The sequence below is a fragment of the Acomys russatus genome, chromosome 14, assembly GCF_903995435.1.
Source record: "Acomys russatus chromosome 14, mAcoRus1.1, whole genome shotgun sequence".
NCBI lineage: Eukaryota > Metazoa > Chordata > Mammalia > Rodentia > Muridae > Acomys > Acomys russatus.
The window spans coordinates 36,926,414-36,997,529 of NC_067150.1; the positions used below are offsets into that span (position 1 = coordinate 36,926,414).

The 71,116-nt window shown below is 49.1% G+C and overlaps 1 protein-coding gene and 1 pseudogene across 1 annotated transcript; one reads left to right on the forward strand and one right to left on the reverse strand.

Moving 5' to 3' along the window:
* Positions 1-13,034: 13,034 nt before the first annotated feature.
* LOC127198391 (40S ribosomal protein S11-like) lies at positions 13,035-13,498 on the reverse strand (annotated as a pseudogene).
* A 2,129-nt stretch (positions 13,499-15,627) lies between these two features.
* On the forward strand, positions 15,628-37,887 carry Tmprss13 (transmembrane serine protease 13). The gene is made up of 13 exons (XM_051155724.1): positions 15,628-15,633; positions 19,507-19,786; positions 20,818-20,922; positions 23,468-23,590; positions 24,672-24,801; positions 27,141-27,233; positions 28,102-28,145; positions 29,281-29,443; positions 30,246-30,418; positions 34,339-34,437; positions 36,740-36,882; positions 37,040-37,192; positions 37,794-37,887. Exons 1-13 carry the CDS (start codon positions 15,628-15,630, stop codon positions 37,818-37,820), a joined length of 1,539 nt encoding a protein of 512 aa, XP_051011681.1. The 3' UTR covers positions 37,821-37,887.
* Positions 37,888-71,116: the final 33,229 nt, after the last annotated feature.

Genomic DNA, 71,116 nt, shown 5'->3' on the forward strand with positions numbered 1-71,116 from the left:
TTTGTGATCCTAAAGAACCAAGCTCTGGCTGGTTTAGGGAATGTTCAAGTGATGCATGAGCCATCTGAGGAAGGTAGAACCATGACTCATCCACGAATGCTATTTTGTGGGAGGACCCAGCAATTTTTCTTTGTGATGGGAGCCTGCTGGGAGCAATTTAGATATGAAGCAACTTCTGTTTGGTGCATAGTGGAGATTCAATAAAGACTTGTTGATTGACTAACTGGTTGCTTAGATTTTTGCTAGACGTTGTAATGGGAAGCAAAAAAAAAAAAAAAAAAAAAAAAAAAAAAAAAACTGCTATCAGTTAATCATCGGATATTGATTAAGTGCACATTATGGTTGGTGGAAAGCCAGGCTCTCTTGGATTATTAATTGTATTTTAAATGTTAAACAGATTCATATAAACTAGTATACTCTGAATGAAATAAAATATATATTTATGAATCCAGCTTGATAGCAGTATGTGATATCTATATATATTTTCTCAATATGTCGAAAAGGGCTTACATCCAAAACTATTGAGAAAAATGTGAGTAAGAGGATCTATCTAAGGCCAAGCATGGTGATGTGCTGATTATCTCAGCAGAGGGGAAGCTGAGGCAGGAAGATCATGAGTTCAAGCCCTGCCTGGGCTACTTAGTGAGATCCTGTATGTTTCATATAACAAGATAGAAGGAAAAGAGGGAAGGGGGAGGAAGAAAGGGAGAGGGGGAGGGAAAGAGGGCAGGAAGGAAGGGGATGGGAGAAAGGAAGGAGAGGGAGGGGAAAAGGGAGGAAAAGAAAGAAGAAAGGAAAGAAAGAAGAGGGGGAAAGGGGAAGGAAGGAGGGGGGGAGGAAAGAAAGGAAGGGTAGAGCCTGAGATTTACACAGTCATTTTGTAAATAATGTAACTCGATTTCCAACATAGGGTATTCAGAGGGTTTTTTATTTGTTTTGATGGTTGTTTTTCCTTTAGTTTGTCTAGATAGGGCTATTCAAAACTTCCTGAACTCTGGAAAAAGAATGACCAGTAACTCCTCCATTTGCAGCTGATGTGTAGAGAGAGGAGCAAAGTAGCATTTATAGTTTCAGAAATCCAAGTAGCTGGCTAGAATGGTGCATGCCTGGGATTCTAAGACTAGCTTGGACTCAAGGCCAACCTGAGCTACTTTGCAGGAACCCAGCTCCAGAGGAGCAGCGGCAGTATTAGTCAAACAGATTTTATTCAAATCCATTTTCTAGTATCTACTCATCATACAATCTTGGGTGACTGACTACTTTACTCTTGGTGAACCTCAGTTGCATCTTCACCTGTAAAATGGGTACAAACATAGCATCTATCTGCAGTTATTGCCAGCACATGGGAGGCGGAGGTGGGAGGATCTCTGACTTTGAGGCTGGCTTGGTAGAGTGAGTTCCAGGACAGTCAGGGCTACCCAGAGAAATCCTGACTCAAAAAATAAAACAAAACAAAAAGAGCCCAATAGTTTCCACTATTGTTTTTGTTTTTTTTTTTTTTTTGTTTTGTTTTGTTTTTTGTTTTTTTGGTAGCAAAGTCCCAAGGTGATGAAGACAAGGTGAGGCTTCTCCCTCACAAGGAAGCCCTTGTTTCTAGAACTCTAGCTCCTCCTGGAAGAGGAAGACACACAGCTAATAGCTGAATCTAATACGTAAACACAAGGTGAGATTCGGGCATTGGGTAAGTTCTCTTTGGTTTGCAATGCCTTTCCCATTAGACACTTCCATGACTAGGGCACTCTATCAGAAGCTACTGTGAACAGCACAACCCCTTTTGGGTGGACCGAGGCTGAACGTACATACCCTCAAAGGCTGACCTGTGGTTGGATGTGCTGCAAGGTCTCCATTAGAACTCAAAAGCGCTGGGCGAAGACATTATAGGAAGAGCAGAGTTAGACGGTGACAGCATCCCACATCCTACATGTGCTTCCGAGTCCCCACAGGGTCAGTTCATGCCACCGTGTGACCTCTAAATAGAGCAGACTTACCTCTATAGGATCCCTGTGCAGAGAATTCAAGCTGGGTGATTGGCCCAGACTGCACTTCTAGGAAGTGGCCACCCCAGGGCTGAACCAAGGTCATGGTGTACTGTCCCTACAAAGTCCTGTTGTTTGGGAGCAGAGGCAGGTTCAAGGGAAACATCATAGTTATTAATGGGCTTCTGAGATCACTTGGAATGTCCCACTAGCGTGAAAAGCACCACTTGATAGACACATAGCCTCAGGCAAGCTCAGCCAAGCCAGTGGCTCTGGGGTTGGAACAACGTGTTGAGCTCCTCTGGTTAAGAGAGAGATTGTCCCCTGTTCTGCCCACATGGGGGTTATCTGAAGGGTCAGATGAGGTTAGGAAGGTGAAAGCACTTTGTGAACATGATATTCAGAATCTTAGCATCAAGCTGGAGATCCATGTCCCTTGTTAAAGACAGCATAGAATCCTCCCTGTGCCTGCCTGTGGGCCTGGTTCAGCATATAGCACCAGTTTCTCCTCCCAGCTGCATTAAGTCAAGTCAAAAGAGGCTGCTTTTACAGACTCCTCCAGAACAACAAGGTACAAATGTAAACTCTGGTTAACAATCAGCCTCTGGCTTCATTAACTGTGTCCTTTGGGAGTGAAAAATCAGAAAGGCTTAGGTGGTCTTTCTAAACTCTGAACAGCCTATGAGGGGAATGGAATAACATGGGTGCATGCTCAGACATTTGCAAGTGTCTTGTGTTAACTGGGTTGAAGGTCTGGTTAATTTTATATCCTATTTTTTAAATAATTTATACTGAGAAAGCAAAATAAATAACATTTAAAATGCATAACATTTTCCCTTTACTGAGCCAACAAGGAAAATGTCTGTTTTGGGTAACAGTAGACAAGACACAGTATGGCCAATCTTGGGACCTGCCAGCCGTCACCTTCAATGGCCTTCACATCTGCCACCTGCTCTGAGAAGAACACATCTGGAGCAGCTGAGAAACAAATGCGGGAAGAGAATGTCATCAACATAAAGCATTTCTCTCAAGCACGCTAAGCTGTGAGGAGTGAGGATAAAGCTTTGAATGAGGATGTGCAGATTTAACATGGAAAATTTTACTGTCCAAACAGTGGACATTAAGGGAAACCCTGTAAACACAATGGCCCATTGTACCACTCTGTCTTGGTGAGAGCACAGGTGAAGAGGCGCAGACACGGGCTGGAGATTCAGCCCAGGCTTTTACAAGCTGTTGACACTGGAAACTATTTCTTAGAATCCTCACTTCCTTGTTGGGTAATAGTACCCACGTGCAATGATGCACAATCACTGATACAGCTCGATTTGCCCTCAGAGAGGCTCCATTTCCTCTTCCCCAGTGGTAGGTGCATGCCACTTTTCCCAGCTTTTCACATGGGTGCTGGGGCTCTGAACGCAAGTCCTCAAGCTGTGTGGCAAGCACTTTACCCCCTGAGCCTCTCCCTAGCTACTCATCTGATTGCATTTTTAATTTTCTCTTATAATCTCTCTGATTAGAGACATCTGTTCTCTCTGGGGGTGGAGTGGGTGAAAGCTGATGTCCAGGTGCCACCAGGGACTAGATTGCATTGCTTTGAGGTAACCAGAGGCACAGCAGGAGCCCATTTGCAAAGCCTAGCCCAAGGCTTTCTCTACCGTATCTTCAACAAAGATTGGTGTTTGGGCTTGGGATTCAAAGACCAGCTTGTGCTCAGCATGCTTTTAAGTGTGTGTGTGTGTGTGTGTGTGTGTGTGTGTGTACATATGTATTATAATGGCTACTGTTTATTGTTGAACTCTGTCTACTAGGCTCTATGCCAAATTGTGTATTGCAAATGATTTCGTTGACTGAACAAGCATTCCCTCTTTGTGAGGAGTTGCTATCCTCATGTTATACATGGGGAAGCTGAGGTTCTGAAATGCTAAGTAGTACCTTGTTCAAGGACACAGAGGTACCGTGGAGCATCCCTAATCCCAAATGCTTTAAAATCTGAAATGTTCTGAGTGCAGACACACCGCGTCACCTGGAATTCTGCACCTGACCTTACCTGATGGGTCACAGTCAAAACACAGGCACACCGAAAGCCTTGTATAAACTCTCCTTGGGCTGCGTGGACAAAGTGTGTATGTTTGTTCCCAGTAGCTCTCTAGACACATGCAAACCTTCCAAAATACAGAACGCAAAATCCAAAACACTGCCAATCTCACATGCTAAGTGAGGGACGCTCAACAGCAGTGTGTGGCACAGCTGTGGCTCTGTGGGTCAGTACCATCTGGCCTCATCCACCTGTCCGAAATGTTTCTCCCAGGATTATCACGTTCCCTCTGGCAGCTGGAAGGTTTCAGCCCGTCTTGCTGTCTCTCACAGCTTCTGGACTTTTCCTTCCTCCTCCAGAAAGCTCTCTGATGGACCAACTGGAAGGTTAAAGATGCTCTCATCTGAATGTGGGGTTCTGGCAGTCACAGCACAGACTACACATCTCTCTTCTTTACTGGTCCTGTTGTACCCACTGTAAGTAGTTGATCACAGCTGGCCAAAGCCCCACGTGGCTGTTGGCCCTTCTGGTCTGGCCATGGCTGCTTTGTTTCTGTGGGGGAAATGAGTAGCAGCCCTTTGCGGAATCCTGAGGGATTTGGTGAGTTTTATCTACAGTCAGGGGATCCTGTGTAAGTTTGGCACTGGGATTTCACTTCAGAAGACCGCGACAGTGGAGAAACCCACAGAGCTGAAGGCCCTTGACACCGGCACTTTTTGGGGGCAGATGAAGGAACTGAATGTGTTCATATGGGAAAGGTGACCCACTCAAGCCTGAGAAGGGCTGCTACGGGGAAGTGGGATTTGGCTTCTGCCGCGTGGCCCTGTAGAGGTGACTAGGATCCAGGAACACTCCAGTGAATCATGTGGGCAGCGGCGGCAAGCTTTTCTTTGGAAAGAGGAGGCACCTACATGGCCAGGCCTCTGCCTAGATGTGATCATGGTATTTTCCATTCCCTGGAGCCATCTGGACTCAGTTCATGAGGCCTCTGTGCTGGAGTGTCACTGAGGCACCAGAGCGGGCTCAGCTGTTCTGGCCTAGATGTCCTGAAGTGGGTGTGTGCGGGTCTTTCTTTCCATGGGGACCCATGTGTGCTCTGTGATAGGGTCCTGAAAGGCATTCTCCACAGTCCATGCCTTCTAATTGGGGAGATCTGATAGTCCCTTGGGAACAGGGTCAGCCCCAGGAGAGGAGAGGTCTTGTTTTGACCCATGTCATCCTGGCAAAGATCTGGAAGGTCAAGAGAAGCACTTGGCCCCTGGAATGAGGGCTCCAGGCTCTCTGAGCCACCGATGTGCTGGGAAAGGGGGTCACTTGGTAGTCCTTGGGTCACATTTATTTTCTGGTCTCTTCTTGTGGGTGTGTCTTTTCTTCCTCCCTCCTCAGTCCTGTTCTCCAGCTAGAGGTCCAGCTTCTATTGAAAATGGAAACTACAAAGGTGGTCCACTGTACAGCCCCTGTGAGCCTTTCTTTGAAAAGCTGAGGGAGTGGCTAGGGGCTGGACTGTGCTAATGCTTTGGGCTGTTACTTCCGGGCTTGAGGAGTGCCTCCACCACCTGACCATCTTGTACAAAAAAAGCCTCAGCTTGAGCGCCCTCTGAGGGCCAGACTGTGTCCTGCCTACCAATAATCTTAGGGCAGATCTCCATGAGATTCTAAGAAAGGGAAGTTAACCCAAAGACAGGACATAGGCTAGTGTTTGTCTGAAACTGTGGGGAGGAAAATTTTGAAGTGATGGGAATAGTCTAGATCTTGACTGTCATAGTGGTCACATGGGTGACTACATTTTCTTTTTTGTCAGAAGTCAGCCACATACTTCTTCTGGATTTCTTGTCTGCTGTTTTACTTTTGAGACAGAGTCTTTCTTAGTCAATATCTCCTGCTAGTGAGGGACACACTATGTTCTCACTACATTGATTTGGCTGTTCTCCAACTGGAAACATTCCTGCCTCTAGTTCCTTCATCCTGATATTATGGGCACATGTGCCACTGCACCTGGCTTATGCTTCTTCTTGATGCACTGTTAATTAGAAGACAAACCTCAGCACTGGGGCTATGGCTTGGTTGATGGGGTGGCTGCCTACCATGCATGCAGCCCTGGGTTCAATCCCTACTGCCACATAAGACTGGCAGTGTGACTCTAGCACCTAGGAGGTGGAGGCAAGAGAATTGGAAGTACAAGGTCATTCTTGGCTACATATCTAGTTCAAAGCCCAGCCTGGGCTACATGAGACCTTGTATTGGAAAAAAAAAAAAAAAGGAAAAGAAAGCCTTAGAATATATGTATAGCAGGCTCATGGAGGCTTAAAGTGAAACAATAACTTCCAGGAAGATTCAGTGGGCAATCACCGTAAAGCTGACAGCCGGTGGTGTCTGCTATGTACCTAGGATGCAAGTCCCTGTGTTTTTTATTGCTTTAGATGCTTCCCTTTTGTTGAAAACCTATAGGCCGGCAGCTTGCAAAGACAGAAGGATCAACTACCAAGGAAACTGAGGCCCTGATAACCTCTAAGGAAGAAAAATAGGAGGTAAAATCTAGACGGAAATCTGATCCCGTTTCTACCTAAAGTTTTGATATTCTGTTCAGACTTCTTGCGATAATATTGGTGGATTTTAAACACCACATGAAAATATTATAGGTCTTGGTTATTGGGAAACTATTCATACTGGACAGCCTAGGCGACTGCCTCCTTTGCTCGTGCTCTTCCAACTCCTAGGGCAAAGCAGGAGGAAAGAGCTAGTCTTCAGTGTCTTAACTCAGGCAACAGCTGTATCAGCATGCTGCAGGCCTGGGGCTGGGGAGAAAGGGCTGGCATCATAATTGCCAGGATAAGTGGAGTTGAGACATCTGCCCCCTACCGGGGCAGGGAGGGAGGTGTTCTGGGGATCAGGGGTAACTCCCAGTGCCCCCATAAGGGTGGGCTTAGCGTCTCCTCTCTGTTCTGCCTGGCCTCAAGCCTGGAAGGAGGCCCATAGTGTTGAGTGATGGAGAACAAAAGTGGAATGCAAAAAGGAGAGGGTCCTCAGGGGTCCCAAGGAAGGAACTGGGGAGGAGATTCTATAGTGAGGCTCCCCCAAAGAAGAGCTTTACCCAAAATGGAACCGAGAAAGTGACGAGGTTAAGAACAGAGTGGCAGAGTGCTGTGCCCCAGGCTGCAGCATTGGATGGACCCTTGAAGCTAGCTGGAGGAAGGGTCCAAGTCTTGTCGACACAAGCCAAAGCTTTCCTCTTTACATGCCTTGGCATGCCATGAGCCCCAATGCAACACTATGTTCTCCCCTGCGGTGACCTGCTGCTCCCATACCTGTCCCACCCCAACTCCAGGAGCCTGAGGATCAGCGTTCTGTACTTATGGGGATGCTGATGGGCCACATAGCCTGGTTAGCAAGGACTCTGGGACAGGAAGTCAAGGAAAAGCTGACACTGCTTCAGTGGTGACTGTTCTTAGGTGCTATGTGTCACCACCGATTTCCAGATGGCACACCCGTAGAGTTCCAAATCGCCTTTTGTCTTCAGTTGTTCCCTCTGACTTGCCCAGAACCACCTGTCAAAACTCTTTCTAGAGGGTTGGGGTACCTGGATTGAAAGAGGCAACTGACCTTCTTAGAGGACTGATGGAGACCTGCATGCCTGGTCTCTGGGTGAAAGGATCATGAATAGCCTCCTCCACTGAAGGAGGAGGATCCAGGACACAATGCCAGCCAGTGGCCAGATCTGGATGACCAGAGTTGGACAGTACAAGGGAGTGTACCAGCGAAGTAATGCATCCAAGTCTGAGGCTCCTAGACTCTCTGCCTGGGTCTTCCAGGAGTTTTCCCATGAGCCTCTGTGTCTTAGATTTCCCTGAAAACCCTAAGCCGGAGCAGTTTCTTTATCCATTCTTGTAAAACGAGGGCAAGTGTCAGCCTCTGACTTCTCCCTAGCGGCCATCCCTGACCCTAATTGTCAGGGCGTCCTCAGCCTCCCTCACCCGTGCCTGCATTGCTTTCCTCTGACTTCCACTGCCTGGTGCCAGAATTTCTCGGCTGGTTTTCTGAATTTGGTCCCCAGGCAGTGCTGGCACCACAGCTTCAGGAGTCCAGGCTTGTTGGGCTCCTAGGACTGCATGTAAATCAAGAAGTCATAAAAGAGCAAAAATAAAAGCAAAGAGAGTTTTACTTGAGTGCAGAATCATTGCATGGGGGAACACAGGTCTAGACCAGAAATCCACGGTGCTCAGCATAGTTCCAGCATCCCTTGGGCTTTCTCAGGAAAGGAGTGTTCCTAGGGGAGATGAACAGGACTGAGGCAGAGGATAGAAACTGGAACAGATTAAATTGGTCACAATTTTTTAAAAAAATTATTACTCGAGAGGGACAAGTTGAGGCAAACTGGTCCATCAGGCATTTCTCAGCCCTTGCCAAGAATTGTTAGATTTTGGAAATCAGTTCTTTCTATCAGATTCAGTGCCTGCTCTAATGTCTCTCAAACATCCCCAAGGCATAGGAAAGGATTTTGGCTTGGCTTTGACCATTCTGGAGCCTCGCTGATTTTCACACTGTTGTTGGAGCAGAGCCAGGCATGTCACAGGCACTGTGTAATGAACGATGGGCATATGAGGCTTGTCACGGCTGCCACTGTCTCGCTGCTGCTGCTGTTTGCTACCTATGAATTCTGCCAATTGCCTAGGCTTTCTGACTCCCAACCTTATCATCTGTGAAATGATATGGAAGGAACGCTCAGAGCATCCTCAAGCCTTCTAGATACTCAGAATCTAGAACATTCTTCCCAAGTTCACCTAAAGCCTCTTCTTCCACAATTCCTAGCACAGCTGCTGCAGGTTTAGGGCAGGTGTCTCTTCTTTCATTTCATTTTCCTGTGCCAATTAGGATGGAGCACAGGGTAGGAGATCATGAGTCAGCCTAATATGCCCTGGACCGGTTTCCATTCAAATGCTTACATGTTTTATAGTAATTGGTTTTGATATAATTCATAATATTTTATTGCTGTCAATGGAGGTAATTCATTACGTGCATAATTCAAAACCATCTGAATTCATTCTTTTTTTTTTTTTTTTTTTTTTTGTGTTTTCATAAAAATAAACAGAATTTAGAAACAAAAACGTCCACCTCATGTGCCCAGATTTGGGCTTTGGACATAGGGGGCACTTGGAAATGAACATAATGCGGGGACAGAGCCATTCCTGGAGGGTTCAGATGCTCATGGTCCCTAAGTCTGTCTGGAACCCTCTGGGAGGGGAGGTAAAGAGGACCCCACACAGAGAGGCTCCACATAAGCTCCCGTGGTGGCAGTTTCAAGAGCCCAGGTATTAGCTGAGTAACTGGGATGGCCTGGCATGGGGCTGAAGGACAGGTCTGGCAAGTTCTAGGTTGTTTATAGCTGAGTTACCTCACATCCGAGCAACTTCCCCGCCCCATCTGTGGGGGCCGGCCCTCAGCCCTCAGCCTCTTTTTCCCCACATGTTGGGGGACCCAGGAGGCAACATGGATCTTACCCTTGGTATCAGCTAAGCCTGGAAGACACATCCTCTTACACCATGGACAGAGGCAGCCACCCGGTGAGTGTGCCAACACCTCCCAGGCTCTCCCAAGCCGAGGAGCAAGGACAGGCTGGAGACAGGCTGGGCGCTGCCAAGGCCTGCCCTGGGTTTAGGGGAAATACAATGCCTCGGCTAGCTGGAAGCTGCCTGAGATCCAGAAATCTCAGCCTTCTTTCATCTTAGTCCCTAGAAGGAGATCTTAGGAGGAGAAACCAATAAAGTATGAGGTCTCGCTACTAGGCACCCCTGGGCTGTGTGGCTGAGGCCTGGACAGGGCTGTGGCATCTCTGCTGCTATGTGGTTGGCTTTGGTGCTTGAGGATCTTATTTAATCTAAATTACTTTTTGCTGGCTTGAGAACCAAGAGTATTTGAGTTCATCTTCAGGGAATACTTCCTAAGTAGACTTCTAAACCTTCCCAGTAAGACGTGATTTTTCTTTATTAGGTCATTTACTAGAGACTTAATGTACACAGGAAGTGCTTTTATAAGTGTCCTCTGCTACATCTCAGGCTTCTTTCTTCTGCTGCTTTTAGGGGTGCTAGAGAGCAATGGGACTGTCCTGTATAAAGAAGGACCATGCACGCACACACACCAGGTACCCACAAAGCTTTGTTCAGTGTGCTTTTTTTTTTCCTTAACTTCTCCTTAGGTCCCATTTCCCCCTTATTTCTACATTGGGGGGGGGGTTATTCTATTGTTACTGTGGAATCTGAAGTTCTAGAAAGTCTAACAAGCCCCAGGCTTGAAGAAACTCAACCCATCCCATGTTCTCTGCTCCTGCTAGCTTGTGGTCCATGCTGAACCGGGGTATGGTCCTGCTGAGGGCCCTGTCATCTCTCCCACTATTCCAGACTCCTCTTGGCTCTTCTCCCCTTGCCCTCTCCTCTGCTCCTTTTGGCTCACGTCTTCATGGTCAGAGGAAAGGGGTTACATGGGCAGGAATGGTATTTTGTAGAAAGCATGGGGCACCACAGTCACAGCCATGGTGGTCTTCCTTGGGAATGCGCTAGTCCCCCAGATCCAAAGAAGGCAATTGAGCTATCTAAATGGTGGTGGCTTCATGTTGGGGAGCGGTGGTGACTTCATGTTGGGAGTGGGCAGAGAGCTTGCCCCTTCCCTGGAATGAAGTTACAGAGGTGACATCCATTTGGGGAATTTATCCACCCCCCCCCTCCAGAGTTAGGCTCCAGTGTGGAAGGTGGCTGGAGGGACATGCCATGGCCAAATGGATGAGTTAAGTGTCAGAGGTCTGGTAGGTCCTGTGAGCACTGTGGAGGGTCTAAGCATCTCTTGGAATGAGAGAACTGAGCCATGCCATTATTCAAGGGTCTTAAAGGTGCTTCTTATTCCAGGTGAATCCCTAGACAGTAAGTCAGGGCAGAGCAAGGAGCTTATAGCTGTCCCCTAATCTTGTCCACAGTAGATTCCTTTTCTTTTTTCTTCTTCATTTTTGGTTTTTTAAAGAGAGGGTTTATCTACATAGCCCAGACTGTCCTGGAATTTGTTTTGTAGACTAGGCTGGCCTCAAACTCAAAATTATTTCCTGCTTCTGCCTCCCAAGTGCTGGGACTAAAGGCATTTGCCATTACTGCTTGACCACCTGGCTCAGATTTCTTAAGATTAAACAAGAGTGGGCAGTCACTTTAGCTTCCTGTCCCTTGGTGTCTCCATCTGTAAAATGGAGCACCTGTCCCAAGGCATTTACCACTACCACCTGGCCACCTGGCTCAGATTTCTTAAGATTAAATAAGAGTGGGATGGAGAGATCAGGTGTGATGGTATACAAAATTCTAACACTACGAAGGCAGAAACAGGTGGATCTTTGTGATTTTGGAGCCAGCCTGGTCTACATAGGCAGTTCCAGGACAGTCATGACTATATAGTGAGACCCTGTCTCAAAAAAAAAAAAAAAAAAAAAAAGACAAGACAAGACACTAGAGGTTAATTAAATGTTGAGCTTCCCCCGTGAGGGCTCAATGGCAGAGAGATGCTTTGTTCTTCCCACAAATAGAGGAAGTGGTGTGGGTTGGAGCTGTTGGCACTCTCGCAGGACATGCTGGACCTTCAGAAGGCTCTTAAAAAGGAGTGGAGAAGGCACCCTGCTTTTTTGTATTCAAAAGGAAAATAGAGCTGGCTGAGGTGGGTAGCACCTTCCTGCTACCCAAGCTGTACTGGAGGTGGAGGCAGGAGGATGGAGAGTTAGTCCCAGGCCAGCCTGGACTAGATAGCAAAACCACGATTGGAAAAGAACCCAAGGAAGAGCAACTTGGTATGGTAGGCAGAAGTGACAGGACTCAGTCACTTTAGCTTCCTGTCTCTTGGTGTCTTCATCTGTAAAATGGAATACCTGTCTCAAGGAGTCTCAACGTCTTCTGTGTGTTAAAGCTCCTTTACAGTGTCATCTGATATACCATAGATTGCAGGTTCGGTCCAGTCTTGACGTGTGGCTTTCTTGTCACCTTCTCTATATTGAGTCCAGTGCTGGCTCCTCTGAACTGGGACAGACTGTTCTCCTCTCCCCACCTCAGTCTCCCCACCTGCCAGAGAAGAGGGTTGGACAAATGGCCCCCGAGATCCCTTTCTGTTTCCCTGGCAGTCGCGGGAATGATGCAAATTGGATCATAACTGTGTCCCACTGGGTGTAGGTGCTGTTCTTGCCAAATGTGAAGACCTTGTGCTTCTGCCAAGTGAGCCACACTTTTCAGTGCTTGGGGAGCTGTAGTGCCTTCTAAGAGGACTGAGGTCAGCCCATTGATCTAGCAACAGTCCTTTGGAGAACAGTCTTATGCTGCGAGCTCCTGCATGCAGCTAGCTGTATGTGAGGACATGTGAGGCACAGCGTGAGCCAACATGCATACCCTCCCCAGGAGGCTTCTCAGGTTCCCAAGATTGCAGACCAGTACACCCAAGACCCCTTGTCATCCCACAGCCCCAAACTGGAGGCACCTCCAACAGCTTGCCTTTGTCCTGTAGGGCCACACCCCTCACCTGGAACATCTGTTTCATGCTGTCACTGGCACTGATCAGCATGCACCTGGCACACCCCACCGAGCCTCATTCTGTCTTGTCCCCTGTGACTTAGTGTGAATACGTGGGAGTGCATGTCGGGCTCCGTGCTGGGTGGGAAGGCTGGCTGATGTAACAATGGCCACTTAGCTTAAGTGTTTTGTTTTGGCAACACAGCTTCCTCCTGGGCCAGCAATAATGCGGGTGGACTGTACACTGGCAGCTGGACAGGTGGGAAAACACCACAGAGGCCTTGGAGGCCCTAGGTAGGTGAAGGCTTCTCCACAGGGGACAGCCCAAAGCACCCACTAGGTCCTAGTGCTATACTGTCACTGTGCCTGCATCTGTAGACAGGACAGGCTTAGCAAGGAAACAGTCAGGAAATACCCTGATGCACTCAGTGTTTAGTTTTTGTTCTTTTTTTTTCTAAGTTGGAAAATAGCTTTATTTGTTCTGAGGAGCAGGCCAGAGTCCCCTTAGAACTTCTGAAACTGCTTCCTGGTACCAGCAGCCTTGGTGACCTTGAGCACATTGAATCAAACAGTCTTGCATAGGGGCCTGCACTCTCCCAAGGTGACGATGTCGCTGATCTGTACATCCCTGAAACAGAGGACAGGTGCACAAGCATGTTCTTGTGGTGCTTCTCAAAGCAATTGTAGTCCCAGCCGATGACAACAGTTCTCTGCGTCTTCATCGTAGTCACGACACCAGATGGGATCCGACCTTGGATGGAGACGTTACCAGTGAAGGGGCATTTCTTGTCTGTGTAGGTGCCTTTGATGGCCTCCATGGGCATCTTGAAGCCTAGACAGATGGTTTTTTTTTTTTTGTAGTACCGAGGGAGTTTTTCCTTGCCAGTTTCTCCCAGCAAAACATGCTTCTTGTTTTGAAAGACTGTAGGTTGCTTTTGGTAAGCATACTCCATCTGAATGTCCGCCATCTTCCTGGCAGCCTGAGAAAAAGAGAGCTAGGCCAGCTTCCGGGCTTCCTTATTCACTATGCGAGGTCTGGAGTGGAAGTCTAGTTTTCATTTTTAATCTTAATGTAATGTATGAGTGTTGTGGGCTCTCTCTCTCTCTCTCTCTCTCTCTCTCTCTCTCTCTCTCTCTGTGTGTGTGTGTGTGTGTGTGTACAGTGCTTATGTGGGAGTGAGAGAACAACCTTGAGTGTTGCCCCTTGCTTGACCCGGTCTCATTTCTGCCGTTGCACACATACTTCAGGCTAACTGGCCTACGTCCTTCCGGGCATTCTCCTGCCTCTGCCTCCCACCTCATCATAGGAGCACTGGGGTTACAGATGTGTACCACCATGTTTGGCTTAACATGGATTCTTGGGATTTGAACTCAGATCTTCATGCCTTCATGGCAATACTTTTGTCCCATGAACCATCTCCTCGGGCCCACACGCCGTATTCTCTAAAGTCGTTGGTGAATGAGTGAATGAATGAATGAATGAATGAGCCATCAAGGAAACCGTGAGGTGTGATCTAGTGGGTCCTCCTGCTTTCTTTCATGCATCAAGGCATCCTAAGCTAAAGAAATTGGGATGCTCACCCAAGGCAGTCATTTTCAAGTCCTTGAAGCAGCTGCTTCTTTTATTCCAATGAAATTTCGGAGCAAGGCTGTTGCATGAGAACATGGGAATCTCTGTCTGAGGTGAGTGAGAAAAGGGCTCAAGCCTCACCATAAAGGCCTGTGGCTGGGCCCCATGGTATCTCCCTGAGAACTTATAACTTATGGGGACCCCTGGAAATCAGTTGTCAATCCCTTCATAGGCATGAAGGAGCTGAGAGCATGGCGGGGACACAACTGTCCCCTAACCCACACACCTAGCTAGGAACAGAAGCTTCTGTGCTTCACACAGGGCCTGCCGAGCAGGCTGGTGGGGGTTCCTGACTTCTGTGTATGTGTCCCGGGGAAGGCCAGCCATGTGTTTGGGGAGGAGGCAATGGAGAACAGTCTGCATTTTGAAGGACCTTGTGTCTATGGAGTTCCCTAAAGGGAGAGAGTAGGGGAGGCCCATGTCCTAAGGGGGCACAGTGAAGCCTGGCTTTGTCTCAGGCCAGTCTGGTCCTCACGGGGGTGGGGTCAGAGCTCCCTCGTCACAGCCTCCCCTTGTCCCTCCTTCCTCTCCCCTGTCTTCCATAGACAAGAATTGTCAGGCCTTGACAAAGGGAGCTCCCAGGCAGGACAAGGTGAGGCATACTTATTCGTCCAGTACATGAAAGGCAGAGACAGGAGGATTGTGAGTTCCAGGCCAGGCGGGGCTATATAGCAAAATTCTCAAAAAAACACAGAGTGCTGGGCTCTGATCGTGGTCTAGCCCACACACCTCCTCCTTTGACAGTCCTTAGAACTCAGGGTTTCTAGGAAAGAGCGGTACTCCAGAGCCTAAATCTGGTCTTGCTCACTGCGGGGTGGTAGGAAGAAGGCTAGAGTGGGTATAGCATTAAGAAGCAGCATGAGAGTGGGACCGGATCTGTGGCTCTGCCACTGCCTCAAGCTGGCATCCTGGGTACATCCAGAGCCCCTCTGAACCTTGGCCAGCTCATCCTGAAAGAAAGCGTAGATCAGTGGGGACTTCAAGGTCCTTCCATCCCAGTGTATCCCCAGAGTGATGACTTGGGAGTGGCCTTGGGAGGGAGCTTCTACAGGCCTGTCTTAGATAATGGGCTGACACTGAAGTGGCCACTGGGCATTTTCTGGGCTCAGCATGTAAAGCTTGTGTAGGGCTATTTCTAGTGGTCTGCGTGGGGCAGGGAAGCCAAGGGCTCAGCCTGCAGTGGCAGTTAGCTAACTGGCTGACCCCACAGGACACCCAGGGGAGGTCAGGGGCTGTTAGATAACTCCCACCCAACACCAAGAGGAATCACAAACGTGTTCCGTTCAATTGCGGGTGCAGAATGCTTGCTTGGGAGCCGAAGGAGAGTGGGCACAGGACTAGAAATGGGGGCCTTGGGAGTCTTTATGTAGCCCCTCTTCTGCTATATAGGACTTTGAAAAAGGTGTGTGTGTGTGTGTGTGTGTGTGTGTGTGTTGCATGGATGCGCATGTGCAGCTATAGGAGGACATGGAGGTCAGAGCAACATGTCCACTGTCTTTCATTATTGCTGTCCTCCTTACTGCCTTAAGACAAGGTCTCTCCTTGAACCAGAAGCTCACTGATTCTGTTAGTCTGTGGCGGGGGAGCTCTAGAGATCAGAGTCTCAGTACCCCCAACACCAGGGGGACAGCCACACACAGCCATGTCCAGCTTTCTGCCCTCCTGTTCTCCCATGATGCACCAGAACCTCTAGAAAGTCCAACAAGCTGTGAACAATGCACCCAGAGCTTGTCAGGCACAAGTGGGAACATTGGCAGCTGCGACTCATTTGATGGTCAACTGTTACTCTAGGGACCACGGGGGTGGGGTCAGAAGGAATGAATGGTAGCAGCAGGAAATGGCTCAAGTTATGCAAGTGCTGACTCCGTCCCAGACAGCTGCCCGTGCGGCTGGAACAGCCTCTGGTCTGCAGGGGGCTGTGGGAAGGGCAGGGGCCTGAAAGGACTGGGTCACGGGTTCTTTTTTGCAGGGATTGTGTTCATTGACAAAAACGATGCTTGGGAGGCCTGAGTTTTTGGTCTCCTAGCTCTGCCTTAGTACCTAGGGACTTGGAGAAGTTTCCTCCCTTCCTGGAGCCCCATCTGTTGTCAGGGCGAGGTCATGTCTCTGTATGGGAGGATGACATCGCCGCAATTGCTTTCCAAGGATGGAGGGGGAGGAAATGAGTTGGTGCTGTTGTAGGTTAGACATCAGGAAGCCGTTCCAGCTGGGTGGAGTGGCAGGCTGTGAGACGCACGAAGAGCGAGGCTGTGGGCTCTGGTATTGTCATGGTGCTTCCGAATGTCCTATGAAGTCCGGGTCAAAGTTCAGAAGCTGCCCTCCTTGGGCCTCTGGCCTCCTCTTCCTTACTGACATCCTCCTGGGACTCACACACCTTCTCCAAGTGGCATTTCTCATTCCAATTTTGGGGTTCTAGGTCTCTCTTCTTGCACAGGTTTGCGGGGCCTACATTACCCAGCTTTCACCCCGGCTCACGTAATAGCGTGCTGACGCTGTCAAGGCTGATGCTGAATGCCCTCCAACTCAGGGTCACCTGCCAGTTTTCCAGGGTTACCTAGTCTGGCTTCTACTGACTTCCCACCTCGCTGGCCAACTTCTTCTCTGTTCTCACTCTCTTCCTCACCCAAACTTCACACTCTCGTCAGTTCTAATGCCCTGGACTTTGCCCGGACCACCTCAGCCTTCTCTCCACCAGCCCCACCTACTTCTGTCATTTCTTCTCTTTGGGATGAGGTGCGAGGATCACGGGATCACACCTGCAGATAGATCAGAACTTCCAGGTCATCTCTGGCTACACTAAGAGTTCAAGGCTAGCCTGAGCTACATGAGACCCTCTCTCAACAAGCAAGCAGACAGACAAACAAACAAAACCAAAGAGGGAGGCCAAGCATGACCATTCTTACCAGTTTTTTTTTTTTTTCACCAAGACCCTTGTGAGCACCAGACTGAATAGCATGTGTGAAACTGAAGATGGTGAGCCCTGGAGAGACGAGGGACACCCTGGGCTCATTTGTGACATCACTGGTCACAAACTGGTTTAGCTAGAACCCAAGCCCTCTTCCTTAATTGACCTGGAAATTTGAAAATTGATCATCTTTTGATTATTAATTTCTTAAATGTGTAATATGGTATACTCGTATGGAGGCCAGAAGACAACTTGCAGTATGTCAGTTAGCTCTACCGTGTGGGTTTCAGGAACTGAACTCTGGTTTTCAGGTGTGGCAGCAATCTCTATTACTCATTGATTTATACCTCATCAGCCCTCAGTTCCAATATCTGAGGAGTGGAGCTAACCATGACAACTAAAAAGAGCCAGTAGGAGATTGGCATGGGACCAAGTAAGGTGCCTCGTGGGCTATTATCTTCTTCAGAGCTTGACCCTCATGTACAGTCCAGGCTTGTTCACATAGATCTCTGATCGTAGACGGAGGAGATGAGATCAACCCTGTTCGTACATGTAAAACAAGCTCTGACGGGCTCTTGATGACCTGCCCAAGAAAACCCAGTAGGGGATGGGCACAGCCCTACTCAACCAGACCGATTTCAAGTCAGGCATTCTTAAAGAAACAAACAGACCCACTGCAGCAGCCGGCATCTCCACAGCCCTCACTGGGTACATGTGCTTTGCATGTCTCATCTATGACTACCACGACACCAAGCAGGGTGATTACCCATATCTTGCAGATAAGGAAGCTGGCGTGGAAAGGGGTGAAGTCACTTGCTCATGTCATGCAGCCCAATTCGGGCATAGTTGTAACCCTGACCAGCTGCAGTTCTGGGTCACAAGACTCCAACCGGGGAGTAGAGGGAGTCAGAGATGCAGGGTGGGGGACACTAACCATAATTTACAATAAAAAGTACCACAAGGTCAAGTTCCCACCAAGAAGCCCCTGGGCCTCGCCTCAGCCCCCCCAGTGGGGCTCTTGCCTTACAGGACCCCAGATCCCAGCTCTTTCGTCATGTTTCAAATGCACAGTGAGTGCCCTGTGCCTTTGTCCAGAAGACAGCACCAACAGTTTCTCCTTCTGCCTCAGGGTGGAATCCTGCCTACACGGTTTTGGTAATCCAGCTCTAAGAACATGAGCTTCTAGAAGTATTACCAGCTCTTGGGATGAGGTTAGAACCCCCACAAGGCTACAGACAGGAAGATTGGTTGTAGATTCTAAAGTGTATTTTATTGTATCAAATCATAGGAATTTCCCCAGTACTGGGGATGTTTGAAGCGAATTTACAAGGATGGACACCAGTAAGGGTTCTGTAATGCCAGGTCCCTGCCAGGAGCCAAGACTCAGGCCACCACTGCTGGAAGGGTCATGCCACTGAGGCCCTTCCCTCTAAATGAAGTACCATAATTTGTGTTTTCTTCCAACACTCTTTTCTCCCGTACCCCATGGCTGTTGAACCACGCTCTCTTGATCCTGAGTACGGAAAGACAGAGGCGAGGAAACCATTACTTAGGTGGCTCCTGTGTCCTGGGCCCTGGTGGAGACTTCCCTAATTAGAGCCAGACTATTTTATAAATCAACAAAAAGCTTAAGTGATTGGGTGCCTGGCTCCATTCCTCTTGCTGTGAGAGGACAGGCCCAGGGTTAAGGCTGAGGGCTGCCTGACTGTCATCAAGTGCAGTCTCAGGTGAGGGACTCCCTCAGGGGCAGAGTCATTGCCCAGCATGCCCAAAGCCAAGTTTGGGTAAGGGGTGTACTTCAATGATGGAGCATTTTCCTACCATACACAGTGCCTGGGGGTCAACTCTCAGCACCTCTAAAACCAAATGTCTTGTCTAGTTCTACCTTCCTTGTCCCCACGCCCCTCATAGGGGTCAGAGGTGAACCTGCTTGCTTTGGAAATCTGTTCTTCAGATGACACCCACAGGAGGGTGGCCTCAGTGTCAGAACATCTGGAACAGCAGAAGCAGCTGCCTGAATGTCCCCAAACGCATTCAGAGGCAGCCCTGTGCAGCCAGAGGGAATAAGGGTACCCATGTGTACCCGCCCCTTCCACTGATGGGCCCCAGCAGCTCCCTATGGGAGAATCTCTTGTCCCTGCCTTGAGCATGGTCAAAATCATCCTCAAATCCAACACACAGGCCCCAATAAAACAAAGATGTGGCCAAACCGACTGCCTCGGATTCCTGGAGGAGAGGACTTAAGAAGTGTATTCTCTGTGTCCCACTCATAAGAGACAGTGGTGCTGGTTGTGTCAGATGTTCTCAAGAGGAGAACTTTGAGCTGCACGGGCCTTCCTCTGTCCCCTGCCACTTGCCCCAGAGTATTCATCTACCACTCACCACAGCTGGGATAGGCTGGCTGGGAGCAGGCACAGGATTGCCCTTCATTCTATTTGCAGAACGCTTCTCCGGCAAGGACACCTCCTCCACAGGCTTCCCCAGCCCGGGCATCTCCAGCAAGGACACCTCCTCCACAGGCTTCCCCAGCCCGGGCATCCCCAGCTGGGGCATCTCCTTCCAGGTCATCGTCGGGCAGGTCATCATCTGCCAGGTCAGCCTCCACGACATCCTCCCCAACGAGAGTGTACCTTGTTAGAGCAACACCAGTGGGGGCTGTCCCCATCCGGGTACCTCCTGCCAGGTCAGCACCAGCCACCAGGGCCGCCAGGGAGAGCCCAGGTAAGGGGGTCATTCCAGGGAGGGCAGAGAACCAGGGCAGTGTCTTTGGGCAGAGGGAAGCTCTCACTGAGAACTCTGCTCCTCACGCCCCTGGGATAATGACATGGCGGACAGTCAGAGTGGAACACGGGGGAACTGGAGGGGTGAGGGTAGAAAGGGACCATGACGTCACAGTGAAAAACGTAGGCAAAAGGAGGAGGGAGGCATAGGCCAGGAGCAAGGAGGCAGTGTGCTCACTGCTGAGCTCCAGAGCTCTCCAGGCGGAATGTTGGGGCTGTCCTGCTCCGGGTAAAGCTCCAACTTCAAGAGCAAGGGCTCCTGGCTAGAGGAGGGCCTGTTTCCTTGGGCTGACCTGCGTTTCTGCTGGGTAGTGCACTGTAGTGATCAGCATGCCCGCTCATACATAGAGGAAGAAGAATGTCCACTCCAAGCTTCCAAACTTGTGGGGGCGGGGAGGGGATGAGGTCCAGCAGTTCATCTGCCATGAAGTCCAGGAGGCCAGTGGACCTCAAGGCTTGGCTCTGCCCCCTTGGGAAACTGTTTCCATTTACCCCCAGGCACCAGCCCATCCCAGTTGCCTCCCCCGCACCCCCATATAGTCAGGCCTGGTTGCTACTTGACTGTGAAGAAATACCCAAGGTTTGGGGACCATCCTAGCCTTTCCTTATCCAGGGTAGGAGAGGCACTTTGGTGACATGGATCTTAGAATGAGAAGTTGCATTTGAATCTCTGTCCTGCCAACCACTAGCTTAGTGACTTTGGCTAACTCCTTTCATTTCCACGAGCCTGTTTTCCAATCGACAGAATGTACCTAATAAGCTCAGGGGATGTTATGAGGATGAAGTGACAGACCGCATGCCTGGTGCCTGGCTTAGAGGAGGGTCCTGGAGGAGGGGCTTCATAAGAGGACTGTATGGGGGAGGGGCAAAGCTGTATCAGGATGCTCAGGAGCCAGTTTTGCTTCCTTCTTGGCCTTCCACCATGCCACACTCCTCCTCAGCAGCCTTCCTTCCCTACCACCCTGTTCTTAGGTCTCAGTTTGCCCAAGATCTCCTGGCAAGAGACCCAGAAACAGCTGCCACTCATCGGGTGTGTCATCCTTCTCATTAGCCTGGTGATCTCGCTCATCCTTCTCTGTGAGTTGAACAGAGGGGACAGGGTGGGTTTGGGTTGGTTCCATCGCAGAACGGAGTAGGGTCAGGCATGGAGTCATACCACAGGGATCTTGGATCCTGGGATATCAGGCTCCTTTGAGATAACTGGGGTAAGAGTGTGGGGTGTCGTGGGCTTCTGGGTTTGGGCCCATCAGTGCAGATGGATTCTGATGATACACTGGAACAATTACATTAACTAGACTGGGCTCCAGTTCAGTATCTTTGAATGGGATGCTGTTCATCCTTAACCATTCAATTCAGCACATATGTCACGACATCTTATTCCACTTTTCCCAGACCAGGAGGACTGTGTGAAAGCAGTGCACAGTTCTTGGCATAAAAATCTCACCCTAGAAACAAGCAGCTATCTATGAAAACCAACATTCCATAAAACAATGAACCCCCACACACACACCCCCACTCCACCCCCGTGCCGCTGAAGGTCGAAGGGCCATGTGTGCTGTCTGGATTCAGGCCCCTCATGTTGTCCTTTGGAAAAAAAAAAACCCAGGACATGTCCCAGGTGCTTTGATCAGAAATCCATCAGAAGCCAGGCCAGAGGGGAAGGTAGGAGGGAGCAAAGACGAACATGTATCATGTCGTTCTGTCCCAGGAAGGTCACTCACTCCCGAGAAAAGGGAGCTAGAAGTAAGTGATCTCAATGTGACTGTGAGGAATAAGTGGCAGAGGCACGGGTTAGGGTGCAGGCAATTGCAGATGAGATACATGAGACTAGCTACATATCTCCTAAACGTCAGGGGTGGGGGAGGGGGAGGGGCACAGGTGGCCAAGGCCTACATTGGGTAGAGGGAAGCAATCCATCTACCCAGAGGGAAGATGCACATTTGAGAGCCAGGGGCCCATCTGTTCAGCTACACGGAGCCAGAAAGCTTTGTGTTTAGGCTCGGAAGAGAGACTCTATAGAAGAGGCAGCATGAGATGACAAATGGAAGGACAGAAGGGCTCATGGGAACTTCTGGTGGCACGACTGTTAAAGGAAGAATCTGTGTGCCATCATATCACGACTACACTACCACTCACTCCGGCCCGGCTTCCTATCTCGGCTTCCCTTGAGCTGTATGACTTCAGGAAGTTAATTAACATTTTGAGCCTTGGTTTCCCAACCCAGATGATGTGATCATTATCACAACGCATGCGATGGCCTCCATGTTCCTCGGGCTGAGACCCGTCCATTCCTTCTCCCTTTGCCAGCAGAGTACTTGGCTTCTGAGAACAGAGGGAATGGCCCATGGAGGGAGCATGAGACACTCAAGGGCAGGCTCACCAAGTAGTCTCAAGGCTCTAACCTGGCTCTGTAGCATTTCCTGCAGCTCCTTCACGGAGGCCAGAGAGGTAGTAGGGTCTGTAGGCCAAGCCTGGCCTCCGGGTTCCACTCCATCCACAAACACTCCACAGTGCTCCTCTTGTTTGTAGCATTCCCAAGCATGGTGAGTGGGATGCTGAGGGCTCCCTAGAACTTCAAGCATCTACGGTGAGCAAAGAGGAAGGCAGGACACTGAGAGGAGAGCATGCAGCCCTGAGGGATTAGGAGGATAGATGTGTGTCTGGACTGAGAAGGGGCTGTCTCCACAGGTGGCCTTCCCTTGAGTGACAGAGACTGCTGGGAGCTGGGGAGATGGCAGAGGCTGGGAGGTTGGGTGAGGTGGTAAATGATAGGTCTGTGGGGGCTCCACAGGGAGCTGTCTCTGGGCACTAGAGTGACAGCTCAGGTTTGAAAAGAGACTGGTGTTGGAGGCAGAGGAAGACATGGAGCTGGTTCCCACAGAGGGTGCGAGAAGTTTCCTTGCACATTTGGAAATCAGCTACCTGGAGTTGCCTGCTGAGTGGGAAGACACTGAAAGGCATAAAGAGAAGCAGGGAAGGACCAAGTACACGGGGTCCATGTTTAAGGGTGATGGAGGAGGATGCAAGCCTAGGAACTGCCGAGGCTGGCATCGTGGTATCAATTGAGAAGACAGACCAGATGGCAGCATTCCTCTCCCCCCGTCCCGCGCCCCGTCTCTCTCTGTCTCTGTCTGTCTGTCTGTCTGTCTCCCTCTCTCTCTCTCTCTCTCTCTCTCTCTCTCTCTCTCTGTGTGTGTGTGTGTGTGTGTGTGTGTGTGTGTGTGTGTGTGTGTGTGTGTCACAGAGAAGAGGGGCTGCCAGGGGGGTTTTAAGAGGGAACTCTGGGATACAGGAGGAGATGTTTTCTACTAGGCCATCCAGCACATAGGGGTAAGGAAGCTTCCAAAGTAGGACCCATGTCCCTCTCTCATCATTTCTTTTGGTCTTTTTCCTTTCTCTCTGGGTAGCTAGCTGTTCAAGTGTGTCTGGGCTTCCCTGATTGCAGGAGCTTTCTAGAACATTCCTGAGCAGCCTTTCTTTCCATACAGATGGGGGACGGGAGCCCCAGAGTCCAAGAGGGATTGCAGGTCGGTGTCTGAGAATCCCCAGAGCCTTGGGCTGCTGAGAATCCTGTCTTCGAGTTGGCGGTAGCCAGCTGTGTGCTGTTTGTTTTGTTTTCCAGTCTACTTCTGGCGAGGCCACACAGGGATCAAGTACAAAGAGCCAATGGAAAGTTGCCCCAACCATGCAGTTCGCTGTGACGGAGTGGTGGACTGCAAGATGAAGAGTGATGAGCTGGGCTGTGGTAAGAAGGCTGGGCATGGGGAAGCACGTGCGTGTGTGCATGCCTGTGGGTGTGCATGTGTGTGTGTGCATACATGTGTGCATACACATGTGTGTGCACTTGTGTGTGTGTGCACACGAGTGTGCATGTATGCATGTGCATGTGTGTCCGAGTGCATGCATATGTGTGTGCACCTGTATGTGCATGCATGCTTGTGTGTGTCTGTATGTGAATGTGTGTAGGTGTGCATGTGTGTATGTGTGTGTGTGTGTGTGTGCGTGTGAGCATGAGAGCATGTGTTGCCTACATCTGTATGTATGCTCTGGCTACTACACACAATATTGTGGGATGTCATGGCTCAGGCAAAGGCAATGGGCAGAAAACCAGAAGATTTTGGTTTGAGTCACAACAGACAAGGATTTGAAACTTGATTTTGAGTGTCATGGATAAATGACCTGCTTTCTAGGGCTTTTGATTTATAATTTTTAAAGTGAATGGACTGGGCGAGATTGGTGGCATGTAAAAACCTGAAACTCAGTGAGACAGAGAGAAACAGAAAATCTGACTGAGGGTGCTCTGGAACCCCATTCCTTTTTGTCACGCCTCTGACTTGTGACCCTTGTGGTTTCTTAATGTCCTAGTTGAGCACAAAGACCTGCTGAGCTCTCGCCCTCTGTGGTTATGCTTGTACAGTTTTAATACCCTTGCTAAGGGGTGTGGCCACCTGTCCTTTCACCTTCCCATCTATTAATACATAGGCCCTTGACCACGACTGCACCTATCTACGGCCAAGCCCAACCCAAGAACACACACTCAGATCAGTGGTCCTATGCCCCTCACCATCTTCTCTGAGCATGTTACTGCCTCAGGATGAGATGCTTGTCCGTCTCCCAGAAATGGCCTCCTGAGTCTTGCTGGATGAACAGCTGCCCAGCCGCAGCCCCTTCGCTTCAGCTCTGTGCTTACTGAAGGCCTTGGCCGCCCAGCCATCACTTCTTGGGCAGCTTTCCCACGCCTCTCCCAGGAGCCTCTCACAATTTACGCCCCGAGCTTGAAGCTTCCTGGGCTCTGAGATCCTTCTCTGCCCTTTTCTGCTCTGCAGTCAGGTTCGACTGGGACAAGTCTCTGCTGAAGGTCTACTCGGGGTCGTCTGGTGAGTGGCTTCCTGTCTGCAGCAGCAGCTGGGACGCCACCGACTCCAAGAGGACCTGCCAGCAGCTGGGCTTTGAGAGGTGAGCATCAAATCAGTCCAGCATGGCTACACAGAGAGAATCTGTCTCAAAAATGTTAAAGGAAGAAGGAAGAAAGGAAGGAGTGAGGGAGGGAGGAAGGGAGGAAGGGAAGAGAGAAAAAAGAGAAGAAGGACTTTGCAGGACCTTTGCTGATCCTACCAACTCAGGACCCTCCCCCCTCACTGAGGCATTGAAAACGGGATCTGCTGGGTGGGTGTTGGGGGAACTGTATTTGTGAAAGCACCCTCATGGTCACCACCACCACTGAGTGGTTCTGGGATGGCTCTGTGAGAGGTGTGGGTATTTGGGCATATCTTCTGACACATGGGCACTAGGAGCTCAGAAGTGTCCATAGTTGTGACTTGGTTATGAAACTCACTGAATGAGAAATAAGTAGGACCAGTGTGATTCGGCCAAGTCCTACGATGCAACACATTAGCTATAGAAGCTTTACACCAAGAAGCCAGTATTGGTGAGTGAAGCAGGAAGTGACTGACCCTTCCTACTTGAAGGCGCATCCCGCCTGAAGCCCATATAGGCACCTCCGCTCACCATTTTGGTCTGAGTTGTGTGTGTGGCTTCACAGGGATGGGCATACATATGTGGAGGCCCGAGGGTCAACCTCAGGTGTTTCTCAGGAGTCAGCCACCTTGTTTGCTGAGAGAAGCTCTCTTATTTAGGCTGAAGCTTGTGAGGTAAGCTGGTATGGCTGCCACTGAGCGCCTGGGATCTGCCTGTCTCTACTTCCCAGTGCTGGGATTATGAGCTCCCTCCACGCCTGCCTTTCACATGAGCCCTCTTGCTTTTGCAGCAAGCACATTGGCAGCTGAGCTGGAGCCTCAGGCCTCTCTCTCTCAGTTCTGAAGCTGAGTGGCTTAGGGGTAGATGGATGAGTGTGAGGCTGTGGGTGACCCTTAGAAGAAACACCTAGAAAGACAGGGTTGGAGCTCGCACTCAGAGCTAGCTCTCTGCCACCACCTCAGCCCTTGGTGGGTAAAGGAGGGACCGACTGATCCATTCTGAAGACAAAGGGGTGTCTTTGTCTCTGAGCCACTGTGTCATCTCATGCAGGTCTGATACCCCTCAGCATTCTCTCTGAATGCCATTTATGCAAAGAGCATCCTCAGAGCTTCTAGGAGACCATGTGACACATAGGCACAAGAGAATAAGACAAGACCCTCTAGTGTGATGTGGGAAAGGCAGCTTATCCCAGCAATCCCACACCAAGGGTATGAGTGGGGTTCTGTTGGGGCAGGATGGAGAAGATTCCTAACTGTGCTTGCTTAGAGGAACTACGTATTCACAGGCCCAGTTCACAGGAGGATGTAGAATGTTCTAGAAATGTATATAAGTTCTGAGCAGAGAGTAGAACATTCTGGAATCACTGGGGTTCTTGTGAAAATGTCCCTCACAAACTGAATCTTTAGGATTAAGACTAAGAACTTTTTTTTTTTTTTTTTTAAGCAAATGCCCAAGGTGATTCAGAGGGGTGCTGCTTTAAGAGTCACCTTCAGATACACTGGGTCACTTCCCGGGGGGACCTTGAGCATGCAGGTTGATGCTCAGTAGGCTTAGGGCAGTGCTGATGCCACTGGACTGTGGGTCACAGTTTGGATAGTTAGGGTTTCTGTTGCTGTGATAAAACATTACGACCAAAGACAATTTGGGGAGCTCACACTCTATCATTGAAGAAAGTGGGGGCAGGAACCTGGAGGCAGGAGCCGAAGGCAGAGGCAATGAAGGAGACCTCATCATCCTACTTGCATATATACTCAGCTTGGTACCACCTGCCCAGGGTGGCACCACTTATAGTGGCCCAGGGTGGCACCACTTATAGTGGTCAATCATTAAGGAAGAAAATGGCCTACAGACTACTGACTTGCCTACAGGCCAATCCTATGGAGGCATTTTTCTTAGCTAAGAGTTCTTCTTCCCAGATGACCCTTGCTGGTGTCAAGTTGACATAAAAACCAGCTACTCCAGCTATAAAAGGCTAGATGGGTATTCTCAAAGTCAACAATGCCTCAGCCCTCCCTGGGTGCCTCCCAGAGCTGTTTCTCTAGGTCTGAGGCAGAGCCAAGAATATGCTTTTCTAAACAGAGACTGGTGACGTGGCCAGACCCACACCATCCTGGACAGCTGCTGGGTCAGTCGTAGGGCTGGTGGGTGCAGAACATGTGGTGGATCTGGGCTTTGAAAGCTATGCAGGAGTGGCCGCTGCACAGGCCGTTCAAGTAGGCCTCAGTCTGAAATGAAAGGCTGTGTGTGGCTCTAATGCCGCCACAGGACTTGGGTCCTGCTGCCTACCACGGTATTTATTCTTCCCTCCTTTTTTGCAGTGCTTACCGAACAACCGAGGTGGCCCACAGGGACATCACCAGCAGCTTCTTACTTTCTGAATACAACTCTACCATCCAGGAAAGCCTCTACAGGTGCAATGGAACACCCCGACTAACTGTGTGCAAACAGACAGGGACTGCTGGAGGGTGCTTAGAGTCGGGAATCCCTCTGTCATCCTGGGGCTCAGACTCCAAGGCTCCATTGCTAAGCCAGGAGCACTATGGACACCTTGGGCTTAAAAGCTCTTGTCTGAGATCTGGTGCAGAGATCACTCCAAGGTCAGAGGTTCCTGCCTCCTAATCTCTAAGGGTGACTAAAAAAAAACCTTAGGGATCCAGAGAACTAGGTGTTTGGATTAAAAGGCTCCACAAGGTGGAGTAGAAAGATGCAACCCTGGGGACAGGAGCAGGAGCAGGGGTCTGACAGGTACAAGCCGTGAGGGCCCAGGAGGTGCATCTGGGAAGCCTTGGCCCCTCCTGCCATCTTTGCCCTACAGTCCCTTTTTGTCCCAAGCTCCCTGCTGAGGAAGATGAAAGGCAGTCTTCCAGCCTAGCCTGGCTTACCTAATGTGAGGGGAAGAGAAGAAGCAAGCCTCCAGTTGAGACATGGTCCCTCGGTGCCTGCTTTGGGGGTAGGCCCTCTGCATGCTACGTTGAGAAGCATGGGGCTGTAGAGGAGGCTCGCTGCAATCCGCTTTAGTTGTAGAAGGAGGCTGGGGCCATGGAGGCTTCCTTGGGTTCAGATGCTGTGTGCGGCTCACCGTGGGAAAGCTTGGAGGGGAGGGGAATGGTGATGGAGCGTTTGCTCACATCCACCTTCCTGGAGAAAAGCTCTGCTAGGAGAGGGAAGGGTTGGCTCTCTGCTTCTGTTAGTGGGACAGGATCTGAGCAGGTACCAGTCAGGAAGAGGAGGCAGCTACTGACCATGCCCCCTTCTCACCTTTTGTGTCCCGTACTGCAGGTCGGAATGCCCTTCCCAGCGGTATGTCTCCCTCCAGTGTTCCCGTAAGCTGTTCTTCTTTTTGGAGCCATGGCCTATGGGGCTGGGATGAAGGGCTATCTAGGGCAAAGGGATGGAATCTTTCTAAGGAAGATGGTTGCTCCTGCGACCCAAGCCAGTGAGTCTGCTTCAGAACCAGAGATCCTGTAAGACGTTGGGGTAGAGTGGGTAACACTCCCCTTCTCTTCCTTCTGACCTTGGGGTCCTGCAACCTGTCGTTCCGAGGGAGTCATATGAGTCTCCAGGACTTTTGGTAGGGGCTGAGAACTGAGGGAGGCAAGCAGGTGGGGGCTAGCTGAGAGCTTTGTGTCAGCACTCACTTGAGTGCTTGTCCATGGAGGGTACCATACTTGTGTCTGTATAGACATGGCTGTATTTACTGACTTTGAAAGCCCCACAAGGCAATTGCCATTAGTCACTGTCCCTTGTAGAGAGCTGATATCTGACCTGGGCGTTGAGCCCTAAACCCTAGCTGGTAAAGCCAGGGTGCAGGCTGGCTCACTGCTATGGACGTAGTGTCCACTGCTCAGAGAGTGCTCTCTCTCTCTCTCTTTCTCTCTCTCTCTCTCTCTCTCTCTCTCTCTCTCTCTCTCTCTCTCTCTTTCTCTCTCTCCTCTGCAAGCAGAAAAGCCCCATGTCTGAACATATGAAGCCGGCTGCCCTCCTTGTCCTGGGCTTGACTCATTTCAGAGTTGCTCCCTGTGCAAACCCAGCTGTGCATCATAGGAAATATATTTCTCCTTCATTTTGAAATGAGAGATTGCCATACAAGTGCTCTTCAACTCGGGCTTGTGATAGCATTTGTTGCTTTTCTGAGCCCTTGATGACAGCCCAGACTCAGTGCCGAAGCACTGAGCATGAAGTAAGCATTTGCCAGATTAATGAAAGAAAGAGAGAGAAAAAGAAAGGGGACAAGGCAGAAGCCGCCTGGGCTCAGACTTCCTGGTAGGTAACATCAGAAGGTTAAGACCACCTAGTACTGCTTCTGCTTGGACAGGGGATAGATGTGCCACATTAGACTCTGTGGACAAAGGCTGACCTTCAGAATAGGCCTACTCATGCCTGCGTTGAGCTCAAGAAGAATGGGAGAGGCTCTAAAAGACGCATATGTCATGTTCTGTCCTCTCCATCTCCCCCCAGACTGTGGTCTGAGAGCAATGACTGGGCGGATCGTGGGAGGGGCTCTGACCTCAGAGACCAAGTGGCCCTGGCAAGTCAGCCTACACTTCGGCACCACCCACATCTGCGGGGGCACACTCATCGATGCCCAGTGGGTGCTCACCGCTGCCCACTGCTTCTTTGTGTAAGTGCCTGAGGGGCCCTTGGTTACATGCTGCTGGGGACCTGGAGCCACTGGGAAGGGCTTATAGACGCTTTAGTCTATGACTAAGCCTAGTTCCCCAGGGTCAGGCAACTCAGCTATTGCTCAAAAGATCAAGTGCAAATGAGGGTTTGGTTCTGAGTTTGGGCCAAGGATGAAAAAAACGAGGCCCCAAGAAAAAGTGGGGCAGGCTAGAAGAAAACCTCCAGATCATCTCCCTGAAGAGCAAACAGAGTGAAGCTCCGGCTCCTTACCATCTCCCGCAGCAACAGCAGAAGAGTCTGACAATCAGGGGTGCTGTATCAAGGCTTGAGGAACAGGGGTATCAGGGGGTGGTACAGTTGGCTTCTGAGAGTCCCTAGCAGCCTGTGGGGAGCTATAGCACAGACCTTGTGCACAATGGCTCCCTGATTAAAGAATCTTCGCTACCTTGTCCTGTCTAAATCTCCATGGCTGATGGCATCTGTTCCACTGCCTGGACTTCATCCTTAGTGTCAGGCAGATGAGGTAGTGAGGTGAATCCCCCACACAGGAATCGCATATTCCTTTGCCTTTTCCGGCTCTAAGATGCAGGACAGCCAGTTCAGAACAGTTATGAGGAGACTGTCAGATGGTTTAGGGCTTCATAAGGTCTCTATCTCATCATACCTCCAGAGGTCATTTTATCCATCCTCCTGTCTCCAGGCTGGTGCTCCTGCTTTGGCTTGCCGTGTGTAGCGGATTCGGCCAGTGAACTCTGCCAGGTATATAACTGGATAGCTTTCATATTCTGTGGCTCTTGTAGGACCCGGGAGAAGATGCTGGAGGGGTGGAAGGTGTATGCAGGCACCAGCGACTTGCACCATCTGCCTGAGGCTGCCTCTATCTCCCAGATCATCATCAATGGCAACTACACCGACGAGCAGGACGATTATGACGTTGCTCTCATGAGGCTCTCCAAGCCCTTGACCCTGTCAGGTGAGTGAACGTGCATCCCTGCTTCCCAGAACCCTTGACATGGCAGCCTCTGGTTACATAGCTCAGGGCTCCAGGGTGCCATTATAGCAGAAGCCAAAGAATTTTAGAGATCATTGCACGGCATACACTTGTTTTACAAGTAGGAAAACTGGGTGTCTGGAGGAGATGGCTCAGTGGGTAAAGTTCTGGCTATACAAGAATGAGGACTTGGGTTCAAATCCCCAGAACTCAAGTAAAAGCCTGGGCATGGCAGCATGTGCCTGCAATGTCAGCACTGGGCAGCAGAGACCAGGGCCCTGATGGGCAGCCAGACTTCTAGTTCAGTGAGATACCCTGTCTCAAAAACATAAGGCATGGAAGTGATTGAGGAAAGACATCTTGACATGAGTCTTTGACCTCTATACCCTTGCATGGGCGACAGCACCTACACATGTATACACATCTGTACATGAGCGCTCATGTGGGGGTACATATGTGCGCGCACACACACACACACACACACACACACACCACAAGGAAAGGAAGAAAGAAAGCAATAATTGGAGAAACATAGGCCCAAGATTTAGAAATATGTGCGCCCCAAATGACACATCCCACATAGCAGGCCAGCCACGGGTTAGAGCTTGTAAACCAGTCTTAATAAGTACAAATAGATTGGGTTGACTCACCGTTAGTGACTATGCACTTAACAGCTGCCAGACAGTGTGCATCCGTTACTTGTCTCATTGCTGAGACAGAACACCTAGTAAAAGCAGGGTAAGGTCACAAAGATTTATTTTGGTTCTTGGCTTGAAGGAATACAGACCTTCGTGATGGAGAAGCAAATGGCAGGTAATTTCATGGCAGCAGGGGTGTGTAGCTACTTTCTCATATCCAAGCGAGATCATGAAATGGAGATGGGCTATACACCTTTATGTCCGCCCTCTTAAACCTGCTTCCTCCAGTGAAGGCTACCTCCTAAAGGTTCCACAAGCTTCCAAAGCAGTGCCAGGAGGTTGGGACCAAGTGTTAGAATACACAGGCTTGTATGGGGGCATTTTACATGTAAGCCATGACACGCTGGGAGAGATCTGATATGTATGATTGGGTGCATTCTGCCCAGCCAGCCCAGCAGAGCAGAGCCTATGAGCTCCATTTAACATACAGGGAAGTAGAGTTTTAGAGAGCGAGATGCTGAGTGAGGCCGTGAGTGGCAGTGACTGGTTGCTGTGACTCCGAAGCGCGGTTCTTCCCTCGGCTCTGGGCTAGCTGGTGGTGCACATTACAGGGAAGAGCACAAGTTGAGCCCAGGTTTGTGCGGCTCACCGCTCCAACCTGGGAGCAAGGGACCAAATGAGGCTGCGTGACGGGAAGACCACAGAAGTTCTCAGATCACTGGGGACACTGAATGCCAAAGAAGGCTTCACTCACTCACTCACTCACTCACTCACTCACTCACTCACTCACTCACTCATGTGATTACGCCTTACTCTGTGTCTACTACACAGCCAATGACAAAACGGGAAGCTCACACCAAGATCACCAGGAAGGGCCTGCGATGTCCTGTCAGGGGAGCAGGAAGAGCTGAGGGGCAGTCAGATGTGGCAGGTTGGCGGGCAGTGCAGAGGATAACTATGGTGATGTCTAAAAGAACTGACGGGACTGCTCACTCTATCAGAGGACCCAAGTCCCTAGCACCCTTGTCCAGCAGCTCGCCTCCCTTCAACTCCAGCTCCAGAGGCCCTGACACCCCTTCTGGCTTCCATAGACACCTGCATTCTTGTGTACATAGTCACACAGACACACATATACATGTAATTAAAAATTAAAATCTTTAAAGGGAGTGGTAAAGGGAGGTTAAGATGGCTTAGAAGAGAGCCTGAAGAATAGGGCCAGGGTTGTCTACTATAAAAGTCTCACGGAGGCGAAGCATTCACTTCTCTGTTGGAGGACTAGGCTTCCCAGAATCCTTGGAGAGCTCTGATTGGTCCAAACATCCTGGAGCCTTGAGCCTGTCTGAGAATGGGTATTTCCTCATATGCTCATTATGAGTGCAGTGTCTGCTACCCATAGAGCAGCTGGCTCATGAGAGCAGGATGAGAAGGAAGAGCCTGGCTAGAGCTTTGATGTACAGATGTCTTTGAACTGGCTTCTCTGTTGCCATGCCCACCCAGGCTCAGCTATGGAGCCTAGAACTAAGCTGAGGGCTCAAGCAGCCTCTTTCCCCCACCCCAGCCCCACAACTCACACAAACAAACCATGAACTTGAGCAGCCTTCTCAACTTTGCACAACTCTAAAACCATTTGGCTGACACACCCGTGTTTTACCCAGTTCCTCTCCTGGTGTGTGTGTGTGTCCTGGGACATGATTCTTAAGTCTAAGAATCCCAGTTCCATTAATATAGCCCTAGGGTCAGAGCATATCCTCAGGGCAGGATTTTCTTGAAGCACGGTAGTTTCTATGAAAACTCAAAATTTAAACTCCTCTTCAGACTTCAGAAGTCTGCAGCTAGAGACACATACAACCATGTTACATGCTAAGACACATTTCAACAATGAGTATAAGGGAGAATGTATGGTTTGATTTTTTGTTAATAATCAATATTACCCTTTTCTTTACTTGTGTGCGTTTACTCACCAGCAGACAAAATGTGTAGATACCAACATTTATGCCCCAATTCATGAAAGAAGAATTCAACGTGTGTTCTGGTCTCATTTATGTTGCTATGATAAAGGACCCTGACTAAAAGCAATGTCGGGGTGGGGGTAAGGGTTTATTTGTCTTGTAGTTCCTGGTTATGGTCCACCCTCTCAGGAATCAAGGCAGGAACTCAAATAGCTAGTCATATCCCATCCACACTCAAGAGCAGGGAGAGAATAAATGCATCCTTGCTTGCTGCTTAGCACTTAACTAGTTTTCCTCCTCTTTTAAACAGTCCAGGGTCCAGTCTATGAAATGGTGCCAATCACAATGGGCCAGGTCTTCTGCCATCTATTAACGATCAAGATAACCACACCCTCCCTGCCCCCCCCCCCACAGATTTAACCACAGGCCAGCCTGATCCAGACACTTCCTCAGTTGAGATTCTCTTCCCAATGATGCTATGTGATAGCAAGTTGACATTTAAAACTAACAGCCACAACCTGAATTATTCCCTCTCTCCTCAATCTCCCCCTCCTCCATCCTCAAAAGTTCATCGATCCCTGAGTCTGGGTCAGGCCGAGAAATGAGTGCAGAATGCAGCAGTGACCATAACAAGTGACTGAGAATGCTGCAGTACCCTAGCAGCAAATATTTCCCCTCCTCTGGCTCAGATCTGGGTGGTCAGTATCATCTAAGGGGATCCCATGCCTAGGGTGCTTATGATGGGCTGTTCAATAACACTTGGTAGCTAGTGCCTGGCATGGGAGCTAGTCAGCAGGGCTTTGTGGTCTCAGTCTTCAGGGTGTGTGCTCCTCCTGCTTGGGGCATTTGCTTACCCCATGTCAGAGGAATGTTTATACAGAAAGCCCCAAGTGGTGGCCAGCCAACAGGTACCTCCTGGATCAGGTGGCATGCAATATGGCCCCAGAATCTGAAACTTATCTTTCATTGTCCACCCTTTGAGACCAAGGCCTGGAAGAGTATGAACCAAGAGAGATGCTCTCGACAGAGAGACTTTCCTCTACCCTGCGTCAGCTTGGCTCAAGCTGACTTCCAAAGTGGCACACAATAACAGGGAACCAGAATGGCCTTGTGGGTGCCGGCAGCACACAGATGGCAGCAAAGGTTCAAAGGAAATGGCTGACTTTCATACCCGCTCATTCCAAAGCCTCAGAGAATTCAGAGCCGCTGAGAAAGCAGGGATCAGACTCCTAGAATCCCGGTACTCTGCCCTATCCCACCCTCTACTCAAGACCCCACCTTGTTTCTTCTCTGACACTTAAATGTCTTGTTGCAGCTCACATTCACCCTGCCTGCCTCCCTATGCATGGTCAGACCTTCGGCCTCAATGAGACCTGCTGGATCACAGGCTTTGGCAAAACCAAGGAGACAGATGGTGAGAAACAGAGATGCAAGACTCTCTCTCCCTCCCTCCCTCCCTCTCTCCCTCCCTCCTTCCCTCCTTCTTCCCCTCTCTCCCCCAGGCTCCCCCCTCTCTCATGTGTGTGCGTGCGCGCGCGCGTGCATGCGTGCGTGCGTGCGTGTGTGTGTGTGTGTGTGTGTGTGTGTGTGTGCGTGTGCAGATGAAGCCTTTATCAGGTGAGAGTTTGGGTGTATAGACTCATAGTTAATATATGAACATGGACACCTGTAATTGTATCAGCACAGTCCATGTGGCAACACCTTCTAGACAAGGCTGCAAGGAAGCCCTTCTGCCAATTAGGTGGGTTTACTGTTCAGGATAGTGGAGGAAACACACATTTCATTAAGAGGCTACTAGAGAGGTGGGCGGTGGTGGCCCACGCCTTTAATCCCAGCACTAGAGAGGCAGAGGCAGGTGGATCTCTGAGTTCAAGTCCAGCCTGGTCTACAGAGTGAGTTCCAGGACAACCAGTAAAACTCTGTCTCAAACCCCCCTCCTCCTCCCCACATACACAAAAAGAGGTTATTAGAGGAATGGAGAGATGGCTCCGTTGGTTAAGAGCATTTATCTCTCTTCCAGAGCACCCAGACTTAGTTCTCAGCACCCACACAGTGGCTCACACCTGCCTGTAACCCCAGTTCCTGGGGATCCCAGGCCCTCTTCTGGCCTCCAAGGGTACCGGGTACATAGACAGAGACAAGAAGCTCATACACATAAAATGAAATAATTGAATATGTCTCAAAGAGGCTACTAGAATGGGCTTATTGTAGGCTGTGGGTAACTTGGGGACAGGTCAAGGATGTGGCACTTTTCTCTAGGTTGGACACTGTTGAGAAACAGTGACTGGAAAATGTAAAAATCTCATCTGGAAGGAAGGTGGAATCTAAGACTCTCATGGTGGAGGAGCAGTGGGCCCTGTGCTGACTGGCGAGTCTTGAACCCAGAGCCTCTTGTTCATGGTAAAGAGAAGTGCTGTACCACTGAGTGGCATTACCAGGCCTTTCTTTACATTTTATTTTGAGATAAGTTCTCAGTAGGTCACCCAGCCTAGGCAGCCTAGGCTTGCCTTGAACTGATGCTTCTGCCTTAGCCTCCAGGGCAGTTGAGATTACAAACCTGCACCTCTAGGCCTGGCTGGGACCTTGTTTTCACTTGTCCTAAGGCAAGATGATGAAGTAGTTTGACTTGGCCTCAGTCTGAGTGCCTTGTCAGGAGTCAGCTATAGATGACTATCTGTGTCCCTCTCCGGGACACTGTGGCCTGGCTAGCCTGGCCACATTCAGACCGACTCCAGCTGTTAGGACACTATTCCTTGGCTTCCTCTGGTGGAAAGCTGACTGGCCTGGATACAGCTTTCTCACCGTCCCCGTTTCGCTGATTAAGTACCAGAGGTGGGCTAATAATTCCTTCAGTCCTGTGTGTCCACACGTATAGACGAGAGATCAAGACATGCCCTAACATCTCTAGGGTTCTGAGAGCAAATGGCACATGAGATGGTGCTCTGACTGTAGATGGGCGTGAAAAGTCAATGAGTTAGTTACTCCGCTCATTGCTGCCACAAAATACCTCACAGAATGGCTTCCGGGTTTGCTGGCTCATGGTTCCAGGAGACAGACTCTCATGTCAGGGGTGTTGCAGCAGCATAAACTTAGGCAGCTCATCACACTGTGTCTTCAGTCAGGAAACAGAATGAGATAAGTATTGCTGCTCAGCTCCCTGCCCCCTTTAGTCAAGACAGGGTTTCTCTGTGTAGCCCTGGCTGTCCTGGAATTTGCTCTGTAGACCAGGCTGGCCTTGAACTCACAGAGATCCGCCTACCTCTGCCTCCTGAGTGCTGGGATTAAAGGCGTGTGGCCCTACTACCCTGCTCCCTCTCTTTTTTTATCCAGTCTAGGACCTAGCCCATGAAATGGTACTGCCCGTATTTAGGATGGGTCTTCCTGCCTCAGTTTACCTAGTCAAGAAAATCCCTCAGGGGCATTCCCTGAGGCTTCTTTCTGAGGCGATTCTAGGCCCTGCCATGTTGGCAATTCATATGAACCACCACAGGCAGGTTATCCATAGGCTTGTGAGTGTGCATGGGAGCAAGTCCCTGTTTTCTGGCAGGCGAAGGTGTGTGCCCCACCATGGAAGGATGGGCTTGGACACAGATGTAAATGCTCTCTACTCCTGAGAGGCTTAGGATCTGGGTCCTGAGGGTGCAGCTGACAGCTGTGAGGCTTTCCATAGTCTCATTGGCTTCCTATCTTCTGTCCCCATGTTCATCTCACTGAAGAGAAGACATCTCCCTTCCTCCGAGAGGTGCAGGTCAACCTCATCGACTTCAAGAAATGTAATGACTACTTGGTTTATGACAATTACCTTACCCCGAGGATGATGTGTGCTGGGGACCTTGGAGGAGGGAGAGACTCCTGCCAGGTGAGGTCCTTGTGGGTGGCGCTCAGGTCTCATGGCCCTGGAGATGGGAGGAGGCTGGGGTGCCAGGACTGACATGGGGACATGAGACCCACCCTTTTCCTGATTTGAATCTTCTTTTTAGCACCAGGCTGACTCACCCTCTGGCTCTTCCTTGCAGGGAGACAGTGGAGGACCTCTTGTCTGTGAGCAAAACAATCGCTGGTACCTGGCAGGTGTCACCAGCTGGGGCACAGGCTGTGGCCAGAAAAACAAGCCTGGTGTGTACACCAAAGTTACAGAAGTGCTTCCCTGGATTTATAGCAAGATGGAGGTGAGTGCTCAGTGCAGACATAGAGCCTGGCGGAGGGTGGAGGGTGTTCAGACAGGGGCCACTTGAGCCCTGTGTGTTTGTGGATGCCCAAGACGAGGTTAGATGTCAGGCATGAGACTAGCCCAAGATGTCAGTTTTCCTCCTTTTTCCCCTGGAACAGAGCCCGGAGGGTTGTAAATGGTTGAACCTAGGTGTAGTGTCAGCACCAATATTGTTCTCTCCCAGTGATAGTCAAAGGCATCCAAATTGGCCACTAGAGTGTGCTAGGAAGCTACCTTCCATGGCAAGAAGTTGACCATCAGAAAACATGGATCCACTCCCAGCTCTGTGGGATCTGCTCAGCCCAATCCTGCCTCCCTTGCCAGTCTCTTGTCTACAACTGTAAAGCTGGGTGCTATGACCAACCCTCCCATATTCTGTGGGCAAGGGAAGATTTGATGCAAAACTCAGGGGCAGACTGCGCCAGAACCCTGTGCCATGAGCCTCAGAGGGCATCCCCTCTCTCCCGGAGAATGTGCCAGGTGGCTTCAGCTGTCCTCTAGTCCTTGGGCTTCTGTGTCTCGTGCTCACTTTTACCCTGTTTTCCTGCTCTCTTCCTCAGAGTGAGGTACGCTTCCGAAAATCCTAACCATGCCTTCCTCATGTCGCTGACTGCTGTGAAAATCCTGGCCGAAGGGACTGGCCATTTGACAGCATCTGGGCCAGTGAGCACCAGGCACCTTTGTTTCTTCCACCTTGGCTGTCTGCCGCCTCTGTGAGAGTGCGTATGTGGGGTGTGTGTGTGTGTGTGTGTGTGTGTGTGTGTGTTGCTATTCTTCTAAGTTCTTCAGAAAACAGGAAGACTCGACTCTTCTCAGAACTCCAGGCTGGAAATCTGGAGTTAAGAGTTTGGGCACCAGGTGTGTTCCTAAGAGTCCATAAGTGAAGGTGGAGCCAAAAAAGAAAATTAAAAAATGAGCCCAGGAAGGGCCTGGAACATGACAGCAGCAGTTGTCACTCCTCTGACTCTGACTTGGAGGCCAACCTGGATTGGACAGACGCCCAGAAGCCAGTGACATCATTGCTGCGCTGGGATAGCAGCAAGTTTTGTCAGAGTCTGGCTTTTCAGTGCCCAGACCACAAGTCCTCGGTGGAAAGCCACTCCCACGATTGTTGAGAACGTCGGGCCTGCTATGGATTCCAGAGCTGAGCTCTACTGTGGCTGCCCATCTCTGGGTGGCAACTGTGACTCAGGCTTGCTGTACTTTTGGTCACAAGCTGTTGGGGTGGATTTTATTTTTGTATTTAAAATATAGAACTAAGTGTGACTTTAAGAAACCTCCAAAAATCCTAGGGACCTTTGGAGCTTTTACACGAATCACTTCATGAACTCCAGGGGACTCGTGGGAGTTGTGCCGCTGCAGCGTCCTGCGATATATCACTGGCTTCATGAAATTGGGTGAAATGCCTTAAGGAAATCCTCAGGATGGGCATCTCCAAGTCGGTATAGAGACCAGGGCCCTTTGCACCACTCAGGGAAGAAAAGCCTCATCTGGGCTGACAGATAAGTGCCACGCGTGCTGCTCTAGCCTCTGACTACGGTCGGAAGAACTGAAGATGTGTGTGCTGCCCTGGTTAGCCTCCCGGGACCCATGGGAGAATCTAGGTGTATAACATTATTTACACCCAAAGGCTGACTATGAGGTTTGTTTCTGCCTCCCTTATCTTTCAGCATGGAAGAAAAAAATAAGAACTGTCCTCAGAACCTCTAAACTGCCCTTAGGGGTGGGGCTAAGTTACCATGGTCCTGGTACTTCCCAGGCCTTTTTCTTTTGGTCAACTGTTCCTTTTCAGCCCCACTCTCCTCACCTTCCTTGGGTCTACCAGACCTCTTGTGATACTCAGTCTCCGAGGCAAATTCAAGGAGATCAGATCAGCTCAGGCAAGCTGGAGGAAGCTGGAGTGGTTGGGCAGCATCAGATAAGGCTGGAACCTTAGGGAATGTCTTCAAAGTTGGGAAAGGGGGCAGCATTCACATCTACAGAAGATTCCAGCCATGGGCTTCAATAATAAAAGTGTGTGACACAAAGAAGTCGGCTGTTTCTTTGATGATGTAGGTTAGAAAGTCAAGATGGCCTGTACTGTGCCCCAGTGCCGCAGCGTCTCAGACAGGTTTCTTGTTGAGTTTCCCATCGTTGGGTTCTGTTCACCCAATCACACACCTGTTCACTGATGATACCAGAGCTTAGTGATCTCAGGTACTCACGCCAAGAGCACAGAGCACCCTCTACCCTGTGTGATGGAAGTAACAACTAAGTGCACATACCGTGCTTGGAACGTGGTCATGGGAGCTGCCAGCCTCCTCTACAGAGGTCAGAGAAGGCTTGGCCAAGGAGATGAGGTTTGTTTTGAAGTGAGTTTTAAAGAGTAGGTGGACATTCCTAGAGTAGACGTGGCATGGGAAGGGCACTCCAGGGTTAGTCTTGTCCTCTTCCTCTGCCTTTTTTATTTCAGCAAGAAGGGCATTCATAAGCCCAGGCGATTACCCACTTCTTAACAAGAGGGCAGATCAGGTGACCTTTGGCCTCTTCCAAAAGAGCTACCTCTCCATGCTGGCCCCTAACCTTGTTGTTGTTGTATTGTTTTTCAAGACAGAGTTTCTCCATGTATTCCTAGTTGCCCTTGAACTAGCTCTGTTGACCAGGCTGGCCTTGAACTCACAGAGATGCACCTGTCTCTACCTCCCGAGTGTTGGGAATAAAGGCATGAGTCAGCCACCACCACCCGCCTGCTCCCTCATTTTTTAAGCATTTGCTACATTAACTTTGACAGTTATGACTCCACTAATGACTGTCCAGCACCACTACCACACATGTGCATGCCTGTGGCTACAGCCAGCATTTTTCCAGGCGTGCATGTGCCTGGCCTATGAGACATCTATTTTGTTTATATCTTTTTTATTTTCAAGACAGGGTTTCTCTGTGTAGCCTTGGCTGTTCTTTGTATATCTGGATGGCCTCAAATTCATAGAGATCCACCTGCCTCTGCCTCCCTGAGTGCTGGGATTACAGGAGTATGCCACCATGCCCAGCTCCTTTGTTTTCCCCCACCTCTCTCTCTCCCCCCAAATGAACTTTTATTTATTTACTTTTCATTAGTTTAAACATGGGAAGGGTACAACATCACACGCATTCTGTGTCCAATGCCCTCCGCGGGAATTTGGCATGAACCGTGCCACTGTTTCCATGGGCCCGAGTTACTTTTTCCCAGGTCATCTCTTGCCTAAGTAGAATTCAGTTTCATCCTGAGCATAAATACCTTCAGTTTTAAGAAGAGCTGGGTGCTCTTTTTGGTTCCAGACACCTCGCTTATAGGCAGCAAAAGTGGCCTTGCACCACAGCCTTCCAGACATATCTGTGTTTTAGAAGTCCTGTTCCCAGCAGGCCTCAAAAATCTGCCTCTGAAAGCTCAGAAGCAGAAACTTCGCTCCTCCTTTGTATCTCTTACTGACGCCCACGTGATCCTTCCGTCCTGCCTCTTTTCTTGCTTCATCTGCACAAGAAGGCCTAAGGGTGGTGCTGAGGGCTGTGGCTGATGCTGGATTGCTCAGCACAGTAACAGGACTCTAATAGTGCCTACAACTTCCACGGTTTAACTCAATCTGACTCTACTTACCGTCCATTAACAGTCTCTCGAGGGTGCTCCATCAGCTGGAGACTTTCTCCCACGTGGGCTTGCCAGGACCTGTGTCTTTCCATTGTGTGATTGACATGGTCATGCTGTCTGCTTTTGCCCAAAACCATGTAGAAGACACACCCATTTCTTAAATGCCTGGCTCTGAGGTGATATGTGTGAGCAAGTGTATCCCAGAATGTCACCAAGGGGCCGTGGGGCCAGGAGTTACAGCTTTCATCGGCTGCTGACCATACGACAGTAAGCATTCATTTTAGAGGACAGCCAGGCCCACCTGAAGAAGCTGATTGTTACTCTAGAAGCCAAACCTGGGTCAGAGTATCAGGACCTTGGCCACTTCCGCTCATCTATCTTCCTTCGCATAACTATTTCCAGGGTAGCTCTGACTTTTCAAATTATAAGCTGATTGGCAGATATGGAAAGGCGTGGAAATAGCATAGAAAAAAAAATCAGACTCTACAAAGGAAATGGAAATTAAGTTCTTTAACCCAGGACATCTATAGAGGTGGAAAATCTTACAGAAAGGGTGTGATGGAGCTTCCCAAACTAGTTCAGGATTCCCAGGAAGTTGCACAACAGTGGTGAGGGGCAAACACAGAAATACTGTCCCAGGTTCCCAGATCTCAAACATCTCCAGAAAACGATAAGACCCTTTGGGTTTGCCCTCTCCTGTTAGCTGTTGAGTTTCCGTGGAATTTCTCTGGGATGCATATGAGAGCCCCATGAGCTCTCAGGGCCAGGGCAGGTGATGGCTCTGTGGAGAGGAGCCACTTACAGCTTAGCTGGTGATCTGGTTGCCTCTGGGGTTTGATTAGATTCCCAGGGGCCATTGTTTCTCGTAATTGCTCTCTTTTTTTTTTTTTTTTTTTTCCTGATGCAATTGGGACAGCATAAGGAGATGCACATGGAGAGCTCCTGGCAATGGCAGTGAGGAGGGATAGGGAAAATAATTCAGCATCTGCCAATGTCAGATGCTGTGCAGAGCACCCGATGTCCATTATTCCTGTAAGCCTGTGATCCCACAAAGCACCCTACTTTATAAACCAGAGAACAAAGGCTTGGCCTCCCAAACTTCCCAGCTTTCAAAGGCCAGAGCTGGACTTTGAACCAGACTGTGGTTGTTGATGCTTTTCCCCTGCAGTCTGCACACTACCGAGTCCCAACTGCCCCCCCCCCCCATCTGTGACCTCAGTAGGGTCGGGCTCTCTGTTTCTTTCCAGGATGGGAGGGGGGCTGACACAACTCCCCAGGGACCACTGGGCACAACCCTTGGAGTGTCACATGACCAGAAGCTCAGCCTTGGCAATTTCCAGAACCTTGGAGAAGAGCATCAAGAGGCCCCGCCCTCACTCCCAAATAGATGGTTTCCAGGAAGCCCTCTCAAGCCAAAAGTTGTCCTACAATATACCTCCATGACTCCTTCATCTGGGTCACTGGCTCTAAAGGGCACATGCCATTCATTCTCTACCTCCTCTGCACTAGACCTCACTTCCTGTCATTTGGGAATGCTGTGGCTCAGCCCAGGAAGTAAACAACATCATGACCTTACAGCACATCTGCACAGAAAGCAGGGAGGACCACACAGTAGATGGTCAGCCCTGGACCACCCAGAAGGAAAGCTTTGTTAAAGCTGGCCTCCCGGAAAGGTGAAGGCCTGGCCTGATATTTGACCTCGACCGTCCGCAGTTCAGGTCCTTCCAACAGGATGTGAGATGTAGATATCACCTGATTCCTTCTCTACCCAAACTTGAGTCTCAGAGAAGGCGGCCCCACCTTTGCTTTCAGGAGCTCTTCCTATTACACTGTTGTAGTCGTGTAGGCTTGGACCCAGAGTACCAGAAGGTGCGGATTCCAGCTCTGCCGCTCACTTAACTCTGTGGTCCTGGGCAAGCCAACCCCTCTACTTTCTCATATGTAAAGTGTGAGCATCTCCCCTGTATGCTGTAGAGTTAAACAGGATGGTAGATAAAAGCAGTCGACACAAAGAGATTATCCAGTTCCTTTGTCACTGTGTCCCTTCACTGAACAAATAAGAGAGGACGTGTAAACAAATCTTCACGTATAAACTTTCTTCTAGCTTTTGAGCAGTGGACTGATCTCTCTGAAAAGGATATTCTCACCCAGGGCAGGTAGCTATCCAGCTAGCCATTTCTCTAAGTCACAGAGGCCCAAGCTGAGTTCCCCTGTTTCCGGTGTCACTGATGGGCAAGTTACCTGTCCACAGAACAACTCTCCTCCAGTGTCTTGTCCAGTGGCCTCTGATGACTGTTCAGCTAATGAAGCTGGCAAGTTTAGAGCTGTAAGGGTCACATGTCCTCAGCCCCCATTCTCTTCCCACAGTGGTCTGCCCACTGCCCCATGACACTAATGATGCCTGTTGTCACATCCAGTGGACACTTGTAAGTTCTTACCTCACTGAAATCTCCGTGGCTTTCAACTGTTGAGCAAACTCGCCAACTTTCTTATCACCAACTTTTCCCCTTCCTCCTCTGGTTGACTTTTCTCCATGCTTCATAAATTCTGTGATGGTACTGTTGTGGGGGTCTGCCTAAATCCAACATAACTCAAACATCAGGTCAATGCAGATGACAAAAATGTATTGTCCTCAAGCCGCTACTGATCAATCAAGGCCACAGAACGTTGTATAGCTTACTTAAAGGATAAAACCACAAAGTGAGGGGAGAGGGGTGGGCTGTAGCATTGTCCAATCATGTTTTGACTCAAGGCAAGGGAGTTTCCATCAATCAATATAGGAGTAGGTTCCTGGGCCTGAGAACACGAACTTAGTTGACCCTGCCAGCAAGATGGAGAAGTTGTCCTTAAAATGACTGGACTCAGACAATTGTCTCCTTACAATCTGTCCCTGAGACGTCTGCTCTCAGACAACTATTTCCTTACAACAGAAGCTGTTCAGCTATTGGGAAGTCCCCAGGTCTCCTAGGGCCTAAGACTTTGACTTAGTTTCCCCCTATGAGTAAATGGAGTCTGAAAATGAAATGGTAGTACTTAGAATAAGTATCTTTTGCTTGCTTCCCAACAGTGTTGCCAGGTTCTCTTCTCTCTGTGGTCCATGATTATGTTGGTTACTTCTCTTCTCATGGTGGCAAAAATAAATAAATAAAATTAAAAATACCCCCACAGAGGCAGTGTAAAGGAGAAAGAGTTTGTTTTGGCTCATGGTTGTAGTGAGTTTCAGGCCCTTCTGGTGGGGAAGGATTGCTGAGTTGCTTGTTACAGCTTGGCCGTAGACAGGAGGTAGGGGATGAAGAGACCTGATGCGCAGTCAGGCGCATGCTCCTCAGCTTGCCAGTGTCTGGCTTACCTGCTGACCAAGCAGGCACCGGACCCCTGGGAGCGCTCCAGGCCCAGCTGAGGTCACACTGGCACAACTGCATTTCCTGCAGCCTTTCTCCCAGGCCTCTCCACATGGGCATGGGACTCTTGAAGGGTGGCCCTGATGCAGCAGCTCAGGGCGGAGTGGCAGGAGCCAGGGACGAGGCTAGGGTCAACTACAGCAGCTCTGTGGTAGAAACCTGCCTTCCTGACCTGGCTGACTCTTACAAATGCCGTGGATGTCCATCTGCGCTTTCCCTGCAACGACTCCTGTTCCCTCCTCTCAGCTTCCCCTTGAAGGGTACACACCCCGGAGCGGCTCCATGGAGTGGGACATCTGCCAAGTCACTTTATTGCAGGCTACAGGGAGAGATAACCCTGTTGCTTCACCAAGTCCGTGTAAACATCCTGCTATCATCTCCCTGAACTTTACTCAGGAAGGGGTCTGTCACTTCAAAGAATAACTAAATGTTCACTTCAAAAATGATTGAATGATTACTTTATACTGGCCTGAACACCTGGTTATGGTTTTTCAGCCTTAAAGAAACTCTCTCCTTCCTCTCACCACTGCAGTCAGCTCCAGAGACTTGACTACAGTCCTAGCTGGCTAGAAGCTCATCCCGAGGTAAATAAAGTTGCTCTTTGGTATACTTAAACTGCAGCAATGGTGTTCCTCCCTCAGACCCAACAGGGGCACTCTGTCAGAAACCTGTCTTATCCACCCCTCCACCCATACCTCTGGCAACATTCACGCCAAAACAGATTCATTTCATCCAGCTAGACTCCACCTCTGTCTTAGTCACCGTCCTATTGCTGTGACCACAGTAACTCTGACAAAAGAAAGCATTTCATTGGGGCTGGCTCACAGTGTGTTTCAGATCACGGTGGAGGGCATGGCAGCAGGCAGACAGACAGGCAGCTGGAGAGGTAGCTGGGAATTCTAAATCTGGATCTGCAGGCAACAGGAAGAGGAAGCCACTGGGCCTGGCTTGGGTTTGTGAAACCTCAAAGCCCACCCACCTATAACACACTTCCTCCAACAAGACCACACCTTCTAATCCTTTCAAACAGTGGCATTCCTTAAGTGTTCAAATATATGAACTATGGGGATCACTCTTGTTCAGACCACCACAACTTCCTAAAGGTTCCAAAATCCCACCCTTACCCTCACCCTCTAAATAACATTGCTACCAGCCAGCAGCTTGGAACCAAATACTTCATTCAAACATAGGCACCTGTGAGGAATATCTCATAGGAAACCATAGCAGAGAGTTACATTAATGTTCAGTGCTCAACGGACCATTTAATTTTTTCCAAATAACATCTACAGGGCCAGCAGGAATTTGCTCCATATCACTAAGGTGCAAGAAATGTCACATATCTTCTTAAATTGGATTAGTCTGACAGAGCTGCTGTGGCGTGGCTAAGCAATATATGTCTTCGTGTTCTTCCCTCAGAGAGCACAGGGCAGACTGCTTTCCATGCCGGGTGTCTGCCTGGGTACCAGCAGGAAGAACGCACAGGTGGAGAAAGCCTCCAGACTCACCGTTGCCCTACAGTCTTAGAAACTCCACACTCCTGGTCAGCCTCAGGCTGTTCTCCTCTGTCAAATCCCCCAAAGCCATGTCCCCGGCAGATATAGCTGGCTTCTTTTAAGAGCTCTGCTTTATAAAGATGCATAGGCTAAAAGCCAAGATGAGCATAGATTTCAATAATTATGCACAGGTTTTTGTGCAGACATGAGTTTTCATTGCTCTGAAACAAATGACTATAGGCGGGATTCTTGAATCATCTTGGTTTTGTATGGGTTTGTGTGTGTGTGTGTGTGTGTGTGTGTGTGTGTGTGCGCGTGCGCGCATATGAGCATATGAGTGCGTGTGTCAGAAAATCCACTGGAGCTGGACTTCCAGAGGATTGTGAGCCAACCGACCTGGGTACTGCGAGCTAAATCTCAGTCCTCTGCAAGAACAGAATGTGTTCTCAATTGCTGAGCCATCTCTCCAGCCCTTCTTGGGTCATCTTGTAATTGTGTGTTTAACAGCAGCAGCAGCAAAAACAACAACAATAACAACGACAATGAATCTTCCTGTTTCCAGCGTGTCTGTACCATACTTTACAGGCTGTGCCAGTACTTTGTATAGTCAGTATATTTTAAAGGCATCTAATTTGATGTCTAACAGTGTCTATGGTGTTTTGGTTTGTGTTTTCCTGATACACAAAAAGATATCTTTGGTGAAGTACCATTTAAATACTCTTTACCGTGCCTTTGGTTGTTTCTTACTAAGTTTTGTGATGGTTAGTCTTCATTGTTTACTTAACCAGATTTAGAATCACCATGGCAACTCCTCAGGTGTATTTGTGAGGGTATTTCCAGAAAGGTCCAAGTGAGGATGGAAGATTTTTCCCACCTTGAATGTGGCTGGAGAAAGCAAGCTGTGTGTAAGCTCTCCTCTTTCTCAGCTTCCTGGCTGAAGACATGTGACCGGCTGCCTCACACTGCTGACACTGTGTCGTCCCATGAGGACAGACTGCATCTTCAAACCATGTATCCTCAGACTGTGAGCCAATGTAGATCTTCCTTTCCTTAAGTTGCTTTTGTCCAGTATTTTGTCACAGAGATTAGAAAAGTAGCTAATATAAAATTTCAGAGTTCTGTACCTATACAGGAGCTGGAGTCTTTGTTAGAATTGTGCTTTGCAAACGCTTTCTCTGTGTGACTTCCCTCGGTCTCTTAACTGTATCCTTAATCAGAACAAATTATTTTAATGTTGTAGCATCAGTTTATAAACTTTTTCTTTTCCAATTGTGTTACAGCCAAGACTCTTGCCAAATCCAAGCTCACAAGGATGTCATTTGATGCTTTTAAAATGTTAGTGTTTTATGTCTCATAATCAGGATAGTGAGCCACTTTGATACTGCTCAGATGTAGGTTACTGTTTGGTGTTGTTTGTTTACAAAAGGACATCCAAGGGTCCCAGCATCCTGTGCTGAAAAGTCTACACTTTGTCATCTAATTGTCTTTGTACTTCATCAAAAACCAACTGAATGTATTAGAATGCATATATATCTAACTCTGTGTTCTGTTCCATTGATCTATAAGCCTGGTTGTTGTTGTTATTACTAATTATTATTATTATTATTATTATTATTATTATTATTATTATTATTATTATTATTGGCTGAAGGGCTAAGGTACTGAGATGCCTCATTAGCATAGGGAGGCATTCCAGCAGTCCCAAGTGCTTGCTAAACAGATTCTATGGGGGTAAGGGAGTTGGACCTGTAACTTCCCTAAGGACAAGTGACATTCGGGCTCCCCAGATCAGGCAGAGATAAGGGAGCCCTACTGACAAATGGAGTCCTCTATTTTGCCGAGCTCAGGGCTTTCAGGTCATAAAAGACTGCCACCTTAGAAGTCAACCTGGATGAGGTAAATCCTCCATGTTCATATTACTATATAAAATTGTTTTGCTTATGTTTTTTATCTACATTTAAAATATAAATTTTAGAATCAATTTATTTGTATTTATGAAGATTCCTGCTGGAATCTTGGTTAGGATATCTTAAATCAATACATCACTTTGGAAAGAATGAATCTAACAGTTATATTGAATTTTTATAATCAATGAACATGGTATATTGCTATATTTAGATTTTTTTATTTCTTTAAAAATGATTACAGATTCTGTAGTTTTCAGTATACAGATCCTCCATCTAGTTAGTTAGAGTCACAGCTAAGTATTCATGTGTTTAAAATATTAGTAAAATATTTTTAAAAAGAGAATTATTGAACAGTTTTTCAAACTTCACTTACACATATGTACAAAAATTTAATTTTATTATTTTTGTTAATGTATGTCTATGTGAGTGCCATATATGCAGGTGACTGTAGAGGCCAGAAGAAGACATTGGATCTCCTGTCCCCTGAAGCTAGATTTACAGGTTATGAGCCACCCAGTATAGGTGCTGAGGTCCTTTGGAAGAATAGCAAATGCTCTTAACTGCGGAACCACCTTTCCAAACCCTTTACAGACCTTAATAAAAGGTAACTGGATTCTAATACTTGCTTCTGTATTCAACATGCTATGGTATATTATTTGGTTGAAATATATTAAGAAAATTCAACTTCATAAAGAATTGTAAAGTAGAAGGGCATTTGAAAGCCTTTTAGATAAATGTAGATTTTTTTATTTGCTATTTGTAGTGGTTTGAATGAAAATGGCCCCCATAGACTTATTGGGAAAAGAACTATTAGGAGGTATAACCTTGTTGAAGTAGGTGTGGCCTTGTTGACGTAGGTGTGGCCTTGTTGGAGGAAGTATGTCACTGAGGGGCTGGACTTTGAGGTTTCAAAAACTCAAGCCAGGCCCAGTGGCTCATTGTCTCTTCCTGCTGCCTGTGGATCTAAATGTAGAACTCTCAGCTACTCCTCCAGCACCATGTCTGCCTGTGTGCTGTCACGCTTCCTACCATGACAATAGTGAACTAAACCTCTGAAACTGTAAGCCAGCCTCGGTGAAATGTTTTCCTTTGTAAGAATAGTGCTGGTCATGGTGTCTCTGCACAGAAATAGAAACCCCAGCTAAGACACTACTGTGCTCAAACTTTGCCAGATAGCATCTTAAACCATACCATAGACTCTTTTCTAGTTATTTTGAATTGAAGTCTCTTGCTCTATCTATGCTGCGCTTGGACCGAGTTGCACCCATATCTAATTTTGTAGTTTAGCATCATTTGAATGGCCATTTGGAAAATATAAGTTATCTGAATTCTGACTGTCTCTTAGTGTTGATCCGTTTTATTATGCAATATCAAAATTACATGTATTAACATCTGAAAAGACTCTTTAGAGATTAGACAACTGTCAAGTTTATGGTGAAAGAGACATGCTTTCTTGAAAATTCTAATTTTCACCTGAAAAACTGTCTGTGATTAGCAGTAAATATTAGCAGCTTATTTCCTCACAATGACAAGCCTATTTTGTTCATTTCTGGGAAAATGACTCCCAACTATCAGGTCTACATAATCACAGTTTGTCTATCAATTTTCTTTCAAGGAAAAATACTGCTTCATGAGAAGAGTGGCTAGCTCAACATATGGATCAAAAGTGTGCTTTTCCTTAATATGCACATGATACCTGCGTGTTTCAGAAATGCTTTGTGCAGACCTCCCTTCCTGTCACAGCAAATATTAAAAAGCTTTTTTGCTCAGTGTTGAGACTTAATGATAGTAATAAGTTCATTGCTTCGCTGGGATGTCCTTCAATAGGCTGACAAGCACGTGAATGAGAAGGACGCAATAATTACAGGTCCAGTTTGATGCCCTGTCTTGATTCATGAGATGGAGCCAACGGTTTTATTTGTCATCGCTTTTGTGCCATTGGTGCAGTTGTTGACCCAATGAAGAGGTCAGATGACATCATGGTATGACTAGGAAAATAGTTTCGGTCCCTGAAAAAAAATGTCTCTGGCACTTAGCAGTGCTCAGGTTCTAGTTTGAGGACCGGACCCCTCCACTGGCCCTCACCACAGAGAGTGACACCCAGTGTGAATGATTTCAGATACTTCCTGGAAATTCCACTGGAACCATGTCTTCTTCTTTCTCTCACTTCCTGTTGTTGTAGGAAAAAGTGGATAATCTAAGAGGTCTAAGGCTTTGTGCCTATGAGCTGGGTCTTGCTGAAGAACAGGGGTGGATGCTGACGTAACTGTAGCTTCACAGGGAGCGCAATGGGTGGGAGAAGAAGAGTGACCAGGGATTTGAGTGTTCTAAACTGTGTGGTCCTGATGCCGCCCAGGTGAGTGTGTGAATACTAGTAAGAAACAGTTGAATCATTTCCCCCAGACTTGGAGAAAACAGGACTGATGTTCTCAAAACCAGTGGGTAATGTCTTAGTGGTTGGAACAAAAGATGAGAAAACACTGGTCTCTATAATGGTTAGTGTTAATTATCATCTGGACAGAATCTAAAATCACCTGAGAAATAGACTATAGGTCTGGGGGGCAGGGACCGCCTTGATTATGTTAATTGAGGTGACAAAACAAACAAACAATCAAAAAACCCTACCCATGGAGGGTGGCACATTCCCTTGGCTGGACAGCATGGATGGGAAAGGGGACCCAGACAGCAGCATCTTCCATTCATGCATCTCTAGTTCCTGCTTGTGGATGCAATGTGCCCAGTTGTGTCCTGACACTGACTTCTTTGCCATGATGGGCCGTGACTTGAACCACAGGCCAGAATAAAATTTTTGTACCTTTAAGTTGTTGTTTTTTTCCCCAAAGAAGTTTATCACAGCAACAAAAAACTAAGACAGTCCCTCACTGATAATCCTTCTGAATGGTTAATTTTGATATCAATATGTTGGAATTTAAAACCACCTAGGCTTGCCTCCTAAGAGCTGGAATTAAAGGTGTGCACTACCACGCCCAGCTCTTTCTTAATAATAGAGACTTAATGCCTTCTCCTGGAATTGGGTATTATCGTTGTTTCTACTTGTTTCGGACTATGCTGGCACAAGGCTGTATCAGTTTACTTAATGTATAACTGAGTGGGTGTGGTCATGCTGTTAGGATAATAGGTAGGATGGCTTACATGTGAGATGCTCCCCTTAGAAGTTCCCGAGTAGAGAGAGTCTTGGTCTCCGGTTAGAGTACCTAATCACAGACAAGTCCCTGAACCTCGAGGGCTGTGACACACCAGTGGACCAGTCCACTGAGGGACTCATAGTTGACAATGCTATTGAGAGGCCATGGTGTGAGTCAGAACACACCTTTCCTTCTTGAACCTTACATCTGACGCTGATGAGGACTGAGTAATGCTTCAGGAGAGCTCCTGGTTTTGAGCAATTTTTAACAAACTAGGTTTGTAACTGAGAAAACCCAGTGTGATCTCAGGTCTCACAGAGTCAAGCAAGCAGGCGTTTAGAAACACAACTAAACTTAGATTCTGCTATCAATACATGACGAAATAGGGAGGTGGAGAGGACCTGGGAGAAGTTGGGGAAAGGAAAAACACTCTTTCCCACATTCACTGGCACTCCACTTGTCTCCAGGCTGCCACCAACTGAGCATCTTGCCTGGGAACCCTGTCCACACAAAGGGGTTCCTACCCCTAGCCTGCTGCTACGTTTCCCCTCCAGAGGCAGTAGGCCACAGGCAGAAGAAGGTAGAAAATGCTGGAGAGGCTGGAGTTCCAAGGGTCCCAGGAAGCATGCGTGTAGAGGATATGGAAGAGGTTGGCAGAGAGCCTTTTTTTCTCATCCTGCACATCTGGATATACACACGTGTGAGTCTGTGTTGACTGTCTAAGTGCCCTTGGGAGATGTCTGAGTATACTGGCTCTCAGATTGAGCTCTCTTGGCCAAGCATCAGCCTTCTTTGGGGGTTGACCTAGCAATTCGTGTCTCATCAAGCCACTTCATGGTGGTGACACACACTCAAGTGTAAGGACCCTGGCTTGGAGGCTGTGTTTGTCTGCATGCACCTGTGTGGGCAAGGCTTGGGGCTAATTTGCCTTGCAGGTGGAGATTTGCATGTGTGCATCCTTGTGACAGGAAGCCCATGCCATCTCACTTGACCTTATGCTCTCCAGTGTTCTCCCAGGCTAGGGCAGCCATTCTGGGGCACTTTGCAAATATTTAATGGCGATCTAACAATTGAAGCCAGATGTGTCTCCAGTCAGCCCAGCCTATCTTCTGTGCCAGGCCCAAGGCAGAACAGCCACAGGGCTCCCTCCTTTCATCACAGACATAAATGTAATCTAACAGTGCAGAAAGCAGGGACAAGAAAAAAATGCCTTATTCAGAGAAAAACAAACAAACAAAATCCACTTGGCTTGTTCTATTGGTTTTTGCTGGGATGAAGTTAATAGTTTCTACCCATCTCTGGCAAATGGCTTGGTAAGGAGGTGGAGAGAGAGGGTGGGAGTGGGTGGCATACCTCAGTCCTGCAAAAGGCAGGGTTTGGAATGGCTGGTGGAAATGGAAATACGTATGGTGAGAGCTCCTTGTGGGCAGAAGGCTTCCCCAAAGAAAACTCCAAACAAGTATCTCTTTTTAACCAGTTTTCAATTCTAGCTCTAATATTTGCCAACTAACTGACCTTGGTCATGTTTGCTTTATCTCTTTCATGTCTCCTGTCTCTGGAGCAGAGATGGGATCCATCTAACAGGCCTGCTGTGCAGATTAAATAAGATGGGAAACAGGGCCAGCTGTTCGATGCCACTGTGCTGTTTCCTTGATGCCTCTCCTGCCCAGAGAACTACATCAGTTTTCTGAACCCACCACTTGAGCCCCAGTCAGAGGCTTACATGTGGTTTCCCGGGACTCCTCAGACACAGGGCTAAGACTAATGGCTGCTTTTTCCCTGCTTCCGTTTCCAAGCATCCTGTAACGGTCCAAAGAAGGACATGCATTGCTTTGACCATATAGACCCCGTCCTGAAACTTGCACCCACCATGACTTAATGTTTATGCAAATGCACCATAGACAGAGTCCCAGGAAAGAAACCTAGCTGGCAGGTTGCTGTGTGTGGCGAGGTGTGCTAGACCTACTTTGTACCTGGTACCTCATAGGTATGTATTACATGAAGTTCTTTCTTGCTTCTTGGTTTATAAATATATGAAAGCAAAGAACAATTATTGGGGCTGGTTAGATTGTTCGGTCAGGAAATTGTTTGCCTAGAAATCACCAGGTCATGAGTTCAATTCTCAGAACTCCCATACAAAAATCCAGGCACAGTGATATGTGCTTTGTAATCACAGTGCTGGAGAGGCAGAAACAGGCAGATCTCTGGATCTTTCTGCCAACCAGCCTACTTGATGACCTCCAGGCCAATGAGAGACTCTGTCTTTAAAAAAAAAATCACAGATGGTGCTGAAGGAATGACATGCAAGGTTGTCTTCTTCCCCTCACATGTGTGAGTGCATGCATGCGCGTGCCCCCCACACCTCTACATGCACGCCCATATACATGCACACCTACTCATTCATGTGTACATACACCCCACACACACCTAAATGCACATAAACATGCACACGCACATATGCAGTTCCAGTCCTACATATAATAAAAGAAACAAATATTTATTGTGCAATTACCATGGCCTGGCACTGCAGCAGCTGTGTTATTCATGCTAATCAATTTTCATAAGTCCATGGAATAAGTAATACATGTCATGAATATTATCATAACACGCAGGGGAGCTGAAGCTTACAGAAGCTGAGTCACTTAGTCAGGACCATCAGTAATTAATGAATTCCGAAGAATAGTTATGTGAGCTCGTCCTCCTCCCCTCAACAGCCTCTGGAAGCATCTTGTTCTGTGCCATGGAGTCTGTAGACAAGATTGTTGTCTCTCCACTGAGTAAGGAGGGCTGGGGACATGGCTTAATGGGTAAAGCGCTTGCTGCACACGCTTGAAGACCCGAGTTCAGATCCCCAGCACCCGCTGGACACAGGACACAGCATACCTCTGCAATCCCAATAGAGAAAGATGAATCCCTGAGAGCTAGCAGGTCAGCTTGGTGCAGTGGAGAACAAGCGAGGTGAAAGAAGACTGACAGCCAAGGCTGTCATATGACCTTGTCATGTGCCATGTCGCACAAGCACCTGCAGAAAGAGAGGAATGAGGTGAGGGGAGGGGGAGTAAGAGAAGAATTATTTGCTAAGGAAGTAAGTTTACCATCCTCGCTTATTCTGCCTATCCTGACCAAAGGGGGAGGTTTTTGTTGTTGTTGTTGTTGTTTTTCTTTTTTCTGCTGCCCAACCTGACGTTTCCTGCTTCAGGCAAAAAGTCCTTCTCTGTTATTCAGCCTTCAACGATGGCTTGCTCCACAACCTGCAGTTCTTAAGAGAGTGAGACACTGGAAACAAACCTGACTGGGCCATTGTCTGGAATCCTCCTCCAAAGGTAAAGGGAGGCTAGCCTTTGAAGGAGGAGAGAGGCAGGGAGAGACTTCTGGATGCCATGACCAGGGTGCTCCATTCCCAAGGACCATTGGCTATTCTCATCAGCACATTTGACCCTGAATGGGCTCAGGTTGCAGGACTCTCTTGACTGCTGCACAGCAACTAGCCTGTAGTCAGGAAGATGGCCACGATGGGTCCCACAGCAGAGTCCCACCCTTCTCTTACTTTGGATGCTATAGCTGGATATACCTTGGCTGGGACAGCGAAGACCAGCACCGTCCCATATATGACTCATTAACAAATATTTTTCAAGCGCTTAGGGAAGCATTGCATTTTCTCGATTTACAAAAATCCCAAGAAATGTGTGGGTCAGGAGACCTCACTCTAGTCTTAATGGCAGCCGCACACAAACTGTGTGTCTCTGGGCAAGTCACTTGCTGTCATAGTTACCTTTACTTGTCAACTTGACACTCCTGGGAAGAGAGAGTCTCCAGGGAGGACTTGCTGTCATTACATTGGCCTGTGGCCATTCTTTGTTGCTAGTTGGTGTAGGGAGGGCTCAGTGTACTATGAGCAGGTGCCATCCCTAAGCAGGTCGATCTGGGCTGTAAGAAAGCTCGCTGAGAAACCTGTGGAGATGGCACAGGAAACGGCTTCCTTCCGCAGCTTCTGCTTCAGGTTCCTGCCTCCAGGTTCCTGCTGGAGTTCCTGCCCTGACTTCCTGCAGTGATGCAGTGTCACCTCCCTAAGCTGTTTTGGCCATGGTGTTTATCACATCAATAGAGAAGCAAACTAGAACATGAATTCTCTCTGGGCCTTGGACTCCTAGTTTTCAAAATGTTCTCTAAGGTCAGATCCTGTTCCAGTATTTCTGCGTCTGCTTTGTTTCTCCTCACTCTGTCCCTTTCTGAGGCCCAGACATAGAAATCTCCTAAGCCGTGTTCTTTCTGAGGCTATATCTATAGCTATCCGATCGCACAGGTATCCCCAATGGGCTGCTGCAGGTCAGGTCACTGTATTCCAGACTCAGAGCCATCTGCCACAGCTGTGGTGGAAGTCACTGGAAGCTCAGCTCTCAGCCCCAGGGGATTTGTGAAGATGTAGATGGTCCGGTCGTATCCTTGACCCCAGGTCCTGTCCTGACTCACAGGCCTGAAACAGGGGACCTTGTCACCCCCTGTCAGTCATCCACTGTTGTGAAGCTAAGTGCCCCTGATGTTACATTTTAAACAATAGCTGCTTTATCTGCTCATGATGCATAGTGAAGGAACTTGGATAATGGTTGCCAGTCAAGGTCATTGACTCGACCTGGCTGGGAGCCTGGCTGGCTGGAGACATTCTACACGAATAATATCAGGCCTCTCCCCTGCAGGGAATCTGTGTCTGACGTCTTACAAGGCAGCTGGCTTCTGTGAGACAAGTCCACATTCCAAACATGGAAGGTAAAAGTCACACATTTGCCCAAAGCCCAGTCTAGAAAGTCAACAGGTCTGTCTCTTTTTATTGCTCAGATTGAGGTACAGGCTTGGGTGTGGTGGTGCATGTTGGTAATCTCAGTACCAGGGAGACAGGGGTTCCATCCCTAGGGCTTGCTGGCCAGTCAGGCTGGCCTAACCAGCAAGCTCCTAGCTAGTGACCTGAGACCAACCAGGACCAGCAGAGAAACTTTATGTCAAAGGGAGGAGGGGAGGGGAGGGAAAGGAGAGAGGAGAGGGGGAGGAGGAGGAGGAGGAGGTAAAAAGTGGTTAGTTTCTTTTTTTTTAATTTTTTTATTTTATTTAATTAATTTATTCAGATTACAACTAAATTGTTATCCCAAAAGTGATTAGTTTCTAAGGAACAGCGCCTAAGGCTGTCCTCTGGTCTCCACATGAACATATATACATACACGCTTTCACATTCCTGTGTGTCTCCCACCCCAATAATAATAAGTTATATAGCCTAGGCTGAGGGAGAGGCACACACCCATACACACACACACACAGAGAGAGAGAGAGAGAAAGAGAGAGAGAGAGAGAGAGAGAGAGAGAGAGAGAGAGAGAGAGAGAGAGGAAGGAGTAACAGTGAGTCATGACAGATAAGTGGAAAAGGCAAGAAGTGCTACTGAGGGCAGCTCTGGGCTTCTAGATTGTCATAATTGTAAAAACACTTTCCCAATGAGCCTGATGTATCCAGAGTCTGGCAGCCATGTCCCAAGGACCTGCCTATCATCTCCCCACTTCTCCTCCTGCCAATTAAGGCACAGCTTTAGACCGCATCACAGCACTGACGCTAATGGACCCATGACTGATGTGTCCTGTGCTCTCTGTGGATATGGGCCCTGTCTTTGCATTCAGAAAGCAGCCATTATACACCAGTGACTTTGATGAAGGGGGAGGGTAGGAAGGAGGCTAAACATGTGTGCGAGATGTCCTCCTGGCTTCCTGTCCTCACTTTGCTTCTCATCTGGGAGCAGCCAACTTTGTCAAGCACCTCCCGGGGCTGAACCATCGCAGCCCTCCTTGGCTCTGAGTTTGTTCTGAATTACACATAGGGAAGGAGTAACTGTGAGTCCTCCTTTTGACTGTGTACCCAGGAGACATGTTCCAGGGCCTATGTAAATGCTTGTGGGGAGAACGAGAGTGGGGGCCATTTTGTACCCATCACCTCTCACCTGCCACATCTAAGATCCTTAAAAAGCGCTGAATGTGAAAATTAATTATTGGAGGTGATACTTTAAATGGTGGTCATAAAAACCAGGCCCTGGTCTGAGAAGTGCTTACAGCATCATCAAACAGTTACTTATTACAGACAGCTGGGAGGGTGGGGCAAGGTCCCTATGGCCACAGTGTCTGCTGAGCCCTTCCCCTGCCTACCACCCATGTTCCTCTTGAATGTCCAGTGTCACTCAGAGATGTAGGCTTTGCCCTTATAGGTCCTGATATCACACTGGGGGGGGGGGGGGTGGTGCAGGGCGGGGAGTCACACGAGGGTTGGGGTGGGGGGTGGGGAGGCAACTCCCCTGCCCTGGTGGCAGTTTCCCCTGTAGACTCCCTATGACTTCAAATAGCTGTTTGTTTTCCTAAACTGCAGCTCAGGCTTTTGAGTGTGGGGTGGGGGTGGGGCAGGGTGGAATTGGGAGCAGCAGATGCCAGAGAGGACAGGTGGATTCCTTCATCCTTTCCTGCCCAGCAAACGCTGGGGCGTTACAGACTGAATGGAGCCTCCTGCTGGCTTGCTAGCTTTCCTCCTGGATGAGGACTCAGCTGAGGCTTTGCTTCTGAGCCCTCATCCTGTGGGCTTGGAGCAGGTAGGCATTGATAAACAGGTGCGTCTCCACATGAACGCTGGCTGCAGGCACTTTGGGTGAGGCGGGAGTTCAGGCGCCTGTGCGAGTTCACAGGCTGTTTCTCTGTGCATGGGAAAGCAGGAATATGAAGCTATTCTGGTTTTGACTAGAGGGCCATTATGTCTTGGATTTCCAACGTCATTATCTCCAAAGGGCAACACTGTTCCTTGTTGCTCGCATTTGCATGCACAAGAAGACAATCCGCTGCAGATTTGCAGAGCAGAAAGGCTTTGAAGGGAGTGGCCCTAGGTTCTCATTTGGATAACCAACCCTGCTTTCTGAAAGACCTGTGCTCCCTAATTAGAGATCTTAGCAAGCGGCACCTAGGAGTGATATTTCACACGTACAAGCAAGTTTAAGCTAATCAGGCAGCAATGGGCCCTCCAGACTGATGGGATGGGGGTGGTTTTTCCACTCAGGGATAAAAGAAAAAAAAAAATCATCCATGTTGCTTGCCTGGAGAAGTGCTGTTTTCTTGCCCATTTTAGCTCTCTTGAGCTAAGGGCAAGAGTTTATTAACAAAGCTAATAACTAGCATGGGTGTGGTCTAGGCTGAGGGGACTAGTACTCAGAGTACCAGCCCCAAAAACCATTGATGGCCTCTGGTAAGGACCTTTGGCTAAGCTTGGCAGTCATTAGCTGAAGAGACAGCAAGGAAGGTGTCTGGGGTGAAGATAAAAAGAACTTGTTTAGGAATCAGATCACGAGGGGCTCATGAGTCAATAGCCACCATGATTTAAATTGAGAAAGTTGTCAGTGGCTCACCCTGCAAGACATTCTATGCGTGGACTAAGATGCTAAACCTAACTAAGGAGACCTCATTTCTGTCAGGGCAGTCAACATACACCTTTGAACATGGAGCTCGGACTGTGGTGTATGTACAGTGACAGTAGAGGCACAGTGTCACTTGACTGAAATAATGGAACGAGCAAGACACAGTTATAGTATATAAATGCAGGTTTATTGGAAGCAGCTCTCGGCCACCATGCAGGGGGAGGGGGAGAGAGTAAAGTGCACATGGAGAGAGGAAGGAGAGATGGAGGGGAAGGAGAAGAGGAGGGGAGGAGGGCGGGGCGGGAAACCAAAATGTCTAGGCTATATAGTTAAGAGCCTCTGGGAGACAGGAAGCCTCCCCCCCCTGAGCTAGGAAATTCAGAGCAGAAGGCAGGGTGAGCCAGCCATGCCCTGCAGCAGGTAGGGACCCAGGGATGCCTGAAACCAAACAGTGCTCATGACTCGGGAATGAGAGCCTTAATTCCCATGAGGCAATGTTTTATTTAACTCTGTGGGGCAGTAGGAGTCTTGTATGAGGATGCTTCAAATGGGGAAAGTCCTATGAGCCAAGGTTGGATGGCAGAAAAGCAGGCAGTGAGTAGGGAAGCCATGAACTCTTCTTGGCTTGGAGCTCAGCACTCACCTCCATGGGGGTTCAGGGGATGACGTAAGAGCAGTAGGTGGCCATTGGGTTATACACACTGAGTGTGATGGTTGGAATGTGGACCTCAAACTTACAGGAATTGTGGGAACTCAGTTCACTGTGATGGTTTACTTTCATTGTCAACTTGCCTAGATTTAGAGTGGCCATGGAAACATACCTCTGGGTGTGTCTATGAGAGTGTTTCCAGAAAGGTTTAGCAAAGCAGGGGAGACTCCCCCTGAGTTCCCATGGGCTGGGGTCTGGATGGAATGACAAGGAGACTGCGACCTCCCCGCCAGCATGTTACTCTGTCTACTTGCTGACCGTGGATGGGACCATGCAGCTGCACCTCGGTCCTGCTGCCATGCCTTTCCAGCCATGAGGGACTACACCCTCAGTCTCCTCAGTCTGTGAGCCAAACAAAGCCATTTTTGTCACAAAAATGGAAAAAAAAAAGCAACCAGACAGGAGTCAATAATAGAGGTAGAGGTGGGGAGACTGAGGCAGAGCCAGCAGTAGAGGCTGACTGACAGAAGCAATGGTTACGAGACAGCACACAGCCCAGGGAGGAACTTCTTCTGGATGAAGAAGTGAGTTGATGGTGGTGCTGCTGAAATGAAGAAAGATGCAGGGTACTGGGAGACCTGGTGCTTGTAGCTTGCATATGGAATATCCCACAAAGACCCATGTGTTAAGGGCCTGATCTCCAGCCCATGACACTATTGGGAGGAGAGCATGTCTTTAAGATACTCAGCTGAAAACTGGGCGTGGTGGTGCACGCCTTTAATCCCAGCACTCGGGAGGCAGAGATAGGCAAATCACTGTGAGTTTGAGGCCAGCTTGGTCTACTTTCCCTCTGATACTGGGAGCAGAGAGGTTCTCCTCTACCAAGCACCATATGTTCCCCAGGTGATGTTCTTCCTCAACACAGGCTCAAATCAATGAGGCGGATTCACCATAAACAGAGCCCTCCAAAGCTGTGAGCCAAACAGTCTCTTTTCTCTTTATAAGCTCGCTTGACTTCTGTATGCGTTACAGTTGGGGAACGCTGACTAACCCATGTGGGATGCTGGGTTCCTGGGTTTCCTGTCAGGAAGAGAGGACTAAGCTTAAGCAAGTGGCAAAAACATGGCTGGTGATAGATTGCTTGGAAATTACATACAGAGACAAAGGGCCTGACAGGTTCCCTGGGGGGAGAAGCCTAGAGTAGGGAAGGTTAGGGAGGAGGATCACGGAGTGGCCTGAATGAGTGTGGAATCTGGGAGCTGCCCTCTCCAGGCATGACAGCATGCATAAGGAAGGTGACGAATGGCTACACAGCAGCAGTTGGTGAGGGGAACTTTTCCCTCTCTGTAGTCTGCTTCTCAGGAAGAATGGCACCCAATGACTTCTAGGTCTCAGTTGGAGAGGTGGCAGTTAGGAGGGCCAGGGTAACTGGGAATTCTGGTCATCATAGGCCCCTTTAATTGCCCATGTGAGCCCTCCTCCCTTGGACAAGTTGGCCTTCTCACTGACTCTGGAAGGTCTACTTCAGCCATAGCACACTGACTTAAATGACTGCTATTAGGTCCAGGGTTTAGTTATGTGGCTTAGGGTGAGCTTTCTTGTGCAGAGCCATCTGTGACCCACTCAACAGTGTCATCCTGGCACGGAGTCTTCCTCTGGTTCTAGATCTGGGCACTCTTGTGTGCTCGCTCCCCCCTCACCACGTGTGTGTCTTTGTGTTTTCTGCGTGTGTGAGACATGCACTCCTGCACCCCTGCTGCTTAGGCACCATTCCATTCTTTCTTACCTGACTCCCAGCTTGGCATGCAGTCTTGCCTCAGCTGCCTCTTTTCCTCAGGCTTCTAGAGAAGCAATTGATTACCAAGGATCCAAGCTCATTTCTTCGTGTTCTTTCTATGGCCTTCTAAACCTTGACTGTGGATCCCACAGGGGACATCCTGTGCCAGCCTCTCCCTAATTCTCGTTCACAGCAATCTTTGTATGGACTCTGTGCCTCCCCGTTGCCCTGAAGACAAAAGGCGGAATCACCCAGGAACTGCCCAGATGCCTGGCCTGGCATCTGCACCCTTCCCTAGCCGGTCTCTTCCGTGGCATCTGCCACACCAGGAGGAACCTTCACACTATGCACTTTGCCTCAGGGCCTTTGCACATATCTCTTCTGTTCCAGAGCTGGCATCACCTCCCAAGCCTGCTTGACACCTCAGTTCTTGTTTCTCTCGCCTCATCTCCTTAACACTTCTCAACTCTCTAGCTTGCTTGCAAATGTTACACTCTTAGGGCTCTTAACCATGGAACCATAAATATCCACCCCACCCACTATCTATAAGAGACGATGTCTTTCTTCTCTCTGTTGTATCCACAGAGCTTCCTTGACCCAGGGGGCTCAGGGAAGAGTCACTCCTTGCACCTGAGTATTGTTAGAGTGGCAGCTGGTGACCTTTTTTAACCCCTGGACACATTTTTCATAAGGAAGCAGATGTGTTTCTTTGCCCCCTAGAAGGGAGATGGGACTCTCCCAGAGGAAGGCCATATGTTGCTTTGTAGCAGTAACCCCCATATTCCACCTGGATAAACAAGAAAATGTGTTATTTGATAAGCTCTTCATAGACTTGACTCCCATTATCCTCTGTAGCCAGGATTGTCAGCAGCATCAGGCACAGGCCCGGAAGTAGCTTGGCCACACACGCTGGCAGGAAACAGACTGAACCAACAGGTGGTTGGGCTTAAAAGTTCTGACACATTGGCCTGTCCTTTCCCAAACAGGCCTGCAAAGCCTGAGCTGGGCATCCACTTACAAGGAGTGGCTCCAACAGACAACTTAGAGGTAGGCAAATGTCAGGACTCAAGGGCACTGGGAGGGAAGACCGGTCTGTTTGCCCAGGACACGGGACTAGTAAATGAGGTGGTTTCATCTCTCCCTCCCAGAACAAGCGGAAAAGAACAGGGGGGTTAAAGTCCTCAGCTTATGGAGAAAAAGTTGTGGACAGAGGGCCAGGCAGCTGTTGGGAGCCATGTGGATCAGCAAGACTTGAGCCAGACTTTGATGAAAGGGTTTTCAATGTCACAGGCACCTTTGAAACCAGGCCAGGGTGGAGTCCTTTCAGCCCAAGGTCTTGTGCTCAAGGGGTCACACTATTCTCACAGAAGACCCCTAAGCAGGGCAACCCAGATCCTTCCTGGTAGCTACTGATGTTTTTTCTGCTAGATCCAGGGATCCCTTGAGTTCCTGTCTATGTCCTGCCTTGGGCTTTTGAGATCAGACCATTTACTAAAATGATTCAATCAAGTTGAAAGGCTATAGAATTATCAACTTTCCCTTTCTTCCTTCCTTTTCTTTCTTTTTTCTTTTTTTTTTTTAAAGACAAGATTTCTCTATGTATCTCTGGCTGTCCTGGAACTCATTCTGTAGACCAGACTGGACTCAAACTTTAGAGACCCGCCTGTCCCTGCCTCCCAAGTGCTGACATTAAAAGCTCTGCACCACCATGCCCAGTGATCCCTCTCTTCTTTTTTCTTTCACAAATGAGAAACTGGCCTGGAACTGGGGTGCTGGAGAGACAGAGCTGGGCTCTTGCTAGCAGTGCCCAATATTTCAGGGACTGGAGGTTGTTGGAAAGGCCTTGTGATCAGACCTAGAATTCAGTGATGACAGTCCCTCTCCTCAACCCATCAGCACTGGCTAGGACAGCTTCCCTTCAACAAACCTTCAGCTGACTGGCTAAGACAGCCTCCCTCACTGTGGGGCTTCTGACTACCACCTGGTGGGGTAGCTAACCTCTGTCCATTCTTGTAAGCTCTGCCCTCATTAGAGTCAGTCAGTAGAACACTCCCTGGGAGTTTTTCCTCACCTCCTCTTTCCTAGGTGAGAGAAAGGAAGACTCCACACGTGATACTACAGGTAGGATTGCAGAGCTAAGATATAAATCTTCAAATTCATTTGCCATCTTAAATTTTGACTCTTAGTGACTACACAGAAGGGAGCTACTCTTACAGCCTTCTGGTGAGTCAGGGGTTGGAGGGGGCTGTCTTTAAAACGGGCTTCTGGGCAGCAAAACCCTGACACAGGTGAGGGCCTGGTCCCCACAGCCCACCAGCTGCATTTGAAAATGACAACTCCACCCACCTCTGGCTCCCATTCATGCTAATTGACAACACACCCAAAGAACGCAGGTTGCAAGTTGCGGGTGGCTGGTGCGTCGTTGTTTCCTATTTTTCTGCCTCCCTCCCTGAATTTACTATTTCAAAAAGACACCAGCCCTGTCACGGCGTTGGTCTGGCTCGCTTCCTACCCTCGCCAAAGGAAGAAAATCAAAAAGCAACAGCTGCTGGCAAATCCGCTCCAGGGTTGGGCGCCTCCTCCGCGCGCGTCTCCTGTTGCTTCTTCAAGCCCCACTTCCCTTTGCGAAGAGCTCGCGGAAAGGAGGGAGAGAAGACAGCACAGGGGTCTACGAGGGGATCGGACGGAGAAGCCAGTGGACACGGAGGACCCCAGAGCCTAGCCTGTCAGCCCCCTCCGGGAGGCGGGAAAGCTTGCAAGCCGCGCCCACCGCCCTGCCCCCAGCGCGCCACTCCCGGCTGCTGGGACTCGGCTCGTTCTCCAGGGATCCGCTCGGAGGGGGACCCAACGCCTAGGTGAGCAATAGGGGAGGTGGGCAAAGTTGGCGCCTTCTTTGGAGTGGAGGAGGCTCGATGGGAACCGGTCCCTCTAGCACCTGGTTCCCTCCGAGTCTTGTTTGTTTCAGTGGGTGTGTGCCCAGGTCCCCGCCTCGGCGGCGGCGGGAAAACGGCTTTGGGGCACGTAAACAAGGAGGTGAGCACCCGAAGGCTAAGTAAGGATCCCGGCATGGGGTTGTAGGTAATGGCGGTGGGCTATGCTAGTGGCTAGGAAATGCTTTCAAGGGTTCTCTGAGCTTGCATCAGGAGCTCTAGGAGACGGGGTGAAAGGACCCTTTAACTGGGGAGCTTCCCTTTGTTACTCACAAGCTGGGGACCCTGCGAGGAGTGGAAATGTGAGGACAGACCGGGGAATGTGGCTGGATGTGAATGGTGACACATGAGCCACACAAAATGGAATTTGCGGGCTGTGGGTGTGGGCTGCGGGAGTGAGTGGCGAGGGGCCACTGAAGAAGGCCAGGGGCTCTAGAGTGAGGGGGTTCATCTGACAGCATGGCCTTCTCTTGGTGTGTGGAGCTCGGATTTTCTTTCCAGGGGGACCGTGTACCTTTTCCCCAGCGGGGCTGGCCCTCCCTGGTGGAGCCTCCCCTTTGTGTCTGCACAAGGCTTTCCTGTAGAGTTGGCTGAGAGCCTAGGTCTCTGGGCGCCTGCTCCGGAGCAAGTCAGTTGGAAATATGGGCCCACCCAAGCTGCCACCAACCTCCAGACCAAGAGGTTGTAGCAGCTGGAGGGCTAGCCCCACAGATGTGCCCTCGGTCAGTATTCTCTTTGTCTAACCTGGCTTCCCGCGCTGCAGGAACTGGCATTTCCACCTTTGTAGAGGGACCAGTGGGCATCTCAGTCCTCTATGGAAGGACCCCTGGCTCTCCGGGGTTTTGGCTGCCCTCATATTGTGGATGTATGAATGTGTGTATCTGTTTTCCAACTTGGCCTTTTGCACGTGACCTGTCTCATGGTTGCCATGGAAACCCCTCCACTTCAGCCTCCCTCCTTTCCCCCCCCCCATTCCTCACCTCCGACTGCCTCCCATCCCCCCAAAATGGTTGCTTAGAGACTGGTTTAAGGGAGAACACCCTATGTCCGGCTCCCATTCTAAACTGCCTGGCCCTTCACCTACCCCACCATCACAAGCACAAATGCACATGCATCATACACAGTATCATCATAGCCTCACATGCCTATCACCCCACACCGCCCATCAACATAATCCACACACGTGCTATCATATACATTTATATCACATGTACACAAAGTGCACCTCATGAAACCATAACACATAAACACCAAAAGACACGAACTGCGCCCCACACCACATAAACATCAAACACATCACACACCCTACCTACCCCATACACACCAACGATACCACACGCACATTATAGAACATCCACGCAGAGCGTGCACTACACACACACACACACACACACACACACACACACACACACATTAACTGTATCACATGCATACCACTTACACTCAACCCTCACTCTGTGTGGAGACACAGGTCCACCTGTAACACACACCATCACTTTGCCAACACGTAGACACATACACATCATACACACATCACATACACATATGCACACATCACACACACACAGATACACATATCACACACACACACACACACGCACACACACACGCACCAGGCTTCCTGTTCAGCCTTATTCTGGAGTATGAAGAAGGTGAGGGAGAAGCCCAGACCGGAATCTCAGACATCTCCCAGGGACCTCGCAGGGGAAGGCAAAAGAAAAGCTGTCAGACCTCCTTAGTAGAGGGCCCCTCTGCTAGGTGTCAGACTCCAGGGGCGAGGCTGGACACAAACCAGGATTTATATCTTAGCTGTGTTCTTCCTTCCTTGATCCCGACAGTCCTTTCTGACCAGAGGAAGCTCTAGAAGGGGAGGGGAGCCTGTTATGGAGAGCACAAGAGGTTAAAAAAAAGAATCATGGAGGAGAGGAGAGGAGAGACAGAGACAGAGACAGACAGAGGGAGGTGTGGGGGGTGGGCAGGCGGGCAGGCAGACAGACAGACAGACAGAGACAGAAAGAACACAGAGGAGCCAAAGAGATAGAAGCTGGGCACTCAGCTGCTGTGTGGAGTTCAGGTCTCTCCTCCCCGCACCCCATCCCCGCCAGCCCCATTTTCCTGCTTTCCGATTGCTTCTCCAATCATTTCTGTGTAAGCTGTACTGCCAAGGGCTGCTGAATTTGCCAGGACCGTGGTGGGAACTTGAGGGAAGAGCTTCCCTCCTGGCTCCATTTGACCTTTGGACTGATGGAGACCCCGTTTTGTTCAGGTGTTGGATGGTTTTAAGCACCTACTGTGTGTTAACGTCCGGGAACGCGATAGTGAGGAAGGAGACGCAGTCCCTGGCCTCAGAGCCTGAGAAAGGATTAGGTCAAGCCATGTGTGGGGAAACTGAGGCAAAGCCCCATCACCAATAGTGGCCGAGGCCGAACTTCTTAGGCAAGGCTTTGGACCCCACACCGTCCAGCCGGCACCTTTTACCTTCTTTCCTTGGTGGCGATCAATCCTTTGGAAATTGGAGTGTCCCTTCCAAAGTGATGGTCCCCTGGTAGGTGTGGCATCTGCCCCATTATATTTTCTTGGTGAGTGAATTTGGAAGATGTGACAAGGAGAGGCAAGAAGAGCAATTTCATAGACCTTGGACCCTCGTTCCCACCCCCCCCCCCCCCCAGCCTGCTCCTCCCCCACAGCCTCTGGGAAATCAACCTATCTAGATCTGCACCATGAATCACAGCACACATCCACTGTCTCCCTGTTGGATGCAGTAAGCTACCTACCATCTGGGAGCAGACAGTGCCAGGCGGCCCCCAGGATCCCCATCTAACAAACTGCCTGTTTGCCCTTCCTGGAGAGCCCCGGGAAGGGACAACTCACAGAAGAGCATGGGGCCCCACAAAAAGCCAGCTTCCGGCTCCCTGGACCACCTTCACCCAAGTGCTATGTTTCCCAAGCAGAAATACATTTATTCTATTGGACATACTGCAGGTCTCTTGGTGCAACCTAAAAATGGTTTGGTCTGTGCTCAAGTAACCCGAGGCCTCCAAGATCTTAGATATTTGTTTCCACATCTGTCCATTGGAGATGTAGTCATGATTTCCAGCCACATCCTTCCTCTAAATGTGTGTGGATTCTATGATATTGAAAAATATGGATTTTCTCTGTAGGTAATGTGTGTTGGGGTATGTGTGTGTGTGGTGCAGGTGTGTGTGTGTGTGTGTGTGTGTGTGTGTGTGTGTGTGTGTGTGTGTGTGTGTAGTTAAACTGAGTTGGAAAGGGGCTGCCTGCTGGCATCACTGGCCTGGCAATGGCTGAGAGGCCAAGATCAGCTATGCTTTTCATGGGATGAGTGCAGGAGGGACTTCCTGGACAAGAGTCACCTGTCTGCTCTGCTGGGGAACACATGGTGCCTAAAAGGCTTAAGGAGCCTAAAGGGCTTTCAAAGTATGAAACTGGGGCCAATATTTAGTGGGTCTCTGAAGACCTCTGGACAGTTTAGAGAGGTCAGGAGCGGCCTATCTTGGATCTCTGTCCTTGACAAGAAGCTGAACATCTCTGGCCAAGCAGAAGCTTAGAGCTGGTTTAATGGCATCTTCTCTGCTTTAAAACGGGACCAGAGAGGAACTGTGACCTGGGAAATATGAGACCAGCTTGGAAACAACATAGGAAAACTTTTGTCACAAAGATGTCTGGCTGGGGTGAGGGGGTGGAAAGAAAGATCTGGGCCCCAGGGGTTAGGTTGGGACTGTGGGAATGCCTCTGCCAGTCAAGAACCATTGTTTGGGTAGAAAGGGCCAGAGATGAGGCCATGGAGTTCTCTTTGGGGTTATAGCGACCCTCCCACCCCCCAACGTACAACTCGAGAGCCAAGCCAGTCCTAGGTTTCACTCATTGACCCTTTTAACGAATGCCAAGTCCCTTCAATATGGCAGCCCTGTGAGTTTCTCAGATCCTGTAGAGTTGTGGAGCCATGCGGGCTGCCTGCCTACCTCACCTCTGTCTTCCACCAGAAAAGCCCAGTTTCATTTCTTATGGCTCTCTTTGTCCACAGGAGCGCTCCCGGAGTCACAGACAAGTGCACTCACACTTCTTGTACAACCCCTTCCTCACACATACATAATCCTCTGTCCCTGACACATAGGCAGGCGCTTGCACGTCCACACACCTCACTTTCTCAACAGCAGTCTCTCACCCTTGTGGTGGCCTATTAACGCTTATCCCCTCAGCTAGGTCAGCTCTGTGTGGCTCCTTTCACTCTGGTCTGGGCCTGACAGAGTCCCTGTGTGTGCCTGTCCGTCACTGAGTAAGGACACAGGTACGTAGTCCTTACCCTTCAGGCCCTCCCCAGTCTGCTGCATTCAGATGCCCACCCTAAGCACTTGGGACTTGCTAGAACATGCTGTTCCTGCTTGTGGCATTGGGGGTGACACCCTGATCCCTGGGGCTCAGACCTCTCCCTCCCCGCTCCCTCCCCCAGCCAGACATCTTTGTAGAACTGTTATGAGGCTTTCTGCTGTTTGTTTGTTCATTTTAACTTTATATGCCAGTTGAGCTTGAGCTCCATGAAGCAGGTGAAAGATGCTGATGACTCCGTCATACTGTCCTTAGGATGATGTCACTGTTACGTCATGCCTCAAGGCTCCTAAGAAGCTCTTTAGCCACTTACAGATATTCCTCCCCATCACACACCACACACACACACACACACACACACACGTTAAAGGCAAGGTCACATGGAGTTGCCCTCCACTGGCAAGTGTTGACTCCTTGCCCTTTGTCTGCCTAGTCCATTCCTTTCTTCCCATCTATGGTCTGGAACGACTCTTCCTTGGCAGTCTGGCAGATGCCGCAAGGCTGAGGTTAACAGGGGGAGCTGATTCACTGCCCTACTTTGGAGTTTGATGAGACCCAGATGGCAGACATGAGGAAGCGAAGGCCTGGATTGGGGGAAGCATGATGAGAGGCTCAAAATATACCACTGAGATTCTCAGGTGCTCGTTGCTTAGTGTGGACTGTGACTTACTTAAAGAGACAGCGATGCTGACACGTCAGCTAATTTTCGAACAATCAGTGTCTATGCAGCAGTTGATGTACTCAAGTGTTGGGGGATATAGGGATGTTGGCATGTGCCTTTCACCCTAGGCAGCATTTATAGTTTGCACGCACACACACACACACACACACACACACACACACACACAGGCAATACATAGAAAAGGTGTGAGTCATGTCATTCTGGGAATGGGGCAATAGAGGTACAAGGTGAGAGGGGAAGGAGCAGTTTCCTAAAACGGACAAATAGGGTCACGTCAAGAGTCTTAATCTCTGCACACTCTGGGTATCAAGACTCAGGGAACCTTCTTTCCTCCCTCGCATCTTGGAGAAAGAATATGAGTCCATGTAGAGTGTAGGTGGAACCATGGATGCCAGAGTGGGCAGCTAGCAGAGGGAGGATGGCAGTTCCCTGGAATGTGCTTGTTGGTAGCATGGTATGGGACTGGTCTCTGGGCCCTTGGCCTGGCATGGTGGCTTCAGGTTTCTGTCTTTGCAACTGGGACTGCTTCTCTGTCCTCTGAACTGGTATTGTCATGAGATAGAGAGAGAGGGGGAAGGGGGGGAGAGAGAGAGACAGCGACAGAGACAGACAGAGAGATAGAGACAGACAGACAGAAACAGACACACACACACACACACACACACAGAGAGAGAGAGAGAGAGAGAGACAGAGACAGAGACAGAGAGACAAAGACAGAGAGAGAGCAGGAGGTGATCTCTCTCTGAACTGATCAGGCTTCTGGGTAATGCAACTGGTTAACTAGACCTGCTGGAACTAGACGTGGTTGCCCTGGGACAGGAAGGGTCCTCACACTGTGCCACTGGGTAGGATGCTCTGGCCTGGCTCCCTCACATGATGCTGGGTGGCTCATGTTAGCTGCCTGGGTATGAGTTGGCGCTAACATCCCAATTCCTCTGGGAGCTGGCTAGGCTGGTACAGTGTACACTGCCTCAGTTGGTAGTGACAGTCAAGTGACCCCAAGCCTCAGGGCCTTGCTGGTAGGTCAGCCTGGAGCCTTTCCAGCAAGATATGTAGAATTCAGGCCTGGATTTGAGGTTTGTGATGCTTCCTTTTCTGAGGAGTAAGCCTGGTTTCTTTTCCAGGTCTGCTCTCATTTTCCCCCCCTGTGACCAATGTCTTCTCTCCCAGAAGTAACTCCAGGTTAAAGGTAAAGGTCCCTGAGGTTAAAGTGAGAAATGCTCTGCTATGTAATATGAGACTTTGGCCTCTTGCCTGCACAAGACAGCTGGATTTGGGACTGGACTCTTAGAGAAACGTTTTTGAGCTTGCGGGCCTGTGGGTTCCCCCTCTTCCGTGAAGGAGGCATGGTGGGGAAGCCCCAGTCACTGGGCCCTTGCCAGTCAAGAAGACTCAGTCATGGAAGAGGGTGGTTAACTGCCCTGTTCTTAGGCTGCCCAGCTGCCTTCTGGACACCACAGGGAATTCAAGACAAAGAAACTCAAGCCACCAGGATTCCAGGTCTATCGGAGTGTCGCTACCCTCTGCTCTCTCCTTCCCTTTGCCAGCTTTGAGTCCATCTCCTTATCAGTTCTGCTCTGGAATGCTAGCATGGTGGGGACCAGTCTGCAGAGAGAGCAATTATTTCAAGCTGGGCTCTTATATATAAACAATGTTCAATTGTTTATTCAATGGGTATTTGAAGTACAGGCCAAGCAAATAGGCCACACAACTATCACTGGCCTCTGAGCCAAACCCAAAACACTTTAAAAGCCTTGGCTGGCTCTTGGCTCTGTGGCAGTGAACCAGCTATGGCCTGCCTACTGCAGAAGCATGTGGCATGGGAGCACCTGCGTTCCGCACTGTGCCAGCAAAGTGAGATGATGGGTTGGGATGGATAGAGATGGAGAACTGATTTGATTTTTTAAGTGAATATTCAAATTCAGTTAGGAACAGAGTTTTTCTTCTAGAACAGCTTCAGATTTTCAGGAAACAGGTGGGCAGCTCAGAGATCAATACCTTTTTCCTCTGTACACAGAATATGTGTACAAATAATATATTATTTATTTATAAATTTATATATGTAGTATTAGTAATAGATATTAGATATAGATAATAAAGATATTACTTGAGTGTGCCACAGTCTTTACCGCATCCCAGTGTCTGTTGATACATTATAAACTAAAGTTGACACTATGCAGATTTCCCTAGCGTTTACCCAATGTCCTCTTTCTGTCCCAAGATCCCACCTCTAGGCCACCACATTGCATTTAGTTACTGTGACTCCTTGAGCTCTTGGCTGTGACAATGTGTCTTTGTTTTGATGACTGTTGCCTCGGTAAGGAGTACCACCAGTCAGGTTACTGTAGGATATTCTGCCCTTGGCATTTGGCCAGTGTTTTTTCATCAGTAGACTGGGGCATAGGTTTGGGGAAGGAAGATCACATTGGTAAGGAGTCACTGTCATCACATCATGTCATGTTGAAAGCACTGGGTCTCCACCTGTTCATACCCCAGCGACACACTTCTGGCACCTGTTATTAG

Bases quoted from the DNA above. Each gene is read 5' to 3' on its own strand.
- Tmprss13 (XM_051155724.1), top strand. The intron at 20,923-23,467 runs GTGAGTTGAACA...TTTGTTTTCCAG, and splicing joins GATCTCGCTCATCCTTCTCT to TCTACTTCTGGCGAGGCCAC. The intron at 24,802-27,140 runs GTGAGCATCAAA...CCTTTTTTGCAG, and splicing joins CAGCAGCTGGGCTTTGAGAG to TGCTTACCGAACAACCGAGG.